Source organism: Mus caroli, chromosome 14 (assembly GCF_900094665.2).
Source record: "Mus caroli chromosome 14, CAROLI_EIJ_v1.1, whole genome shotgun sequence".
NCBI lineage: Eukaryota > Metazoa > Chordata > Mammalia > Rodentia > Muridae > Mus > Mus caroli.
In genome coordinates, this window is record NC_034583.1 from 20,819,023 (window position 1) to 20,875,137 (window position 56,115).

Genomic DNA, 56,115 nt, shown 5'->3' on the forward strand with positions numbered 1-56,115 from the left:
AGAGAGAGAGAGAGAGAGAGAGAGAGAGAGAGAGAGAGAGAGAGAGAGACCTTAGCTATAAGTTATTCTCTCAAGGTAGACTACTTGTGTCACTTTCTCTAAACCTCCTCATGGAAGAGTAACAATAAAAGGCTCACTATAAAGAATTTCTAAGGGTGTCAGACCCACTGTCTAGATAGACTCTCATTGGAAGTTTTCTAGGGTTTTCGAGCCAGCCTCCTTGGACCCTAATGTTGAACCTCAATCCAGCAGACTTACCAACAACGCACAGTAACATTCAGAATGCGTGTGCCCACTTTGGTGAGCTTTAGTCCCATCATGCATCTGAGATGTCCTTCTGCAATTCATTACACCTTTGGTAGCTAATTACTCCACAGTTGTGCTGTTATGTGCATTAGTGTTTTGCTTGCATGTGTGTCTGTGTGAGGGTGTCAGATCCCCTAGAATAGGAGTTAGATAGTTGTATTTCCCCATGTAGATGCTAGGGATTGAACCTATGTCCTATGGGAGAGCAGCCAGCACTCTTAATTAGTGAGCTATCTCTCCAGTTCTCAGTAGTCATTATTGATAGACTAAAATGGACAGACCATCAGGATCTGGCCAAGCCAGTCTAATGCAACAAAGGGATGAATGATGTCTCATCAGTACATAGTAAGTGAGTAGGTAAAGACATGAAATATGTGTTGAATTAGCCAACGCTACATCCATGAATGAATAGCGAATGGCCACCTGTGATGCCTATCGCCATTTCTTTCCATGTGTTTTAAGCTGCCCTTTGATTTATTTATTTTTTTTGTAGCCATAATACAGTCCCAACAAACTGACTCTAAATTTATGATTTGCTTTTATGTTCTGCTGGTGACTTTTGAAATAGAGGCTGGCACGCTATGCCTTGAATCCCATTTTCAAATAGTTAAGGAACATTTTCAAACCTCCCTGAGTGGAGTAGGCAAGACAAGAGAGGGATGGCGCTTATGTCCCAGCTAATCTCTGTTATGACAAATCTGTATGACTAAGGAGTGAGGGCCATGGGGGTAGGACCGTGCCCCTCGGCTGAGTAGAAGAAAGTTGTCCACAGATGACACATGACTGGAGCCATCGAGTTCCTGTATATACTTGCTAGATATATGTACCCACTGGACTAGGTAAATCTAATCCTTTGCAATTTTTCATTTCACTTCCTTGAGTTCTGTGGTATTACCAAGGAGCAACTGGTTTTCTTCTGGGTGAAGTGGAAATCTTTGCTTAATTCAAAACCACTTACATTAAATACGTGCAGCTACATGGGGATCTTCTGCAAGAGAGACTGTTTCTCACGCTTTTCAAAATCAACGAATCGACATTTGACCTTAACGGACATGTATAGATCACTGCAATTGGGAGTTAAACTGAGTGAAGAAAAGCAGCCTTTACTCAAAACCTAATTGTTTATTGATATATGTTTGGAAACTCATAACAGAGTCACATGTTTGAGTAGGACAATGGCAAAGTATGCAAAATTAAACCAACTCACAATACAGTCTGCTACTTAAAACTATGTGAAGTTCCCCGAAAAGGAGGCTGGGAATATTCACATATACTAAGAATTCACATAGACTAAAATAGAATAACTCAAGTTAAAATTTGGTGAAACATGCAATTGAGGTGGTAAGTCATAACATCCTGAACACATTTTAAAGTACAGCCAACTTCCTGGTTACTTTGCATGATGGTGAGGTCAAGAAGTCCAGATACCAGACTGAAATGTTGCTAGTATGTGGCCCTCTTTTAATATATTTTTCTGTACTGTTGATTTGGTAGCGAAAATTAAAGGTCATGTCTGGAGGGATGCTCATGGGAGCATAAGGACTTGAGTTCAGTCTCCCAAGCCCATTTAAAAGCCAGGCACCACGCACCCGGAATTCTAGCATGGAAGTAGAGATAGGCAGGCCCTGGGGCTTACTGGCCAGCCAGCCTAGCCTAATAGGCAAGCTGAGTATAGTTGGATGAGAGATGCTTTCTCAAATGCTGAGGTGAAAATTGATTGAGGAAGACACCTATCATCTCTGGTCCCTGCATGATTGGACCCTAATCCACATACACATGAACATATCTGTGTATAATACACCACACACACACACACACACACACACACACACACACACACACACACACACACATTTTTAAAAATGTACAACTTAAATGAGCCAGCATGGTGGTAGGAGCACGTACTGCTCTTGGAGAGGACCTGGGTTCTGTTCCCAGTACATAAATTTATCAGGCGACTTTAGTTCCAGGGCATCTGATGCCCTCTGGCCTCCTAGGCCCTTCTATATACATGGTGCATATAAACTCGTGCAGGTACACACAAATACTCATAAATACATTTTCTTATTGATGTCACATCTGTTGATAATAAATTGGTATGGCCAGTACAAACTGCAATATGAATGATCCTGAAGAAAAAAGAAAACTAATAAAAAAACAACTGTGCTGTCTTAGTTACTTTCCTATTACTGTGAAGAGTCACTGTGACTGAAGCAACTTACTGAAGACAGGGTTTATTGGGACTTACAGTTTCAGAGAATTAGACAATGTCATGGTGGGAACATGTCAGCAGGCAGTCAGGCAGGCATCGAGTTGGGACGTTTCCACTAAGCTTACATCCTCATTTGCAAGTAGGAAGCAGAAAAAGCTAACTGGGGATGGTGTGGGGTTTTGAGACCTCAACACCATCCCCCAATGACACACTTCTTCCAACAAGGTCAGGCATCCTAATCTTTCCCAAACAGTTCCACCAAGTGACACAGGACTAACCACATGTGTGAGTCTATGGGGGTTATTCTCACCCAAACAACCACACATATGATTCAGTAATCACACACACACACACACTTACACACGCACGTACACACACTTGCACACACTTACACACACACACACGTACCACGTACACACACACACATACACACGTACACACACTGAAATCAATGACAAGAAGAGATATCAGAACTCAGTGTTCAGAGCTGCAAAAGTAACCAGGATACAGAATCAATCTACGTAATCATCAACACATAAATTGTAAAGAAAAATGTCCTATAGGCTGGGGCAGTACCCCAATGCTTAGTTTAGTATGTGTGAGGTTCTGGGTCTAATTCTCACCACAGCACAATAAATACATAAGAAAAAAGAAAATATGACACACGTACACAATAAAATGCCTTTCCATCTTAAGAAATATTGTCATTTAGTACAAGATGAACCTAGAGGACGTTGTGTGAACTGAAATAAGCCAGCCACAAAAAGCCAAATAGTCCACATTCTTAATTACATATGCATTTTTTTTTAAAAAAATCAGATTTCTAGAAGAGCTAAAAAGAATAATGGTTGTAAGGTTTTATAATTTGGGTCTGGAAAGGTCTTCAAAGGTTTGTGAGTTGAAGACATGATCTCCATGCAGCAGTGTTCTGAGGTGAGTGGACTCATGAGAGCTGTGACCTCCCCAGTGTACTAATCTCTTGTCCACATGTAGTGCATAACCAAGTGGACAATAGGGAAGTTGTGGGAACTGCAAGAAGCGAGGCCTTATGGGAGGAAGCAGGCCGTCGGTGAGATGATTGCCTTTGACTATTGTATCTTGTCCAGCCCCATCCTTAGCAGCTGCTGTTATGGGAGCGGCTTTACATTGCCACAGCCTCCCTGTGACAATGTTCTACCTCACTGGTGTCTAAAGCCACCCACCCATCCAAACAGCTGAAGTGGACCCTCCTCCTTAGTTCAGATGGTTCATCCCAACAATGAAACGCTGACTAGCATATCAGGGCTGAGCAGAGAGGAGCCTGAGGAGATGTCAATCAAAGGATACAAAATTTCAACTATACAAGAGAAAAATTCAAGGGTTGTACTGTATAATATGTTGATTATAGTTAATAATGTATTTGTCCTTGAGAAGTGATGAAGACAGATTATGTTAGAGTTCTTAGTCTGAGATTATACCATGGTGGAGAACACCTGCCTAGCATGACTAAAGCCCTGGGTTAGATCCCCAGCAGACACAAAAGGAAACAAAGATGTTCTCTACCTAGGAAAGAATGATAACTATGTAACTGCTAAGTAGCTTGATTTAGTCATAACGCATTTGCACACCACAACTTGTGTGCAGTAACTTTTCTCTGACTGTAAAGAGACACCAACTTAAAAATTGGTTCCATTAGAAATGATTAAAATTTATGCCTAATATTTAAAGATAACGTCTCAGGGATGGGACTGGCAGGGAGAGAAGCTTACAGTCATCAAGCCCTGGGAAATGTCGTGTCTTTCTCAGGCCAGGTGAGCCTATTTTAGCATTCACTTCAAGCTGTCTCCAGGTCAGCCGTCAGCTTGACAGGTAGAGCGCAGAAGCCTGGAAGGGACAGATTTGATCCACATAAAAATCTAGTTAGAACCAAGTCTGCCCTGTGCCAGCTCTTCCCTAAAGGGTTCTGATGCTTCTTGCAGCTGGTACCACAGCGTGTTCAAGTCCAATAAATGGGAAATAAACTCTCTGTGTCCAGATTTCCCTTCTAGAGAGAGGAGCTTAGCTAAATGGTAGAGCAGTCTGCTACTATATACCCGGGAGTAGCTGGGTGTTGGGCCTGGAGGAAACCTAATGGACTTGATGAGGAAGCTAACCCTGACTTCCAAAGTGTTACTGCACAGATTTAGACCTGCAATTCTAACGATTGCAAAACAGGTTAATAATAACATAAGACAAAAGAAAGACTCAGCCTTTTGTTCTATCTCTCTAAGAAATCTAACTTCTCTCAAATGGAGAAAGGGGCCACCTGCTCCCTGGAAATGATCAGTCTGGGCTTTTCTCAACCCAGTCAGTAACTGTTTGGTGGCTGCATTGAATACAGAGCTGAATGCTTTGAGTGTCATGATGTCTGCCTTTCAGAAGCAAATGCCAGCCCAGAGGACAAACTCACAGGCCATGGTGATGAGACGATAAAGTGGAATGTCACCTATCTGTAAAGGAAAATTGCTTCTCTTATTGGACTCTCTCCACTTCAGGAAAAGGGACTGAGAGAAAAGCTAGAAAACTCGTGGGAGCTGAGGAGACACCTTCTAGGGGCTAGCAATGACTGTGATGAACAAGTAGATGAACCGTAATGGTTACTTCCTGGACACTCAGGCCAACACCATGGTGAGAACAGCCCTTCATTCATATTTCAGAGCATATGTCAGTCATGGGGAAATCCCAGCCCTGACCAAGACAAAGACCTTGGCCTTCCTGCATTTACATTCTAGTGCAGGTAAATGAAAAGCAGTCAGCTATGCATATGGATTAAAGAAAGTCATGTTGGATTTGAAGGAAGGGAGAATATCATCCCCATAGCAGGGGCAGGGTTGAGTCATGGAGAAGAGATGGCTTCAGATCAGTGTGTCTATAGAGGAGGTGACTGAGAGACAGTGAGGTCATCCAGATAGGAAGGGCATCTCGTGCCTGTGGCAGAGCAGAAACAAAAATCACACCACCCCAAGGAGCCTTGAAAACCTGTTTAGACTTGACCCAGAAGGTCTGAGGAGACCCTAAAGAACTTTAAGCAAGGTAGAGACATGATCAGAGCTGCAACGTGTCGTGAGAATGAGAGCAAGTAAGAAATGTGTGTGTGTGTGTGTGTGTGTGTGTGTGTGTGTGTGTGTGTGTGCTGCATCTGGATCAGGATCAGGATGTATTGTTACTCTTGATGGTGGAAGAAATGGAGAGTTCTGGCTTCCAAGTCAGGCAATTCCTGATAAATGCCACCATAGAACTCAACTGGCATTGGGGCATTTCTGGGACAGCTGACTTGATATTCCCTGTTCAGTGCAGAGTGAATCAGAAGCTGCTAATATTCCAAGTCCTGCCACTAAAACTCGGGCCTTGGGGCTCTGTGTCCTCTGTTAGCTTTCCCCTGTCTCCTCCCACAGCTAATATGATCTGCTTTGTTGGGGCGTGGGGGACCAAAGTAAGACAATGAGTAATGTGGTAAGAGCTGGGGAATGTCCCGGAGAAAATTCTCATCCACTCCTTGCCATTATCCCAGTATTTGCTCAACCTGTCCCATCCTTATAGAATCCCCCCACCACATAACAGGCCACGTAATGCTGAAATTGCCTGCCAAGTATGCTCCTTTCTAGTAGCCAGTCCCATCTTCTTCAGAATGTCACTTGGACATTGATTGCTACCACCAGTGCTGAAATCACAGTATCTGCCATTTTGGACAAGTCACCACTGGCAGAAGTTGGTCCAAGGCCTTCTGTAGACTGTCAGTGAATACAACAGCTTCACTCTAATCCTTTGTTTAGTTCTGCTTTACATTGAGGACACTGAGACTCTCAGAAATGGACATGAGGCTACTGAGTCACTCACCCAACAATAGCCAGAACCAGCCCCTCCCCGCCTCCAAATCATTTTTTTTTTCTTTCTGACCCCGCTATCCTTTAAAGACCAACATTAACAAACAAGTAACAACAGTTGATACCAGATCAAAATATCTACTCTGGACCATCAGAAAGAGGAGAGAGAGCTGGCTGGGCACATAGAGATTCTCTCTTCTTGGTTGTTTTCCTTTTTGAGACAGGATCTCTCTGTGGCAGCCCTGGCTGTCCTGGAACTCTGCAGATCAGGCTCAGGCTAGCCTCGAACTGTCTGTCTCTTCCGTGAGTGCTGAGATTAAATGCGTGTGCTGCCATGGCCACCATCCCAGGTGAGTTTGAGATGGCTTGAGACCCTTAAGGCACTTTCTTGAGTCTGCCCAGAGACCAAAAATGCCCCCTAAACTCAAGGAAGCCTTTGTCCCGCCCCCCCCTTCCCCCGCAGGCTAGTGGCCAGTGGCAGTATTCTGTGATGGGATTACTTTGACTGTGGCCATGTGGGGCTGGGAAGCGCCTCCAGCCCCTTCCGGCCTCTTTGTCCCTTTTCTAGAATTCCATCTGCAGGGCCCTCACACAGCCCTGCTGCTCTTGACTCTGAAGCAAGGAGGTAAACATCTTGGGGCGCTTTATTAGTTTATTTCAGAAGATGGAGCCTGTTTGTCCCTAGGGCCCAGCCCTCTTTTATGGCCTCCAGGCCCTCTTGACAAATTCTAGTGACTGGAGAGAAAACCCGCTTTCTACAGCAGATCATTAAAACACCCACCATAAACCCAGGGCCATAAAACATTATTTGCCAGGCATAAAAAGAGGGTAGATTTTCCCAGAATGACAACCCAGACCCTGCTTTCTCCCGCTGGGAAAGGCGGCACACGGATGCCGTCGTTCATAAATTCCTTATCTTGCACTATGCTTTGGGAAAAGAACCCTGTTGGGAAAGCAGCCAAAAAATATTGATTTATTTGTTCCTCGGAGTCCAGAGCATTTTTAATGAGAGAAGCATGGCGATGCCCTGCCTGTGTGTCTTCGGATGACTTAATCAGAGAACACACGCCCCTGTGTAGCCATAGTTTGACAGGAGGTGAGGGACTTCCACAAACTGGAGGCTCTCCTTTGGGAGTCTTCCCCAGTGGAGAGACATTGACTTCTCCCTTTTTCATCTGTTAGTTTCCCAGTTAAACCAGCCAGCAACCACAATGGGACTGCTTCTTAGAATGCAGTCTAGCTTTCCAGGACACTCGCCCTCGGCCCCTCACTAAAGACTTGAAGGGGATTTCCGTTTGTTCGGGTCTGAAGGACAGGACTGAGGTCTTTGGTACTTGGAGCCCAGAGTTCCAGTGACATCACTCAGTGCAACCAGTATTAAAACCACTAGCTCTGAAGCTGCCATCCCTTTATCTGAAGTCACTGGGACCAGATAGGCTTGCTGGAAATCTTGCCATACATTTTTCTTGAATGATAAAATATAGTATATGATTCAAATAGCAATCCTGATGTCTGGAGAAATAGCTAATAATCAAATATGTTGGAAGGAGGAACATTCTCAGGCAGTGAAATAAAGAACAGCTAGAACTGGTCTAGTCAAAATTTGCATGCCACAAAGGGGTTTTGCAAGACACCCCCAATTTCCAGAGCTGAATTTTTTTTCTAGAAAAGTCAGTGTCTAGCAACATTGAGTGCTTCGCCCAGTTCCCGTGTTTCTGTGGTCAGCTTGATGCAGCCTGTTGTAAAAGCCATTCTCTTCCACTCTAAGTGCCCTCCGGATACCCTGTCAACTTTCTGTTTGGTTGTGTGTGTGTGTGTTTCAGAAAATACGGGGTGCAAGGGGTCTTGTGAACATCTACAAAGTAGCAGGGGAGGAACTGGAACTCCAGGCTCCATCTTCCACTAGAGGATCAAGGGATGAATCCTTGAGGCTGGGTCTAACCCAAAAAGGCAACTGTAGAGAAGCAAGCCATTCTTCAGGTAACTCAGGCAACAGCTGAGTAAAATAAAGGAAATGCTCAGTGCTTTTGCTTTGACTGTTAAGTGGAAGGGATTTTGTCTTCTGTCCTGTTCATTTATGTGGCCTGCCTCTGGAATCCAGGGCACTTGGGAGCCAGGTGGCTTCTCTGCCCTTTGTGGGGCTCTATTCACAGCTACTCCCAGCTTGTTTTCAACAGCCACTGGTGAGTTGTATCCTGGAGATGTGCTAGCCCAGGGCAGAGCTGGGATGCCTGCCTGGGGACACCTGGGCTGGGGGTGGAGGGGAATGGGAATTTCTTTGCAGCTGCAGCTACAGAGCTGAATAGCTGGAAAGGAAGCAAAGAGAGGAGAGAAAGCCTGGAAGCAATTCCCCTGATTTAAAACAAAAAAACAAAACAAAAAACCCACCTCACTTTTCCCCCTCAAGTGTGAAGATCTAAAGCTACATGGAAAATTGTGAAATGCCTGAGAAAGATAAGGGATGTAAGCCTAGAGAGGACTGGAGGGAAAGTGTCACAAGGTTTTGAGTATCTCTGGCTTTCCTAGGGACTACAAGCATCCTTAGCAAAGGAAGTCCAGTGGGGGGTGGCCTGAATCCATCCATCTGTCCCAGTTTACTCTTCAGCAAAAGCACCAGGGGTGCAGTGATGGGAGGCTGTCAGTCAGTGGGTATGTATGTGGCTGGGTCCGTGGAGGAACAGTCACATCCGTGGAGCTGAACTTGTGGCTTAAGCATGCTCTTGGGCGCGCTGCTGGGCATGGGGTAAGGCACAGGGTAGCAAACACAAACTGTCAAAGGCAAGCCAGTGGATGAAGACAACTGACTCTGGTGAGTGAGTGGAGTGTGTGTGTGTGTGTTTAATATGTGTGTGGTATGGTACATGTGTGGTGTGGTGTGTGTGTAGTGTGTATGTGGTATGTGTACATGTATGTGTGTAGGGTGTATGTGGTGTGTAGGGGGTGGGGAATGGCAGTGCGTGTTTGTAGTGTGTGTGTGTGTGTTTAATATGTGTGTGGTATGGTACATGTGTGGTGTGGTGTGTGTGTAGTGTGTATGTGGTATGTGTACATGTATGTGTGTAGGGTGTATGTGGTGTGTAGGGGGTGGGGAATGGCAGTGCGTGTTTGTAGTGTGTGTGTGTGTGTTTACCTTCTACCCTTGGATGCTGGAAGATGGGAAAGATGGAGAAAAGAATTGCACTATCTCATGAGACGTTGTTTGTTTGAGCATGCCACCTGTGGCATACGGGAGGATAGGGTGGTGATTATCCATCCACTCTGTCCAATCGAAGTCCTAACAATTTCAGCTATCTAGAAGTGTCTAGAAGTTCTGGAGTCTGGATCCCCCCCCCCCCCCCCGTTCACCTAAACTTCACAGCCTTCTCACCCTGAGAGCCATCACCTAGATCCATATTGGCAGCATGACCTCTACTCTTGCTTGGCCACGTTGGGGTGAGCAACAGTCCTGTCTAGCAAACCTCTGACACCAGGGACTTTGCAAGATGCAGGAGCCCACTTTACCCTCCAAGCCCGGGCTTTAAGCCCAGGGCGCAAGAAAGAGACATCCCAACCCAACGAGGATCCAGGTCAGTGAGGTCTTTTCTGTAGAGGTGCCAGTAAATGCAGTTGGGTACAGTTGAGCCAAGGGGTCCGGATCGGAAAGTTGGGGTTCAGCCCCCCAAACGGGTCGACGGCTTTGGAAGAAGCTGAGCCGGTCAGGAGGCAGGCAGGCAACAGCAGTGAAATGGACCTCATTCTACAGATGCCTGGGGGATGGGGAGCCTTGAGGAGGGGGCCCAAGGGGGAGCGTACCCCGCCTCCAGGCACCCTGTCCCGTAGTACAGCTTTAAAATCCTGAGAAGTTTGTCATAGGACAGCCTCATCACGCATGCGCATAGGCAAAGTTGACTTTTTTTTTTCTCTACCCCCCACCCCCCTTTGCCTCTCCAGCCGTGTTTGGTTCTGCAACTTTAAAATATATATATATATTTTTTCGCTGAGAACACCAAGGGAAAGAGGAGTCTGGAGAGAGGGAGGGCGAAAGTGAGGGAACTGGTCAGGAGGGCCGGGGGTGGGGGGCACGCGGTCCCCTCGCTGGGCCAGTCAGTCTGTGGGGCACAGCATCGCTTGGAAAGTTGCTGCAGGCTCCGAGGCACCGCCTCCGCCGTCCGGAGTCCGGATTGTGCGGCCGCTGCTTCGCCAGCTCCTTCCGCGGCCTCCGCCGGGCCCTACGACCGCCCCTCGGACCCCGGCCGCGACCGAGGAGGTGGGCAGCCTCGGCCGCCATGGACCTCTGGAGTTGAGTCGCCACCGCGGAGCTCTGCGCCCTCCGTCCTCTTGCTCTGTTCTCTCTGGAAAGGCGGGGGGGTGGAAAGAAGAAGGTTAACCCGAAGAAAGGAAGAAAGAAAGAAGGGGACCAGAAGGGGGAAGCCAACGTTCCCCCACGGGCTAGCTGTCCATCAACCGCTCAAGCCACCAAGCGGCAGAAAGTTCAGGGCTGCCTTGAACCCATTTTCTTTGCGCCTGGTTTTTGCCAGACTCTAAAATGAAAGGACAAAATTCGGCGCTGACTCTTGCAGCTCGGATGGCGACTTGTGCGATTTCAGCGGCATCTCCCGGAGAAAAAACCATGCGTGCCTGATTGTTCTGTGGTCCTATAGCCGCCGCCGCCGCCGCTGCTCTGTGTGTGTCTCTCTGTGTGTGAGCGCGTGTCTCTGTGTCTGCGTGTGTGTGTGCGTGTGTGTGTGTATGTGTGTGTGTTTGGGTGTGTGTCTGTGTGTACACAGACGTTCACTAGCTAACTCAGCTGCAGGAGCAGTCCCTGGAAGCAGACGTTTCGGCCACAGACCCAGAGAGGAGGAGCTGACAATCAGGAGGCGTGAGCCGCCAGGAGCCTGCAGAATTCGTGGTGTGAATGAACTGGGGGCATCTTGGGCACAGGGATTGCCCCCCCCCTCCTTCCCCGCCTCGGGCCACAGTTGAGTAGTGGGGCATTTTTTTTTCACCTTCTTGTGAAGAATTTTTTTTTTATTATTTGTTGTAAAGTCTTTTGCACAATCACGCCCACATTTGGGGTTGGAAAGCCCTAATTACCGCCGTCGCTGATGGACGTTAGAGAGGGAGCGCCTCGCCGCGGAACAGTCGCCTGCGCGCCCTCGTCGGACCCGCGGCTCCTGCACTGTGTCCCCGCTCGGCCCTGCGCTTGCTGCTCGCCCGCGCGCGCCGGCGCCCTCTCGGTTCCTGGGCACATTTCCACGCTATACCAGCTCCTCTGCCCGAGCCCGGGCGCCAGTGCTCGCTTCCGCTCCGGGTCGCTGCGCCCACCCGACGCGCCCAGGAGGACTCCGCAGCCCTGCTTTGGATTGTCCCCCAAGGCTTAACCCCGACGCTTCGCTTGAATTCCTCGGCCGCCTTCGCTCGGGTGGCGACTTCCTCTCCGCGCCCCCTCCCCCTCGCCATGAAGGTAAGTGTTCTGTGCTCACGGACGCTCCCTACTTTTTCCCCCCCTTTTCAAAGTTAATTGAACTCTTTCAATCTATCCCTATCCTCTCCATTTCTCTAACTGCCTGGAAAAAGCTAAACTCCAGTATCGCTGGCAGGAACTCCTATCTTTTCGTCCCTTACCCTGGGGACACTGCCTCTGCGTCCTTGGAGACTTTTTGCACCGGCTATTCTTCAAACCTTTTCAACTATGGAGAAGAGCGAGGGCAGGAAAGACAGTGCGGGTCACAGGCGGCGCGCCTTTTTACCTCGAGAACTGGAGTGTAGTTTTACTATGTGTATTTCAGCGACTGGATAATGATTCGATTCATCAAGTATATATCAAACGCTCATTTCACCGGCATGCGGAGATTGTGTGGCTGAAGCTCTGAGGCCCGATGAGGACTGTGTTAGGAGAAACGGCTGCGAGACTAAGGAAACTAGGGGCCACCTACCCTAGAGCAACGCACACCCCACCCCCAACCTCCGATCAGGGCCCAGTTCCCGGCTCTCCAGGTCGAGTAACCGGAGCGTTCCCGGCCCCTGTGCCTTTAAGAGTGCCTGGCGGGGGGCCAGAGTGCACCCCGCGCGGGGAGCGGGGTCGCGTTATTAGCTTTATTAGCGGCCTCTGGGTGAGCTCAGGTCCTTTACTGCAGCATTGGGGGCGGGGAGTAGTGGTCCTAGTGGCTTTAATCCTGCCCCCTGAGCGGAGTCAGCCTAGTGCTTTGGAGACTCTAGGGCCTCTGCGTTTCGAGAGCGGGCGGGGGGTTAGTTTGTGAACTCATGTTTGTTTTAATTGTCAGTTGTATGTTAAAGCCGAGTCACACACTCTGAGGGTCACCGAGAGTTCACTTTTACAAAAAAGTTAACGTTTCGTCTTGAAATATAACTAGCAATTTTCCAAACAACTTTCCCTTCGGTTATCTTCCACGTCTCGATAACAATTTCCATTTATACTTCATATCTCGTTTCCAGCTTTCTAGTAGGGAGTAAGATGAAGATCGGAACGAAGCTGTTTCCTAAAAGCAAACAACCTTCTTTCTTCAAAGAAAGGGTTTTAAACCCCGGTGTTTCTAAGGCCCTGTTTTACCCTCTATGCCCTGTCCGAGCCACAGCTCCGTGGTCGTACTTTAAATGAACAATTCGCTCCTGGGAAATAATTTGGGCCCGGTGATGAGGTCGTACCTCCTCAGCATCTGCTGTCTTGACGATATTAGCACACCTAGCCAGATTTAATTTCAAGACATTTTCCATCAGGCAAGGCTTGGTGGGGGGCGGGGGATTTGGAGGAGACAATGTTGTAAGTACCCAGCAATTGAGGAATGGCGGAAAGTAGGGTATGAGAGGACGCGTTGGGACCCTTGCTGTGCTTTGGGGACTTGGGGAGCTGGAGATCAGTTTTTGACAAGCCGGCTTTAGTCTTGGCGGTTCGGCCCTAGATCCTCCAAAGGAGGTCCAGCCCAAAACCCTGGTCTTCCCTTCTAGAGCGCTCCTTTGCACAAGGGGCGCGCTACGTGCTGGCAAAACTCTTGAGCTTTAACGCGGCCTTTCTAACCGGCCGCGCGGTGCCGGCTGCCCCCTGTTGGCCATCTGGAAATAAGGCCCCTCTGAGTCCCAGTCCTTCAACTTGTACCCCTGGAGACAACTCAGCCCCACTCTTCCCACCAAGACCCTTCTAAGGTCTCCGCCAGGGGACAATCTGTGTTACCCCGAGCTTCGAATAGAAAAGGGCCATAGCTGTAACCCAGCAATGAGGCCTTGGGCAATTTGGGCTAAGGATTTCGACCCTTTCTGGTCACTGGTGAGGGAGGGAGTGTCACAGTACAAGGCCTCGGGTGTGGCCCTGGTTGTCTCACCAATTCTTTCTGTGGTCCTGGATGCTTGTTGTGTTTCCCTCTCTCAGCCTCTGCTTCTTCATCTATTAAACACAGAAACAAAAACAGTGATTTTGTTTTCGCTTATGAACTTAGTCTGTAAAAAAAAAAAAAAATCCCCTGTAAAGATTGGGACTGAACCGATCTTTGATTTCTCACTCTCTCTTGGGGCTACACAACTGTTTTAGACAAATGACTCTGTGCTCAGTTACTCGAGATAATTGTGTGTGGGTCCTTGAGAACCCTGGGGAACATCTCTGAAGCTTAGGAAAAGAGCCGAAGTTTATCTCCTGGACTATTACTGTTCTCCGATCTCCTGGCAATTCTGTGTCACTCGGGAATTTTTCAGGTTTCTTACCCTGACTGCAGCTCCAGACAACCTCTGGCTTATCTCACTGGCTATTTCTGCCTGCTGCATGTGCTCTGACCACGTGTATTCATGAAGTGGGACAGGTACAGCTCAGCTGGGCCCAGGCCCTAAAGATGGGGAGCAACGCTTCTTTTGTCTACACCCCCTTAAGCAGACATTGGTCATTTCTTCATTGCCTTCTCTCTGCCGTTCTTGAAGCCGGAGAACCAAGTTTGTTCCAGCGACAGAGTTCTTCTCCCTCAAGTTTCTCCATCCATCTTCTTGGTTCAGAGAAAGAGCAGACTGGAGAACATAGTTCAATTTCCACCTCTTCAAGAACAGAGATCTGGGAGTTTCCCATCTTCCTTTTCGCCACTGGGAGCCTGGGTCACTCTCTTCCGCCTAGTTGGCATCTCTCATCATTTCCACTGTCAGTCGTGGGCCCTAAATGTAGAATCTAGCAGAAGGAAATGACCCGATTGGGAAGTAGGGCCACTGCCCCCTACTTCCCGCCCCCTGACCCTGGAAAAAGATTCTGTGCCTAGCCTCTCTAGTGTTTGCCTGTTTCTGCACTTGGGAGCGGAACACTTTTACGCGTGTCCTGTAGCTATCTAGACCGAGAAAATAGTCTTTTCCCACCAACTTCCCTCTCTTTCGTGTTGGCACCTTAGAACAGCGCTGCAGCCTGCACCTTTCACCTAGTCCACCCTGAAAGCTTGGAGGTTTCCTTTATGGGGAAGCAGCAGCATCGAGATTCAGCTTCTTTGGCTTCAAGACCCGCAACCGCTTTTCCTTCGCTTCACCCACCCCTGCGCTGCACCTCTTAAAAGCCCGCACCCTCCACTGTACACCCGGGAACGACAGATGCTCCGGCTTCTCAGCCTGCTTTCCCAACCCTATTGGAAAACATTTGGCTCGTTCTCTGGATAATTTTGACCAGAACTTTTTTAAAAATCTATATAACTCTGTTGCGGGAGTCTCCCGAAAGTTCTCCTTCCACACGGTCTTCTTCGCTTCGATTTCTCCTAAACTCACCCGGTTGGATGTTTTACACTCTAGAGTGGAGGTGTTCCTTAGTGAGTTCGCTGTGAGTTCCTTGAATCGCTCAGATTTGTGGGGCTGCGACAGACTGGAGAGGAAAGAAAACCGAGGTTTCCAGGCAAGTGAAGAGGGTCTAAGGCAGATGCTGCTCTCAGGACTCTCTAGCCGATCTCCTGGGGACACCCCTAAGCTGTAACCGAGGAGACCTGAGTCCAGTAAACCCGGTGCCTCCGCTCGCTGTTAGCCAGGGTTCTGGGAACTGGTGGATTTGCCCCGGGGGCGTCGGCCGGGATAGGGTTCGGTTTGTGTGGTTTCGGCTCTAACAAAGAGATTCCCTGTAATCCGCCGAATCTGTTATCAATTTCTCCACCACCCGTGCCCCGCCCCGCGCGCCCCGCCCGCTGTGAAGCTCCAAAAGTTAGTGAGACCCGCCGCGATTTGAGAGCTGGAGCCCTTCGTAACGTATGTGTGTCTGTGCATACGAATGTGTAAGTGTGCACGAGGGTGTGTATGGATGTGGTGTGAATGTGTGTGTGTGTGTGTGTGTGTGTGTGTGCGCGCGCGTGCGCGCGCTTTTAGCCTCCACTAGGGACTCTAAACCTTTGCAGCCTGGGCCGCGCAAAGAAAGACCCTGAAGCCCACCCCTCCCCTGGAGGAAACTTGACACTTCAGGCGGGGGTAGGGAAGGAGACTGAACCTTCTTTCTCTTAGACTGGGGAAACTCCACATTTCCATTCTCTCCAGGATGCGTCCCCAGCTTTGCTGTGCTTGGGCACGGCCGGGCCGAAACTCGGAGCACTGGTTAGCTGGCACTGGGAAGCACATAAGCTCCTCTACCAGGAGCCCGGAGGTGTGCAAGCCCAAGGGGTGGCTCGAAAAGGAGAGCTACCGCCTGCTCCAAGGCCCCTTAGCATTTCTACTGCCTACAGGGTCCCCTTCATCCCTTTTGCGGAGCTGGTCTCAGCAGGGCCTTCGCCTGGAAGAGGTTCACCTTTCTTGCCTTTCCAAAAGAAGGGGCTCCCTCGGGGGCTTTGGGCATCACAGAGTTACACTTATCAGAGACGTAAAGGGGAACGTTGGAAACCTGCTCCTCGTACCCACACTCTTCTCTCTCCGCCGCCGCCTGCAGGTGGAAAAGTCACCAGTGGGAGCAGCCTGAGAACTCTCTGTCCCCGAATATCTTCAGGAAGGAAACTTCTCCGCCCGGCTCCCTGCGCCCTGGAGGCCAGGGGCACTGCTGATGCTTGGGAGCTGGCTCCGCTTGGGGACCTGTCGCCTCGGCTCCGTTTGCCAACAGTTTGGAACTGAATGAACTGAGCCCGACTTGGGCCAGAGAGGCTAGACTGGAGGCAGGGTGGCAGTGTGCTTCAAGACACAGGCCCGCAGTGGTGCGATGAAAACATGGGGACAACTCCAAGAGAAACAACAGGCTCTCCGTGGTTTTCGCCCCGCCTCCCAGCCGCTGCTGGACCTGGGGACCAGAGGGAGAGTAAAAAGTCAGAATAATGGGGTCCAAGAGAAGGGAAGGGTAGGGGAAAGATCCTCCCCTAAAGGAACTGAAGCCGGATACTTCTTTCTATCCGAGACCTTCGTCTCCTCTCCTACTGACTTGAGGCCGCTGGCAGGAGGGGGCAGGCTTTCCGGGTTCCCTGGGGTGGGAGAGCCGACCCTCTTCCCATTCATTATCCCTTACCCCCCAACTTCATCTACTCCCCGCCCCAAACTGGCTGAAGCAGATCCTAAAGGAAATCCAGGCTGCTCTTCCCCATCTGGAAGTGGCTTTCCCAAAATCGGCCCCGTAAACTGATTATAAAACATACGATGTTAATTCGGAGCTGCATTTCCCAGCTGGGCACTCGCGCGCCGCGCTGGTCCCTGGGGCCTCGCCCCCACCCCCTGCCCTTCCCTCCCGCGTCCTGCCCCCACCCCCACCCCCGCGCCGGCCACCCCGCCTCCTCGGCAGCCTCCGGCAGTGCGCTCCACTCGCCTTCGCGCTCTTCTCGCCCATGGAATTAATTCTGGCTCCACTTGTTGCTCCGGCCCAGGTCCGGGAGAGGACGAGGGTGGCGGCGGGTTCCCGAGTGAATTTTCTGGGAGGGACCGAGCGCAGCGGGAAACTAGAGGGAAGCGAGGGGGTGCGGGACTGGAAGTTGCAGGAAGCCTGGTACCCGGGCTTTGACTCAACTGCATTGAGACATGTTTGTAATCGCTGGCGTGCCCCGCGCGCAGGATCCCAGCGAAGTAAGACTTCCTGGTGAGGGTGCGTGGGTGGATTAATTTGGAAAAAGGAACTGCCTATATCTTGCCATCAAAAACCTCACGGAGGAGAAGCGCAGTCAATCAACAGTAAACTTAAGAGACCTCGGATGTTTCCGTTGTTTAAACTTGTATGCTTGAAAATTATCTGAAGGCAATAAACATCTGCTCCTTTCTTTCCTCTCCAGAAGCCCATTGGAATATTAAGCCCGGGAGTGGCTTTGGGGACCGCTGGAGGTGCCATGTCTTCCAAGTTCTTCCTAATGGCTTTGGCCACGTTTTTCTCCTTCGCCCAGGTTGTTATAGAAGCTAATTCTTGGTGGTAAGTTGATTCTGTGTGCCTATTCTTCCTTTAAAAAACAAAAAACGTACACTTGCACTATGTTATGGCCTTGGGTACATTCATCTAATGTAGATGGTGTGTGTTCTATGAGCTTTTAAAATATGAATTTTCTTGTAACCCGCTCATTTTGTAAATCATACACTCAGTTCCACGGGGAAATCAGAATATATAAATCTCAGCCTTTTTCTATGAGGCCCTTGTTGAGATGTGGGTTTACAGTAACATCGTGTACTAAAATAAAAGGGAAATGCACTTCTTTAATAATTGTAAGTCTATCTATAACTTTTGCCACCCCCTCACCAGGTAAAATAAAAATGAGTCTCCCCTTTATTTTTCTGTCGTTTGAGGTTATTAAGCCACAGTGTCTGAAGCAGCAGAGTCCTAGAAGACATCTAACCCCAAATAAAGAGAGAGTATTTGCACTTGAAATTTGATCAAAGGGAGGTGAACTTGAAATAGTCAAATGTCCCTAAATGAGGTTTTCTCTCTGGGCTGCAGTGAATCCCGGGGATTGTGTGTGGCACCATTCTGGATATTTTCTCCCTGGTAACAGAGTAGCTTTTTTTTTTTTTTTTTTTTCCTTTTCTTTTCTGGCTGTTAAATGTGACTTCTAGTCATTGGATTTCCTAACTTGAATCCTTCATGTTCACTTAGGAATCCCCTTTAATATGTCTAAAAACATGGGGGATTTTCTTCAGTCTGTATAGACATCCCCATCTGTGTTTCCATTTCTCCGAAGGAAGGTACTGCTATCTCCTACCTAACTATCTCTACTTTTGATGTTCCTGAATTTTCGAGGAGGATTCATCTACCTTGTAGGTACCAAGTCACTTTCTCTAAAGTCAGTGGCTGGTCTCTGGAAACCTCCNCCCCCCCCCCCGCCCCCTTTCTCAGTGACTCTCAGAAATACTGGTTCAGGTATGTAGTGACTGGAGAAGAAGGCAATGAAAATACTGACTGAGGGAGCCAGATGGCTGGGTGGGGACTGCACAATACCTCTGTTTTCTGCAGGGTTTAAACAGAGGAGTTCTATGAAGCCCTTCTCCTACTTTGTCATGCAGACAAACAGGAGAGAAAAGGCATTTGTTTGCTTCAAGCCCCCAAATGGCTGACACGTTTTTGGGGAGGAGGGAGCTACCTCTAGAGTTTGCGTAAATCTTGAATGAACATCTCCCCCTCCCCTTTGCAGGTCTCTAGGTATGAATAACCCTGTTCAGATGTCAGAAGTATATATCATAGGTGCACAGCCTCTCTGCAGCCAACTGGCAGGACTTTCTCAAGGACAGAAGAAACTCTGCCACTTGTATCAGGACCACATGCAGTACATTGGAGAAGGTGCGAAGACAGGCATCAAGGAATGCCAGTACCAGTTCCGGCATCGGAGATGGAACTGCAGCACAGTGGACAATACTTCTGTCTTTGGCAGGGTGATGCAAATAGGTAGGATGTGTTGGGATGCCCATCACCTTTGTCTGCAAAGGTCTTTGTGTTTGCTTCAGTGTTTGATGAGCTGTCCGCTTTACAGCCTGGGTGATGGCTTGGGAGATTCTTTTCCAGAATGGTTTTAATTCTGATCCCCACTTCTGATTGCAGTTTCTAACTCCTTGAACCAGATCAGTAGAGGGACACCTCAGATCCCATCGTTCCCTGTGACACTTCATGTTTTTTTGTAAAATGCATTTTATTTAAAGTAGAAGCAGTATCCTGCTTTGCTTTGATTGATCAAAAGTAGATGTGGCAAAGCAGAGCCATTTAAGCCCTTTTAAAACTAAAAGCCCTCCTGATGGTTGTGTCTTAAGCTACAATCCAAATGGCCCAAGTTGTCATCTTTTAGAACACTGGCAATGCCGGCAGTAAGGTTTTGATTTTCCTAATATAGACATTTCCTGAGGCTACAGAGATACATAAAGTTAAAAGCTTTATTTTTAGTCCCAGAAAGAATTTTAATAAGAAGTGATACAACTTGTGTGTGTGTGATTTTTGACAACTGGCAGAAAAAAAACACACACACACAGACTTGGGCTTTCAACCTAGAAACTTTGACATTGCAATTTTAAGTGTTTTGTGTGCAGTTTGAGTTTTAATTTCAAATATGTTGTTGAGTTTGTTGTTCCATTCAGGAAGGAGACAGCATTTAAATTGGACCAAAAGAAAAAAAAATAATTGAAAACTCAGTTTGCCTGTGGTTTTCTGCAGTAGTCTGCGATCCTACTTGACAGATGGGCCCTGTGTGTTTTCTAGTGTGAATATTTTAGGTCTCTTTAGTTTTATGCAAACAAGCCCTTATAATTAATAAGACTGCAGTGACTCCAAAAGTAAGAAGCAATTTATCAAGGCAATTAACTGTTTATACTGACTGGAGATAAAGAGTTGGCTTAATATCCATCACAGATGGATAAAATACTTTTGAAAGAAAACCTTAAAAAGTGCATTCATTGAGAACAAAAAAGAGTTGTCAGTGGATGCTTGAGCCAAGGGGCTTCATAAGCGAAAATAACACAGGTTTGGAAACCACTCCTCTAATCCAGTGGGGGAACAGCCTGCAGCCCCAGCCTGCAAGGTTCATGGGGCTTTGTCCTTTCTGTCAATGATTAAAATGTGCTAATGTATATCCTGGGGTCGGACTGAAGTAGCAAAGCCCAGGGAAGCAGGAATGATCCCTAGATATAGACTGTTTTAAGGTAGCCAAATTGGGGGGGGGGGGTATCCTAGGGACTTTACTTCTGCCTTCCGAAACTTCAAGAGAGAAGTTAAAACCTCCTTCAAAGTTCTATCTAAATGTCAAGTGCTGTTGGGTGTTTCCTTTATAAGCACCTCAACCGCCTTTAAAACCTCTGTGTTCTCACAGGGACAGGAGTTAGAAAAAGCCAGAGGAAGGGGCAGTTGCAAGTGCTTTCCAACTGTGAACTCACTTGAACATAGCTTTGATTGGCATCCTCCTTCCTCTCCCTCCTCATCCTTGGCAGGGGGCTTGCTCTAGGCAAGAGTGTACCAGATAAGCTCTCATTTGCTGAGTGAATCTAAATACCGCTTAAATCTGGTCCAAGATTCAAAGTGCCTGTGTCCTCAAGGCCTGAGTAGAGCTCCTACTCCAAACACCTGCATTTAATTGTCTCCTCTTTGGTCTTTGACTGTTGTGGTACTCCCTGGTAGGGACTGGATGATGGGGCTTGTGTGAGTTCCACCCTCTCAAAGTCTGGTGAGGTGAGAGTGACCAGTGCTGTGGGTGGGCCATCGGATGCTCCAGAGAAGCACAGCATGCATCTTCCCTGGCCAAAGGTTCCCAAGTACCCGGTTGTCCTAGAGCAGAAAGCCACCTGCCAGCTTAGGTCTGACTCTCTAGAGGCTTTTTAAAATTTTTCCTTAATATTTGAAAGGAAGGAAGGAGAGTAGGAAAATTATAATACATGTTCTGGATGAGAAGGAGCAGAGGTTGAACTCCAAGAACGGAACAACGTCTTTGTCTTCTTTTTCTGAGCTCAGGCTTTGCTTGAAGTCAGTGAGTTTTGGGACAGTTGAAAACACCTCTGGTGCCCAAGGTGTGCCCGGGTCACTCCAAAACTCTCAGGATCCCAGGGATGTGGAGAGGAACACTTGTCTGTGAGACCCTGACCCTGTGAGGGGCCAGTGTCTGAGAAGCTCCTGCTGCCACCTCTGACCCCTTTCCAGGCTCATTTTTCTAAGGTGCCAGTTGCCCTGGAGGCACCGTGCGCAGCCGCCTCCTGAAGGGCCCCCAGCTTCATTTTGGAAACATTCTCATTTTTCACCCGTGTTCCTTTTCCCCCACCAGCTTTTGTTTCTCTCCTGTCTTTGTTTTTAGACTGTGAAAAGATGTCAGGAAGGCACCATTTTTAAGGGATGTGAGGATCCAAGTCAGCCTAGATTTCATGCAGAGGGAGACTTAACCAAATGAGCAGCCATAGAGAGACACAGAGGCCTCACGCAGCCCTAGCCAAGCAGAGCTCTTCAAACTGCTGTTTTTCCACAGTCAACAATTAGCTTAGAGACTCCTACCAGGTTTTGTATTCTGGATGAAAATCGAAATGATTTAGCTAGATCTATGGGGGGAAAAAAAAGCTGTGTAGGATTTGTGTTTTGTATAAAAGCCCTTTATGCTCTGTGCATTCAAAGGGCAGTGTCTCATCCCCCTCTGTCCTCTGAGGATCAGTTTATCTCCTCTTCCTCTACCCACACTTTTATCCCACAACCCTCTCCTGCTCAGACCACAACACTTCCCATATTATCAGTGTTAATCTTCAAATAACCCCCACCAATCCGTTTGCTCTCCTGGTTTATTTCCACCCCCCACCCCCCCCAGCACACACACTCTGCCATCTAAGGTAAAGCCCCACTGGGACTTTCTGGTCCCATCTTCCTGCCTACCACCAGCACACTCCTGATGGGCTTTTGTTCATTTGTTAAGTGCAGGAGGGGAGTCTGTATGACTTAAGCCATAGGACTTCCTGAGGGTCACAAATGGCACTGTGAACTGTGGGACAGTACTAATCTTCGAGAGGGCAGGCACCAGAGTCAGCAGGACCATCCTCCTGGATAGGCCTTCTCCTTGGGGTTGGCTGAGAACAGAACAGCTGTCTTTGTTCTGCCCCTGCTTCATAAAGATTGCTTGCAAGCTTCCTAACTGTATGAGAAATCCAGTCTGGAACAGGGGATGTTAGCATCCAAAGGGACCTTTAGATCATGGGCATCCATTTCTATACTCTTATTTTACAGTTGATTCTGAAAGTGAAGCATGGTACCAGTCTTTCCCCTACATGCAGGTCCAGCTTCCTTCAATGGGCACAATGTTAACATTTCTCTCTCACAGTGCAGCTGGTTATCAAGTTGCTTCTTGTTACATTAGCAAAGTCTCCTTTTGCAGGTAGAGCTCAGGCTGGTGTCTGTGGATGGGGCTCCCACAAGTGTTCTGTGGGGAAATGATCTTCACACTTTCTATCTATTCCCCTCCCTGTTCGCCCCGAGTCTGTTCCCTTTTTCTTTCTCTTGTCATCTCACCACTTCAGGCAAAGGCCGTGGGTAGAGAGAGCACAGAGCAGGAGAGTCCAGTGGTCCAGGGCAGTAGTAGATGCAGAACCAAGATGAACCAGGAAGCTGTTTTAAACTTGACTACTTATTCTCGTGTAGGGGTGGTGGTAGTGGAAGCAGCACACACTTTTAATCCCAGCACTTAGAAGGTGGAGGCAGGGAGATCTTTGAGTTTGAGGCCAGCCTGGTCTACAGAGTTCCGGGACAGCCAGGGCTACACAAAGAAACCATGTCTTGAGAAACTAAACCAAACCAACAAGCAAAAAAACCAACCAACCAACCAACCAAACAACCAACCAACCAACCAAACAACCAACCAACCAAACAAACAAACAACAAAAACCTTAATTGCTTATTCTTAAATGAGGAAATTCCAGGGCAGGTTTAGCACTGTTGTACAGAGTGGTAAAGAGTGGAGAGCTTAGAGGGTCCCATAGCGGGGAAGAGAGTATAGCTGCAGAGAAAGGGTGCCAGGCAGAAACTATCTGTGGCCCCCAGGCTGGCTGAGGATGGAGACTTGAGATTCACAGAGGCTTCTAAGCCTAGCAAATTCTGCTCTGTTCAAGGTGAAAATAATATGCACATTAGAACAAGGGTAAAAAAACGTCTAACCTAGTTCTGAGCTTTCTTTCAATGACTTCTTTCATGTGCATTTTTAGAAATAAGACGTTTTGAATATCTTCAATCGGGGTTAATGAAAAATCAAGCCAGCAGGATTGGAATCCTGCCTAGGCTCTAAAACATCCTAGCAGATGCAGGTATTGCTGTCCCCTTTGTTATTTGTTGTTGCTGTATGCGACTGGATCCATCCTTCTGAGCTTGTCACGAGGTGGGCCCAGGGCCTGAGTGTACATTTTGGAGTGGGGCTCTGTATGGGATATCGGCGCTCTCTCTCTCTCTCTCTCTCTCTCTCTCTCTCTCTCTCTCACACACACACACACACACATACACACACACCAAATAATCCAGATTTTCTGTGTTAGGGCTTCTTCCTCTTCTTGCCGCAGGGGTTTCTGTCTAGTTTTTTTCTGCCCACAGTGGGCCTGAGAACTGTTTGCTCCTGTGTTTTGACGAGTGGTTTCCCCCAGCCCCACAATGGGATTCAAGGCCAGATGTGCTGGGGATCCCTACCTCTCCAATGGTCTATGTCTGTTGGGGCTCTCTCAGCCTTCTCCAGCCTGCACAGGCCAGTGCCTTAGGGGTCTTAGTGATGCCCCGCCTTCCCCCTCCCCATTCCCAGCAAGATTTAGGCTTCTGCGTGGGGCAGGCAATCTAGTGACCCCTCATCCTTAATCGCAGGCAGCCGAGAGACGGCCTTCACGTACGCGGTGAGCGCAGCTGGGGTGGTGAACGCCATGAGCCGAGCATGCCGGGAGGGCGAGCTGTCTACCTGTGGCTGCAGCCGCGCTGCGCGCCCCAAGGACCTGCCTCGGGACTGGTTGTGGGGCGGCTGCGGAGACAACATCGACTATGGCTACCGCTTCGCCAAGGAGTTTGTGGACGCTAGAGAAAGGGAACGAATCCACGCCAAGGGCTCCTATGAGAGCGCACGCATCCTCATGAACTTACACAACAATGAAGCAGGCCGCAGGGTGAGTGTCATGCCCGCCCCCCCCCCCCATACCGTCTATCCCCACCCCCTTGTACCCTCCCACCACACACACAGGAGTTGGGTCCTGGCCCCCTCAGTTCAGGTCTCTCCGGATACTCATACCTTGCATATCTGTATATACTTGGCATCCTCTATCTTCCTCTGCTCTGCTCCTTTTGGGCTTTCTCTTTTTCTTTTCTCTTCTATTTTCTTTTTTCTTTCTCTTCTCTCCTCTTCCTTTCTCTCTTTCTTTTCCTTCCCTTCTTCCTTCTTCACTCACCCCCTCCCTCCCTCTTTCCTTCCCCCCTCCCTCCCTTCCTTCCTTCCTTCCTTCCTTCCTTCCTTCCTTCCTTCCTTCCTTCCTTTCCTGGTATTTCAAGTCAGGGTTTCTCCCATGTAGTCCTGGCTGTCCTGGAACTTATTCTGTAGACTAGACTGGCCTCTGACTTAGAAATTCACCTGTGAGTGCTGGGATTCAAAGTTTTGGGTTTTTTTTTGTTTTGTTTTGTTTTTTTTTTTCCTTGAGTCACTTCATCATTTGTGGGCCTCTCTGTAGAAAGGTGCGTTCTAGAAAGCGCTCCCCCTCTAGGGGAATGATTGATCCACAAATGAACTCTGGAGATCCAGCTGTTTTCTGAGAAGTATGCTGTGTATCTTTTTAGCTGGTCCCCACAGATGGTCACAGTAGAGGTCACCATTTGTGGCTGGGTTTCAGTGTGGGGAAAGCACCAAGCAAGGCCAAGACCAAGGCCTCACTTTAGCTTGGACACTTATTTTCTTTCCCCCTGTCTGTCTTGTGGCATTCTGTAGCCGACCTGATGGGCTGAGAGTTTTTTTTTTCCAAAGGGCCCTTTTTAGGGAAAGGACAGACATTTTAGCAGTTTGGCATTTTTAAAGTCTGACCAGCAGACAAATCCAGGGTGGCTGTAGAGAGAAGAGAAACTGACAGTTTGTCCCCAGCCTTCCTGAGCCTCCTGCTTCCCCCCTCTTTCCTTCCCCTGGTGTGGATATGAAAAGCTACTCCAAGATATTTTAAAAGACCCTTTTTTCCCCTGCGGTTAAACACATGGCACTTTATGGCTGCTTTAAAATGAAGGGGTGAAAATGTTTCTTAACTTTGGCAGCATTGAAAACCAGGGTCATTAGTTTTTCACAGAACCCAAGGTAGGTGCCAGGAACTTTCTGGTCAGAGGTTCACTCTTCTGTATTTTGGGGTGAGGAAAAAGGAAGATAATCACAGAGTGGAACAAGGAGGACTGGAAGGAGCCTCTGGCCCCAACACCCTCGTCTCACAGATTGGGAAACTGAGGCCAACCACTTAGCAGCTGCAGAAGAAAAGCGGTGCATCTATGTTACAAGTCTAAGTTAAGCGAGTACTTTAAACAGATGCACAGGACCCTAGGGCTGAAACACAGGGGAGTGGCCACTGGAGATGCTGACTGAAAATCAGATCCTCAGGTATCCACATTTGCATATCTTCCAGTGGCTGTGTTTACAACTCCCACTTGTGGTCCTTGTGAAGACGAAGTGAGATCAGGCATGAGGGCCACACCATAAGAAATCTGACTTACAACAATGCTTCCTTTGGTTCAATCTCAGATTATAGCTTAAAGTTTGTCAGCAGTCAGTGCTTGATGAATGATACGTTAATTATTAAACACTGCAGAATACTAGGACCTAGGGAAGCCACAGATCACCGAGATAATTCCAGCTAACTTCCTCTCAGAGCAAACATTAAACATCTGAGGGTGTCAATGAGATTCTGCTTCCCTGAGGGGCCAGGTTGTTGCCACCGAGAGAGCACAGCATGTGCTCGCCTCAGGCTGCCCACTTTAGGGACTGCTACTCTCTAGCTTGTCACTGTTGTAAGTCCACCTGTGATTGCAGGTCTCTGAAAACCCCTAAGGGTGCATTTCCAGGATCCCATCATCCTGGCATCTTCCCCTCTGTGTAGGATCTAATGGACACATTCAGCCAGAAATGTCTCCTGCCATCTTTGGAACTTCCTTATCTCTTCTTTCCTAGAGAGAAATCCTGAGGGGCTTGTCTATCACAGGGAAGGGTCAAGCCTTTCCAAGTGTCAAGAGGGACCCCTTCCCCCAAGAAGGTGGAAAGTGACCTGGCTGTTTTTGTTGCCCTTAATAACGATACTTGCATCTTCTAAGGTGCCATGTCTTTGGTTTTGTTCTGTCATGGGAAGGATGAGCCAAAGGAAGGATCTTGGTCAGTAAGAAAGAGGCACAGAAACCAGCTCTTCTCTAAAATGGAGGTTAGGTACCTTAGAAAGTTGTACACTATGCCAGAAAATCATATTAACACTTTTTAGGGCATTAACTTTTGGTTTTCCTTAAAAGGGGAGCAAAGGTTAAATATATTTGCAAAACCTTCCTCAGTCTGAAAGTCTTTATGGCAAGTCTTTATGGCAAGTACTGTGGGCCCCTATTAAAAGAAAGTCCTTATAATTCCTTGGAGGAGGGAGGTAATTGTTCGGGCAGAAGTAGCTCTGGGTTCTGGACAGGCCCTGGCCAGTGCTGCCATACCATGATGACTCTGAAAGGTCGCTGGCATGAGGAGCTGTGGGCAGTAGGACTATAAATAGGCAACCACTACCTCCCAGACTGCTGGGCACAGTACTGTGGGCCAGACCTATGAGCACTGCTCCTGGGAGGCCTGAGGTGACTGGGCAAAAAACCCAGGGCCATGGCCCCATCACCCTGGAGAAAGACCAGGCTTACTGAGTGGATCTGGAGTGCCAAGTGCTTCCTTGGCTCCTTCAATTTTATCCTCCTGTGTAGGAAGTTGGTGCCATCCAAAGGTGCCAAATAGGTTTAGAAAGGGGCAGCCAGTTGCCTAAGTTCAAGGGCCAAGTTAGACATCCTATGTCCACAGCTGCAAGGTGGTCCTCAAGACCTAGGGTAGGACAGGACAGAGTAGGGATATAGTGGGTACAGCAGTGGACATAATTGAAGCCCAGACCAAGTTCCCCTACAACCTGGTTGTGTGATCTGTGTGAGCCTCCTTCCTATGCCACCGTGTTATCACCTGTTTCTACACATGCCACCAAACTGCTGGCATGATTGGATGAGGTCACAGGTGTCACAGCAGGTGTCCTGATAGCTGAGCTAACACAGTAGTACAGTAGAATGGGAGAGCACTGAAACCCTGATCCCACCAGGGATAGACCCCTTCCCAGCTCAGCACTTACCAAGTCACTGAACATAGGCTTGGTGTCCCACTGTCTGGGTTCAAATCCTGGCATTCCCCACTGGCCAGTGGTTGGGCAGAACTTGTCTCTCTAAGCCTCCATTTCCTTCTCTGCAAAGAGAAGGATAATAGCACACTCCTCAGAGGCTTGGATGTGGGTCTGCATTCAGGTAGGATAGGCAAGATATGGAGATCACATTGTACTGATAACATTTCCCTCCCATAAAACTGGAGGCTACTGGGATCGTTTTTTTGTTTTGCTTTCTTTTTTGTTTTCCTGTTCCCATCTGAATGTGATAATGGTGGACAGAATGATAAAGACTAAGAAGTTGCAGAGTTTCAAAGAAGGCAATGCAATATTTCTAGTGGTGGGGAATGAAGATGTAACACAGCCTTGGATTCAGCCAAGGGACATGGCTGCCTCTACAAAGTGTGTATTAGGCTCATGCCTGCATCTCGGCTCCTCCAGGGATCAGTACAATAACCTTTCCCTTTTCTTCCTACAGACAGTATACAACCTGGCAGATGTAGCCTGTAAGTGTCATGGAGTGTCTGGCTCCTGTAGCCTCAAGACTTGCTGGCTGCAGCTGGCGGACTTCCGGAAGGTGGGCGATGCCCTCAAGGAGAAGTATGATAGCGCAGCGGCCATGAGGCTCAACAGCCGGGGCAAGCTGGTGCAGGTCAACAGCCGCTTCAACTCCCCGACCACCCAGGACCTGGTCTACATCGACCCAAGTCCGGACTACTGTGTGCGCAACGAGAGCACTGGCTCGCTGGGCACGCAGGGACGCCTGTGCAACAAGACCTCAGAGGGGATGGACGGCTGCGAGCTCATGTGCTGTGGGCGTGGCTATGACCAGTTTAAGACAGTGCAGACCGAACGCTGTCATTGCAAGTTTCACTGGTGCTGCTATGTCAAATGCAAGAAGTGCACGGAGATTGTGGATCAGTTCGTGTGCAAATAGTGGTGTGCCTGCCCTTCACCCAGTCCCACTCCCAGGACCCACTTATTTATAGAAAGTACAGTGCTTCTGGTTCTTTTTATTTCTCCCCCAAGAATTGCAGCTGGAACCATGTGTTTTGTTTTGTTTTGTTTTTTCTTTTCTGTTACCATCTAAGAACTCTGTGGTTTATTATTAATATTATAATTAATATTTGGCAATAGTGGGGGAAACTAAGAACAATATTTATTTTGAGGATCTTTGCAAAGTTAGTACAAAATTTCTTTCTTCTGATGCTACAGGATAAAGGGGAAAAACTATGTATTCGAACTTAGCTGTGCAGTTGGGTTTCGCATCTAAAAGGTGTAGGAGCTGTTTTTCTTCTCAAACAGAGTCCTTTGAGATGGGTGGTACCCAGGTGACAGAGGAGGCACAGACCCATGAATGACAGTTCCTGTGACCAAAATGAATTGCAGGTGCTCTGGTACAAAAGATCTTAAATATAGATATATTAAATATACATATATGCCAAAAATACAGACTATGAGACACTCCCTAACCCAGAGGTTACCAGCCTGGTTTTGTGGGGTTTTTTGTTTTGTTTTGTTTTTCTTTTCTTTTTTTTTTTTTTTGCTTTTTTTGGTTTATGTTTGTTTGTTTGTATTTTGGGTGTGTGTGTGTGTATTTTTAGAATGATCTTTCAGAAGGTACAAGCGAGAATCTCATATCTTCAGAAGCAGGCATATCATGAATGTTACTGTGTCCCACCTACAGATACTCCATTCATGAATGGGCCTTTTTCTAACAGTTCATGAATATTGGGGAGCCGGTGGGCTGGGGGAGGGAAGTCCCCAGAAATTAGAAAACTTGAAATTTCCTACATTGAGGCCATAATTTTATGTTAGCCCAGCTGATTCTGAATACCAGACTTTTATATCCATGAAGGGATTTTTGACTAAAAAAAAAAAAGATCTTGTTTTGAAAGCCATCTTATTTTCTTAAAAATGAAAAATTACCCATGAATCCCATTTGCAACCCCTCACCCCCACAGGCAACAAGAAAGTCCCATGTAGTTGAGCACTGCAGAACACCTCTGTGAGGAGATGATGGCAGCCATCTTCCTGCATAACCCCAAGCCCTTTCTGGAATCTCTGCTGGCCATGCTTCCGAATGGCAGCCCTGGTGGACACTCACTCCTGGTAGGGCAGAGAATGTACACGAGGAGCCATGTTCAGAACCAGCCACTTAGGGGTTGTTCTCTGAGGCTTTTCTTTGGAGGTACGGTAACTTGATGTGTTTTGATGATATCACTTGGCCCAGGGAGTCCCCAGAGCTGTTGCAGCTGTTTGGTTGTTATCCTCCTGCGTTTAGACTTTCCATTTGTGCTTTTCCTATTACCCTGCAGGTGTACCCTAAAACTGTTCCTAGTGTACTTGAACAGTTGCATTTATAAGGGGGGGGTGTGGTTTAATGGTGCCTGATATCTCAGTTTTTTTGTATATAACATATATATAAATATACATATATAAATATAGATATAATTATATCTCAGTGCAGTCTGGGATTTAGACCTACAGTTTTCTCTGGGCTTGCTCTCTGCCTGGAGTATCATCCTTCATTGCAGTCCAATTGGGATTTCTTTTTTTTCCAAAAATTTTGAGTCTTAACATTGACCTGTGACAGGATCCTACCACGAACACCAGGAAGCAAGCTAAGACTCCGAGGAAGCTCTCAGGGCTCATGTCCTGAATGTATGTTGGTTAGAAAGTAGCCTTTCTGCTTCCTGCCCATGGCCAGTTCTCCACCCTCTCTTTGGTGTTCTTTGTGGGGAGGGCACTGTGGTTTGTCACAGCCCTGGACTTCTAGAGGCTCCCAGAACCCAGGATCACCAGCCTCCTGTCTGTTTGCTTCACTCTTTTCCCAGGGAGGACTTGGGACTGTCCTGTCTGACAGGATGGATCTGAGTTCCCGAAGTAAACCAGCTCACCACATAGATAGCTAGTTTAAACAATGTTTTAAAAGAAGGGCACCTCTGTTTCAAAAGTGACATCTGCTGTGTTGTTTTCCAGGCCTGATACTCTTTCAAGGTTTGAAAAAAATGTGTGTATCCATTCATGGGCTTGGTAGCCTTCTGGTCACCTCAGTCCTGTGGCTCTTAACTTATTGCCCAACAATATTCATTTCCCCTCAGCTACAATGAATTGCAAGCAAAAGACGTTGAAATGAAAAAAAGCACTAATTTAGTTTAAAATGCCACTTTTTGGTTTTTATTCTACAAAAACCATGAAGTTCTCTCTCTCTCTCTCTCTCTCTCTCTCTCTCTCTCTCTCTCTCTTATTTGTTAAATCAGATTATGTTCTCTTTTTGTTTTTGTTTTTAGTGATTCGTGTTTATGAGCAGAGTGGAGTTTAACAATCCTAGCTTTAAAAAAAAACCTATTTAATGTAAGATATTCTACGCATCCTTCAGATATTTTGTATATCCCCTATGGCCTTTATTCTGTACTTTTAATGTACATATTTCTGTCTTGTGTGATTTGTATATTTCACTGGTTAAAAAAAAGAACATTGAAAGGCTTATGCCAATGGAAGATAGAATATAAAATAAAATGTTACTTGTATATTGGTAAGAGGTTTCAGTTGTCCTTTAGCTAATTCATGTAGAGAAATATTTTTAGTTGAAGCCACAAGAGACAGCTTAGGGCAGTTATGTGTTCAAATAACAGAAGAACAGACTTTTTTTTTTTTTTTTAACCAAACCCGAACTGTTGGGAAACCTCAATAGAGCTCTATATGTATTGGAACAAAAGTGGAATTCTCTTCTCCTATATATGTTCCTTCAAAAAGAGAGAGAGAGAATCAAGCAGATGGCTTAAAGCTGGTCACAGGATTGCTCACATTCTTTTGGCATTATGCATGCGACTTAATTGTTTGAGAGTGTGTTGCTATTGTAACATCCCAGAGATGAACCAAAAAGGCTCACCCTCTCACCCAGAAGCAGCTTTTCAGCATATATACACATGCATGTACATGTGTGTGATATGCATGTGTGCATGCATGTGATATGCATGTGTGCATGCATGTCTGTATGTATTTTTGTGCTTGCCACTATAACTATTGCACCTCTCTATTCAGTTTGACCGAATAGGGGTCTTGTGGGACATCTCTATGTTCCAGTCTTTATGGGAAGAAAGCAAGGGTCTGCAGAGAACAGGAACTAAAGAATCCTTGTGTGGTGTGCAATTAATAGAAGCCCTGCTGGTTTCTGGAAATGTAGACCAGAATCTGGCCAGGACTGTAGACTGATACATTAGCTGGTCCTTTGCCTTTTTCTTTTCCCTCCCTGTCCCCCCCCCCTCTTTCTTTACGGATAACCTTGTAACATATTGAAACCTTTAAAGGAAACCAAGAATGCATTATTACACACACACACACACACACACACACACACACACACTACAGTAGACCAACATATAGAGTGTTTAAAATAGCATTTCTGGGCAAATTCAAACAACTTGTGGCTCTAGGACGCACATCTGTTTCCGTTTTTCTTCAGTTGTATATTGACCAGTGTTCTTTATTGCTAAAACATATACTCGGGGTAGCAATGTCAGCATCTTTTTCCTTCCCATCCTGGAGAGCATTCAAGACCTTCCCAGTACAGGAACATCAATGAAGCATTTATATACAGGCGGTGGCAAGCAGAACCACGTCCAAAATGGTCAGTGTCGGGCTCTAGGGCAAGGCTATCTTGTTCCAGTCCTGTTTCTTTGTGCTCCTGACCTTTGGGGCTGCCACTTCCCAGGATGACCGCTACCTGCCCCCGCTCCCCTGAGGATTTTCCCAATAGCCAGTTCCCATGTGTCTTTTTCTGCAACGGTATTCAAGCCAATGGAACCTTCATATAGGGCCCAAGAGCAGGATGACACAACCTGTGGACAGGAGCTATATTAACTTGATTACTAGTATGAGCTAATATTAACATGATCACCCATGAAAGGCGCCTGCAATCACTGTTTAGTCTGAAATATAGGTAGAGAGCGGGGATGGCGAGGTTGCTTGTAACTGCTGGTACACGTTGAATGCACACACGCATGGAGGCAAGCTCTAAATCACTGCACTGTTACTGTAAAGCATACTTTAAAAATATTTATTGTTTTGAAAAGCATTTTCTAGTCTTCCCTCTCTTGGTGGAGCTGTAAACAAGATGGCATGTTGTGAAGGTTTAAGATGATTTTTCTTTTTAAATCGCAGAAACATTTAGACACCTAAGAACTAAAACTTATAAAAGGGATCTTTGAATTTGCCTGTTAACATGGATTAATGTTTACACTTACATCTGATGAGTGGACGGTGTTTTATGTTAGGGAAATACCTTGTTAACGAACTTCATGAAGCAGATGTAATTAAAGGTCGATGTGAGCCAATCTAGAAGGTTGAACAGTGTTTTCAAAGAACGGAGAGACTTACATTTTAGACCAATCTTTATACATTTTGCTGAGCTAGAAAGGAGATAAAGATTATTTATTTTTGTTCATATCTTGTACTTTTCTATTAAAATCATTTTATGAAATCCAGCATGCTCCTGTGTGTGTATTTAGCAGAGAGGGGCAGAGTTCATCTGAGTCTGAGGTGTGCTTGGAAAATGGCATAGGACTTCCGGCGTTTTTTGTTTTTGTTTTTTTGTTTTTTTGTTTTTTTAAAGGCACTAGTATTTCTGGCCTAAGAGATCATTATGTTTGAACTTCAAGGATGCCTTTTGTAGATTAATGTAGATTGGCCTCCTATTAATTGTTCCTTTACCTTCTTTGCTTTGCTGGGGCTGAGAAGTAAGATTTGTGCTAGATACTTCTCTCCTGTATACATTTAGAGGGGAGAGAAGGGGTTACCATAAAATTCCAGGGTCAGGAAATAAAAAGAATGAGCTGGGGATAGAGGTAAAGTGTGTGAGATGAAGAGCAGACAGAATCAACTGGAATGTTCTCCTGGTTGCTTATTTAGTGACACAGAGACCGTCATGAGCTTCTTAACTTGGGGTTCTTCCACCCCAGCACCACTGGAATTTCAGGCTGGGTGGCTCTCTGGAGTAAATCTGCCCTGTGCAGCAGAGTTTACCAATCCTCTGGGCCTCCACCTACTCCACATCCACGGCCATCTCCCTGTGGTTGATGTCTCAAACAGTGACCTGGAGAAGAACCTCACTCCCACTGGGAAGATGCAGCAGCTTTAGATGAGGTTCTGAACACTTGCGGAACTTGGCTTGATCAGACCCCAGGGATAACACTGCTGCCAATGTGTGGACACAAGCGTGGGATAAGCCCCTTGTCGGTATTTCTGTGTGGACACCAGAGATCCAACAAGCTGGCTACATCTCCAAGAACAGATATGGGGCTAACAGATGGGGCTCAGATTCTAACATGGATCTTTTCTTTGCGACCTGGAGAAGTTGAGGGATGGCTTTGTGAGCTGGACCCCTTGTATTTAAAATGGGAGGGCACAAGTTGACTTAGCTCTTAGAGTTGTTGTGCAGGAAAACCCACATCAGCAGGATTCTATTACAGACTCCTAGCATAACAAACGTTGCCTGGGAGGGAAGTAGGTAGGGCAAGGGACTGACTAAGCCTGAGGGTTCCTCTGAGATGTGATGTTAATACTTGCCCCCTGTGGGGAGTGGCCTTTCTCCCTGTTAGACTGCAGCCCTGGCTCCTACTCTCCATGCCCTGATTTCAGTGCCTCCTGATTTGTTTTGTTTAACCTGCATGGGATTTTTAAGGTGTGCAAATTAGATGTGGACCTTTAAAAGAGATAGTTTCACATTAAAATTCAGGTTTCTGGATTGATAGCCAAGGAAGAATGGGGGCTTGGGCACTTGTATAGCAGGTCCAAGCAGTTGCCCCTCCTGTGGCCAGTCTGGCCCATCCATTGCTTTTTGTTTGTTTTCTTTTGAACAGAGTACTCCACCCTCCCACAGCCCCTGCTGTCCCTTCCTCAGGGGGCTCTTTGCCTCAGCAGGTGACATTTTTGGTCCAGGTGTTTCTCTTATGAGGGAGGGAGTATCTCTTGCACATCGTGGGACTTTGGTGCCACTCCAGACAGGTTTCTTCTAGAAGACTACAGCACTCTCCCATGTATGACAATCACATTGTTGCCTCCGGACATTTCTAGATGTCCCAGGTCGGGGGTGGGGAACACCTGAGAGTGAAAGTCACAGCAATCCTTATTAAGTGTGTGTTTAGATACTTGCAGTGTGAGAATTAAGGAAAAGCAAGACTTCCTGTGCAAACACAGATCATGGGATCACAATAAATGATCCTTGAGTGTTCAAAGAGGCTCTCCCTCCCCAGGTTTGGCTCTGCCACTCTCAGGCATTGTCGTCTAGAGTCTCCATGATCTCAGCCCTCACATAGAACAAGGGGCCCATAAGCAACCACCGATTAGAGTTAATATTTAAATGATGTGATCTAACACCTCCCCCCACCCCCAGGATGCCTCACAACCTACCATAAAAGGTGGAATCAGTTGAAAAACAAAGACTTTAAACTAAGAGGGGTATTGTTCTAGCCAGCCTGCCCCTCCCCCACCTGGCTAAACCGATAGGGGCTTTGGTGTGTGAGCCGGAGGCACCCTGGAGTTGCCAAGCAGGAAGCACTTCTGGCCAGGATAGACCCTTGCCCTTGGGAGGACTCACTCTGTTATTAATGTAGGCTAGGGCAGTGCAGTAGCCTGGGTGCCGGTGGGCGGGCAGGTGGGCGGGCAGGAGAGGCCTGCTGCTGTGCTCCCTTAGTGTGGGATGTGTTGCTTGGAAACCTGCGTTACCTGGGTAAGATGGGAGGGTGGCACCTTCATGGACTCATCTCAGTTCTTCAAATTGGAAACTGAAAGGGTTAAAATGCTATTAGAAGGTAAGTTTTGACTCTCTCTCTCTCTCTCTCTCTCTCTCTCTCTCTCTCTCTCTCTCNCTCTCTCTCTCTCTCTCTCTCTCTCTCTCTCTCTCTCTCTCTCTCAATCCCTCTGGCCTTTTCTTTCTTTTCTCTGACTCAGTAGGTTAGTAGGCTGTCATTCCCTATGTAGCCTGGGCTAGCCCTCAACACTTACTGTCCTCTTGCCTTCACCTCTCAAGGTAGAATTCTAGGATCGTAGTTATGTCCTCCTGATAACATTTATTCTTGTTTGGTGCTAATGGACCCTCGAAGACCACCCGAGTTAGTACTTTGACTCTGTTTTGTAGACGAAGGAATGGATAATTTGAAGAGTTTAAGTCTTACCCAAGTGTCTACCCATCCTCTTCTGCAGCAGTATGGTGGTGTTAAGGGAAGATGTCCGCCTAATGGGACATTGTTTTGTCAGAGTCCCCATATATATGACCAGAGGACTTGCTCTGTCAACTGGGGGGATTGGGAGTATTGCGTACTTCAGGGTGAGAGATTAGGAGATTGGAGCCTGAGGTTTTGAAAACCCACTGTGAATTCTCTGTGTCTTTATGTCACTGACCCTGAACACCAGCAGCTGATGGAGCCCCAGGCAGAGAGGCCTGGGTCCCTGACTCGACCTGGAGAGAAGGGTCACACATCCACCAGGCGTTCTCTGAGTGGTTTCCTTATAAATGTCAACTGAAAGACTCTGAGATTTGGAACTAGCAATTCTATCCATCTGGTGCACTGGCTTTCCTGATACTTCCCAAGGCCATCACTGTGTCCCCAAACTTGGTGTGGATCCCCTAGCCAGAAGGAAATGCAGACCAGGTGAGTCCTTGGAGCATCATGGTAACCCATCTTCAGGGGCCATGACTTTTCCTGGAGAAACATAAAGAATGTCTGCTTACCCCAAATAGGAGAGGCATGGACAGACCTGAGGAAGATTCCACCCAAGTCCATCTGGGCGGAGAGAAGACTTTACTGCTCTGTTGCAGGTCCTGTCTACAGAAATGCCCTCCATCATGACTCTGAAGGTAGTAATGAACGGAATGGGTTTTTCCTCCCTGTGACCTTCCATCTCCAGTGAGGCACTCCGGACTCTTTGGGACCTCTTGAGACCTAGACTCATGGTTCTCATTGCATTAGCAGTCTGAGGATAGCTGAGATTCAAAGACTTACTCCCACACACTCACCACAAATATGACCCAGAGGGAAGGACAAAGCTTTCAGCTAAAAAGAAAAGAAAAGAAAAGAAAAGAAAAGGAAAGGAAAGGAAAGGAAAGGAAAGGAAAGGAAAGGAAAGGAAAGGAAAGGAAAGGAAAGGAAAGAAAAACAATCACCATCTCCCTGAAAACAAACAAACAAACAAACAAACAAACAAACAAACCCGAAAAAACCCTGGCTGGAAGCTTTTCTCATTAGCTGTGCATCCTTTGGCCACCTACAGAACCTCTCTGAGCTTCAACATTATCATCTGTAATATATGAGACTGTGTCTGCTTTGTAGGTGATGGTGAGGACTGTGGATCCTGCTATCCTGACACCTAGCAAGTACTCTTGCTGTGGCAGTCACAGGAATCTACAAAAACAGCCCTTTCTCAGCACCAGGGTTCGGAGACGCTAGAACCTCCAGGTTCTACAAATGCAGGGTGCTCCATTCACATGATTCAGTGGGGATCCACAGGAATGGCTCCAAAAAGTTTTCCTTTATTTCAGAAGACACCATGACTACTGGGCAGGGCACAGACCCAGCAGCTCCACAGGGCTGAGTGGAGGCTGAGAAACAGGAGCCCAGGTTAGCAGGAACGGAACAAAACAGGAGCAGGACCCTGGCATCCCAGGCATCTGCTGCAGGCAGCCATTGTGCTTCCTGGGCAGACTCTTGGCTCTCTCCTGGCATCAGCCTCCTCATCTGAAAGCCCAGAGACAATAGCACAGGCTCCAGGACCACAGCAGCTCCCATTCACTATGTCCAGGATGTCAGGTTCCCAGAAGAACATGGGAAGTCCAGACACTCTCACAACCTGACATTTTACAAGGACTCTGGTCCAGTAGAGGTCACCTGGCTGTTCCCCTCCTCTTCCTCCATTGGAGGGCGCCATGAACAGCAGGCTGGGAATTTTCTTCTGCACATGAACCATCATGTATCATGTCCCTAGACCCAAACCATTTGGTCGGTGTTCTGGCTCATCACAGTCTGCCATTTTGCTGTGTGGCTTTGGGGCAAAGTTTGTGCCTTCTCTGGACCCCCATTCTTCAACATGTGCGTAGTGGTTTGGGACGTCTCAAGAGTGTTTGCCTTCTCCTTTAACCAGCTGATCATATTTGGAGGTGGGAAACAGAACATGGGCAAATGAAGCAAATGGAACCTGGACTACATTGTTTGGTCTTTGTCCTCTGTCCTTCTGCCCATTTGCCCATGTGACTTGCCCTCTCTTTGTCTATCCAGGTGCTCTGTCCCTCAAATCGTGACATTCTGTGTTTCAAAACCACCCACAGAGTTCTGGCTCTTTCCTTGGCCTTCCTGGGCCTTATCTGTGAAAGGGGCAGTTCCTGGCCATTGTGCATCGGTTCCCGGGGATTCCCCAGGAAATGGTTTGTGCAGGCAACTGGCCTGGACGTGGTGCTCACACAATAATCTACAAGTGGTAAGTCTTCTATCGGCAGCCTGTAAGTAGGAACTGCACATGACCCACCCATCGGCCATGGAGAGCACATCTGGGGATGTTACCGAGTGGTGGGCAGAGAGCAGGATGAAGCAGCTGGCTCGCAGCCTGCCATCTCCAGACTGTTTGCAGTGCAGAGAACACGGGTCCTGTCTAACAGGCTGGTTTCCTGGAGAGATTCCTGGCAGGCAGGTACGTTTTCCCACTCAGAGCCTTTCCTGAAATCCATAATCCAGGCTGGGGCCCAAGCTCTCCACCTTTATTCTTCCCCTCTGCATTTCCCCAGGGCCTCTACCAACCAAAACTTTAGCTGGGTAAACAAATCACTCAGACTTTCTCTTGTGCGGAAGGATAACGACTTGGTACCATTTAGGGTGGGGCACTGGGAAAGAGAGAACCCTAAGAGGGTGCCCCAGTGACAAGGGGGAAATTCATGCTCCCTGCTTTTTTTCCATAAGAAGCTTCAACCACTTGAATTTGGGGCTCGAAACCCAAGAAACCAGTTCTAAACTGTTTGCACCTCTCCCGCTGCTTCTTGCTAAATTTCATTAGGGCTGACAATTTGTAGAACCACTTACAGTGTAATATGATTTGAATGGCTGGCCCTAACTGTTAGAGATGGAGGCTCCCCTGGGCGTGGGAGCCTAGACACTGGAGACATTTCCCAGGCAATGGGGCCTCCCTGAAGTGGGGTGCGGCGGGGCTCTATGAAGGCAGAAGGCAACTCGCCAGACAGGGTGTCCACTCTCAGAGCCAGGAGGGGCAGTCTCTAGCCTCCCTTCCCTTGTTGCCCTGCAATCACTTCTGGTCTTGGAGGCTGAGCAATCTTTGAGTTTCGGCATGCAATAAAACATGCTTGACCACAGGCTTGTGTTGAGCCAGGACTGGAGTTCCTCGCCAAGCCCGCTGGCCAGCAGTCCACATGGGTAGGCGGAATTGATAGTGTGGTCCCGCCTCTGGCGTTGCTTTCTGTTTTGGCTTTGTAACTAAAACAGAGCTGATGCTGGAGAGATGGGACGGTCCCGTTTTATTTTTATCCCCTATCAGAGTTTCACGCCCATGTGTAAGTGCGGAGTAGTTATGGCGTGTCACAGAATCAGTTTGCATTTGGATTCCTGCCCTGCCTCATCCTGTGACCTCAGGCACGCCATTTTCCATCCCTGAGTATCAATTTCCTGGTTTACTAAAACTAAGCTGGTGTTTCCTACTCGGCACAATTAATTAGGCAAAGTATCTAAAACATTCGCGTCATCGACAAGAGCCACCAGCAGCTGTGGGGACTAGCTAAGCTGGAATGGTTAAAGCATTTTATTCGTCAGTGCATCAAGCTTCATATCAGGGGTTTAATATAGCCACGAAACTAAATGACAGAACAGCTATAGGATTCCCCATGAGTGTAGGATGCTCCGGAGTGCAGGTCTAGATGTGCACCTGCACACATGAGATGCTCAGTAAGCATCTAGAAGGGAACCAGGCCTTCATCATCTCCCTCTTTGTCTTAGTATTGGTCATTCCCTTGTTGTTCCTCCTTCTCTTCCTTCTTTCCTCCCCACAACTCCCCTATCTTCCTTTTTTTTTCTTTCCTTTTTAAGACAGGCTTTTGTTATGGAAGGCAGCCTGGCTTCAAATTCCACTACACCTAAATCCCTTTGTAACACTGAACCAAGAGAAGAGTCTTCAACGGCCTGGGACACAGCCATGGGTACTAAGTAAGGTACAGGATGCAGGGCCCAGGACTATACAGATGGACTCTGCAGCAGCAGGACCTGAAGCTCTAGCTGCCTCAGTTACGGATCTGTTAGCAGTTGTTACAGGCTGCAGGCTGTGGAGTGGGGACCACGATTACAAACTGATGATGGCAAGGTCTGCCTGAACCTAAGGAAGAATCTTCGAGGCTCCAGGGAGGAGCCCAGAGCAAGGCATTCATGAATTCCCCTTCACCATGGATTCTAAGTTAACACAGGACACCAGGAAAATGCAGATCTAGGACCCACCTTTTGGTTATTCAGATTTACTGTGCAGACAGTGATTCTCGGGGAGTCTGTATTTTCTTAATTTCCTGGGGGGAACCCAGCAGCCTCCACTCCTACTAGGGAATGTGAATAGGTTCAGGTCTTGGGGGGGGTCACTTGTGGGTAATCACAATTGCTCTGATCTCAAGATGATAATATCCTAGGCATTGGCTCTTAATGAATTACACACACACACACACACACACACACACACACACACACACACACACACACACGTGTTCCTAATGAGAGGACTTGATTGATTGTTGCCTGTTGTTCAATCAGCAGTCATTGTTTGGGGTGGGGGGCTGGAACATGGAGGCTCCAGCTTGGTTTCTAAGGGCTCACCTAGCCTATCACATATCCATCCCTGTACTGGATTAAGAGCAGGTCCCCGAAGAAATACCTGCTCTTTCATCTTCAACTTATATTTATATTGTTGTCAAGACTACTGAAGACAGTAAAGACATGAAGCAATGTCAGTGTGCAGCGGATGGACAGACCAAGGTGGAGGTGGGGGCGTGGGGGAGGAGGAGGGGAGGTAGGTACTGACTTACAAAGTATTAGTCAGACTTGAGGCTGTGAGAGGGGATGTAAGTGAGTCTGGAGGAAATTAAGCTAAGTGAAAAAAGCCAGGTGCGGAAAGACAAACACTGGATACAATTCCACTTAGAGAGTCTAAAATTGCCACATTTGTAGCAAAGTTAGTGGGGAATTATCAGGAGTCCCAGGGCTAGTGGAGAGAAGGAGGTAAACCCCGGTGCTCCTGCCTGTAGCCAACAATAAGATGATACCCTTCAAGATTTACAGATAGTTCTGAGGCGGAGTGAGGAAAAGAGGATGTGGGGGTGGGGAACTGACTGAATTTTAATGATTTTTGAATCTGTCTCCTTTGGGGATGTCACTCTTGTGGCTTTATCTGGTGATGTCTAGAGACTAGGATGGTCTTTTGCTCCCAAGTTCTGTTCTTTTCCAGGGAGTCATTTGAAGGCGTTTCCTTTACCCATTAGTGTGCTGTTGGTTGTATGGTGTCTTAATGCAGCCTTTATAGTTAGTCCTATGATAATTATGGGCAGTGTAGGGCATCTGACTTGGTACCCAAGGATCCTCATCCTCTTTTTGCATTCAGCATTGATCTTATGCTTTATAATGGAAATGAGCAGGTAAATTTTGCCTCCTGTATTTATGAAAAAAAAAATAGTACACAGTGTTATCTAGTGTTACCTAGTTCTTATCTCTAAGTGACAAAACAAAACAAAACAACAAAAACCAAAACTGTTTTTCATCGATCTCTCTGATGACTGTGGTTGGCTTTTGTGCAATTAAAGTCTCTTTAAACTATAAAAATGGATAGGATGAACAAAGTAATGATTGGTATGTGTTGTGTGACTTGCCCTAGGGGGTGGGGGTTGGGGGAAAGACATGAACTTCGCCTCCTCTGCGACAAGGCCAGTTCCCCTTTTCACCTGCACCCCTTGTCTACATGTCCACTGCTAATGACTTCTTATGTCTCTGCAGGCCACCAGGACCCAACTAGGGCCTGGATCCTGAAACCACCCAAGCATATTAGAAACCAGTAAGTCCACAGCCGAATGTGGGGCCTCTGGTCACTCTGAATGGCTACGCCTGCAGGCAGCCTTGGCCTCCCTGTTAGGGAAGCAGTTGGCCCAGTGCCTGCCCATGAGATCTGCTTCCTTCATGACAGCTGGCCGCAGGGATCACCTGCATTTCTTTGGTGAACTATTCAGGCTTTAAAGCCTTCCAGAACCTCACAAATACAGTGCTTGGCTCTCCGTCAGGTTTTCCCCAGGAAGCCTGGCTCCACACCAATCTCGCCACATTTGCTTTCAAGTGACCTGGACAGCCCCCTTCATCTGCTTTTTCTTTCTCTCATCCACTCTTGATTGCTTTAGTACTTTACAAACCTGATTTACATGCTGGTCTAAGTCACTCAGATCCACCAGCGCCTTTCCCACCTCATAAAGATCATGACCCACTAGGGGTCTTGGCAAAGTCACAGAAGCCCATACCAGCCTCAGGTCTCTGTTGAACTCTCTCCCTTCTTAACTCTCCTGCAAAGAGTTCTATCTGGCCCAGGGAACTGGGCACCATCCAGAGGCTCTCTCCTGCTTAGCTCACTCCCTATTGCTCTTACCCATTTCCACTGATACCTACAGACTCAAAGGTTTGAAAACCAGAGAGGCATATTTGGCAGAAATTTATTTGGAGACACCCCCCCCACACACACACACACTTTTTTGTCACACCCAAACTGTGAGAAACAGCAAACAAGAACCTCCCCTTTATCCTCTCCTTTATCAGATTTGCTTACCAAATCATAGGCTAATATGGAAGATGGCACCAGCAGGTCGTTTTTTGTTTTTTTGTTTTTTTCTCTCTCTCTCATAATTACTTCCTTCTGTGGGCAATCTCTTTCTGGGCAGACAGCTAAGCTTCAACGGCAGCCTTCTCACCCGTAGCAGGGGCAGGACAGCTTCTTCCTCAGCTCCTAACGAACCCATTCCTCTTGTGCTGCTTCCAGGGATTACAATATGTTTTCTGGTCCTCAGCCATTCTTGGGATCCCAAAATGTTGCCACATTGTCCTGGCAGACCACATTTATCAAGGAGATGTGGCATTCTGTACAACATGAAAGAAGATGGTTCCCGTAGGAGTCCCACCATGACCACTTCAGTCTCACATGCAATAGCTTCAAGTGAGTGTCTTTTTACACATAGCAGAGGCAATGCAGCAACTTCTTTATCAAGACAGTGGTCCACACCACTCAGGAAGGGATGGCTATATTGGGGTTGTAACCATGTCCACTTCATCTTCATATAGTCTTGCTTCTACCACATGCCTTTCTACCCACACCAGGGGCAATGTGACTACTTTTCTAAAACTCATCTTTGGTTATGCCCTGTCTCTGTTTAGGTACCAAGTGTTAAGTGGCTTTTTCTTTCTTTTTTCTTTTTTCTTTCCCTGCAGAGACATAAGTGAATTTCTTTTTTTTTTTTTTTTCTACTCTCCCAAGACTAGGCAACAGTGACCGACCAAAGATATGAACCCATACAACTCCAATTTGGTGAACCAGTGAGTTTATTGGACTTACATATAGGACCATGGAAGATTATTTAGAAGAACATGGGTGACCTTCCCCAGACAGTTGCATCACTGAAGACTGCCACCCTAGGGATCATGGGTGATGGCATCCCCATAGCTGCATAGATAGTTATCCCTATCATTTAACCTTCCACCACCTGCTAAACACTCTAGCTGATAGGGGTCTCTAACCTTTGGCCATGGTGACATGAAATTGGACCACATTCATAGATGTCCTGGGATACATGTATCCTTGAGCTGCAGATTGGACACACCTGCTAGTGCCATAGAGTCTATATATAGCTCAGCAGAATTACTTATTGCTGCTGAAATGGGTGACTTGTTATGGTCTCAGGTGAGAATCTGATGACCCTCCCCTCCTACTAGGGAACAGTTATGGGCCCCAGCCTTGTGGCATTCCATTTTGGGCAAGCACAGATGGTCTGATTTCAAGATAATATTTCCCATGGAATGCACAGGTAGACAGTGTTTTACAACGGTGGCAAAGGACAGTCAGGGCTCCTAACTGCATGATGTGTCTTAAGCCAATGTGTAAGTGTCCCTTTTGATGTGTAAAGAGGTGTCCCCTTTCTATGATGAGTTTTCCAAATCACACAAAGGTGCAGATAGCGGCTACACACTTGTTCATTTGAGATCTTTCTCCTGAAGGGCAACTTAACCCAGTCTGTCTTCCTGTCTACTGTGTACACCTCAGAGCTGCCTCTAGAGATTCATCTCCTCTGATTCTGTTATTAAACTGCTTTGTGTCTTTATGTTTTCAGCATTTCATTTTCAGTATCTGGAGTCTTTGTTCGTTTGTCTGATGGTGAGGATTATATCAGTATAAGGATGATTTATTATTGCTTTGATTTGCATTTTCTCTTTGTCCAGCTGTCTGGATGGTAAACAAAACAAAACATAACAAAAAAGCCAACCAAAGCTGATGGCATCCATGTCTTATTGATTCTTCGCTCCTTAGCCTATCTGAAGTTGTTGCCAATGGTCCATTCTGTCCAGTCTATCCTGGGTGTCTGTCTTCTGTATCCTCTGAAGGTAACTTTAAAAGATAAAAGATTTATATCGTCTGAGTAGAGATCAGTGTATTGTTTGTAGCTTTAAATTCCAATGCATTCATTATTTTTCTCTGTACCAGGGTTTAATATGTCTTGGTATATTGAGCACAATCCTATTTGTGTGACAGAATAACTGGGAACTTCATAAACCACTTACGTCCTAAAATATGGAGTCATTAAGTTAGAGTTGTGTGGGCAATGCTCCCTTTAACACAAACTTATCCTTTACTGAAAAATTCTAATATTTAAAGTTTAAGTATATTTTAGGAAATTTGGTGCATACAAATATACACGCTTATTTGTGGGTTCCTACTAGATAAGGGCTGTGCAAAGTCCCTTCCTATGCTATGGAAGACCTTGTAAAGGACCTAGTAAAATAAACAGATTGGGGTTACTTTGTCCTGGGTGACAGAATCACATTGAAGTAGGCTATAGCTCTGTGATAGAGTACTTGGCTAGCATGGGCTCCATCCCTATTGAGGCAAGCCCTTGAAAGTAAGCCAACATTGCCTACTGTCTGCCTTCAGTTGTTCCTCACTGGGGCTGTAGTGTCTGAGCTAGCTGAAACTCCAAATGGAATCCATTAGGGTCAGCTCCAAACTCTCTCCCAGCTCAGTTTGCTTGACTGCAGGCCTAGGAGTAACACTGCTGTACAGGATTAAAGAAGGCTATGAAGCCTCCTGGGAAGAGCGTGCTGCCTAAACCTGTCCCTAGGTGGACTTGCCCCTAGAGGAGTGGCATTTGTCCTTGTAGGAGGATCTGTTCTATGAAGCTATGCAGTTCAGATCTCTGCTCCGGCTGCTTTGCCAGCTATAAGTCACTATCACAAACCACAGCTAAACTGAATAACAAGCACAGCAGTTCTTGAAAACTAAATATCTAATCCCAGCCATTGCAGAAATTGACAGAACATTCTTCTGGGTTTTTTTGTTTGTTTGTTTTCTGTGTTTTGTTTTGTTTTGTTTTTCCCCACCCTTAATCCAGTTTAGCAAAACCTAAGTGCTAGGTCTGGAAAGATCTCAGTAGTTAAGGGTACTCACTGCTCTTCCAGAGGACCCAGGTTCAAATCCCAGCACCCACATGGCAGCTCACAACTGTCTGTAAATCCAAGATCTGATAACCTCACACACACATACATGCCAGCAAAGCACCAATGGACATAAACCCCCAAACCTAAGTGTCTGTGACTCATCATACATATCGCCAAGGTAATACACAAAGACATGCCATGACACATCCCCAGATTAAAGTGAGATAATGTCCGATGCTGGTAGGCACATGGGAAGGTGGGTATTCTTATTCAGCTGCTACACAGTGTGGGGCACGAGCCATAAAAGCACTCATGCAGTTACCTCAGCCTTCCTACTGCTCCGAATCCCTCATAAGAAAACAATCAGGGATAGGTGGGTACATAAAAATTTATGTAGCAGCATGTTCATGGCAGCATTATTTATGGCCGTGTGATACCAGAAACTGCCTACATGTCTAACAATAGGGAAACGGTTAAATAAATCATGGTACAACCTGATGGTAAAATATTATTCTGCCCTTAAAGTGTGGTTCACAAAGAATTTTAATGACAAGGAAAACCAGCTCTGATATGACATTGAAGGGGAAAGACTGGCCACAGCCTAGCAAATGCAGCATGAACTGAACTGTGACAGGCTCTCTTCGATGGCTTCTTTCTTCAGACCGGCCCTCAACAATGGCAGACAATCAGCAGAATATTGCTGCCCTTTGGTCTCAGTTGTCTGTATTTGCACATATTGTCTTTGTTTTTGTATTTTTATGGCAGTGTGTGGAGCAAAGGGAGAGCCTTGTACCCATTAGGTACATGCTCTGTCACTGACTTCTGTATCTTAACATGCTTAGTATCTGTGCTCTCTTAGTGCTGCATCCCTTGTCTTGTAGTCCAGAACATTCCGACAGCAACCTGGTGGTTTGGTAAAACATGGTCTAGCCTCCATGTGATATGATAGTGTCATGTAGAGAATCACACGTGGTCAGTGTCCAGGGTGATTGGGCCCTAGGCTCCTAACAGAAGGCTGCTGGCCTGCCTGAGGCAGCAGGGGACTCCTGTGAGGAGTCTGAGGTTTGCCACTGTAGTGAGGATTCTGGAGCAGCCGTAATCTACACCTCTCCTCTTAGGATTCCTTAACAAAAGACCATGAATGAGCGAGCACCTTGAACTTGAGGAAAGTACTTTCTTGAAGTTCAAGAAGCAGGAAGTTTGAGACAGTCTGGCATCAGGGTTTGTTTCTGGTGAGGGCTTCCTAACTTGTAAATGGCCACCCTTACCTGGGACAGGGATAAAGTTGTGGAATACAAACTTTCTAATGTTTCTATTTCCAAGGGCACGTTCGTGTGGAACATAGCAATTTGGAGGGACACCAGCCTCCAACTCCTAAAACCTCTCTCCATCTAAATCCCTCCTGCTGTCACACACTTAGTGGCCTTACAGACCATCACTAGAGACAGGTAGGGAGACAGAGAATGGCCCAGACCCTCCACCCACACTCTCCAGAGTCCACACAGAAGACTTAACAGCTACTTTTGATTGGGTGCTCGTGCTGTGGCACCTGTCGGTACTACCTCGGTTCCCCAAATTCTCACAATTCAAAGAACAATTAGTTTGTGCAGATGAATTAACTGAGGCCTAGAGACATCTAGAAGCTTAAAATGGAGTCAAAATATTGAAGAGAGACTTGAGCATCTATGCAGAGTACAGCCTTGTCTGCAAGTGTCAGGACATGGACTCAAGCCTACAGATCCACCTACAGTAGCTAGATAAGAGAAAGTCGGAGATAAATATATACAATAGAATACTCTCTAGGCATTACATGATTAAGTATGAACTGCTGTCTTTTGTAAGAGGCCAGAGGGAGAGTATGGTGAATGAAATAATTCAGGAGCCACAGGACAGACTGCATGCACACTCATTTATGTGAAATCCGAGCAAACCTTTGTTTGTTAGTTAGTTGTTAATTTATTTATTCTAGAAATTGGGAGAATGGAGGTTACTAGAGTCTGAGCAGCATAGGGGATGGGGAGTGGTTGTTGGCCGGGCAACAGGTGCTGTGTTTCAGCTGGATAGGACGAATGTGTTTTAATGCTTTAGGCACAGCAGCATGAGTATGCTAACAGTCTTACATCTCAAAGTAAAGTGTAGAATTTGATGTAGTCACTGTAGAGAAATGATGGTGTTTAAGTTGATAAATAAGTCAATTACCCTGAGTTGATCATTACTCTACATGTTTTTGAATTAACACTTTATCTTAATAAAAGCAATGTACCGATATTTAGAAATTAATATTTAATATTAATAATATTTAGATATTTAGTTTAGCATAAAACCACAGACTGGAAGCAGCACTGGGGTTCAAAATTTCACCTGTGTTCGCTCTTGGGACATGCTATGGTCTAGAAGCATCCAGACGAGCAAGCAAGCCCTGTAGGTTCAGAGCCAGAGCAAGTTCCTCAGCCTGTGCTGCCTCTACTTTCTTTCTCTCTCTATCTAATGAGGCTCCCTAAGATTATTATGTGACTTTAACACTCCTGTGAGTATCAAGTACCCTCAGAGAAGAGGTTTCCTCTATCTCTATTACTGCATCTGGTAAAGATTGGCCACAGAGGATAGATGGAAAGGAAGCTTGGATTGGCAGGGGAGTACAAGGAGGAAAAGTATGCATTACCAAATAGAGTAAGATGCCACCAGCACAGAGCTCCCAGAAGCACTTGCTGCCACAGTCAGAGACTGTCAGGTGTGCAGCTCTGGGTGTGAGGCTAGACTCTGGCCTCACATCTGTTGAGCATTAGTGCTAGGGTGAGGTGGGTGTGGCTGGGCAGTAACCAGCTTCAGACAGGAGCAAGTCTGGGCCCATGTACTGTGCACCCAGGAGCCAGTAGCTCATTAAAGAGGAGGGCAAAGAACAATTACACACAGACTTCTGAAGGCAAAGACCATGAGGAGTGGGGGCAGAAGCAGGAGTTCTCTCCCTGGGGCCCTGGCATGCCAGGAAGGCGGAAGGCATGAAAGGAGAGGGAAACAGCTCCCAGGGGTCACTTGTTAAGGTCAGGACAGTGCTGTGAATCAACCAGGGTGGCCAGGAAGAGAAAGAGGCCTGGCCTTGGGCTTGATGGGACCTGAACTGGGGAGCCTTGGTAAGCTCTAGGTGGAGGGAGGGGCAGGCTTCCGGGAGGATAAAGGCAGTACTAGTGACTGTGCAGCTGGGTTTGGGGTGGAGGAAGGAACATCCAGGTGTGACTGTATCTAAGGTCTGGCCCTAATGCTGACTCTGCTCTTCTTCCAGGACAGTGCTGTAACCCACAAGTGCACTGCCAGCCATCAATGCACTTTAAGGTTTTCTGTGTAGCTTCCAGTAAACAAGCAAAGGAAATTAACCTAAAAACTTTATTTAGCTATTAACATTCTTCACCCCCCCACACACACCCCCACCCTGCTCCCAACAACCCCCCCCCCCCAGACTGGTTGGATGTCACAAAATTCAACTCAGTTCTGATGAGTGATGCTTCCAGAGTTTTGGGTGGTTCCTGCCTGTGGTTTGGACAATGTGGCCTATGCCTACAGGCGTTGTGTCAGGTTGACCTCTGTGACACCTTTCCCTATTTCCAGTTTTCTCTCTACCTGCAACCCACTGCAGGGTAGGCTTGGATGGCGAACGAGGTCTTCCTTGGACCTAGACAGGTTGGGGGCTCCATTAATCTTTCTCTGCATTGCAATGTTGAGTTCATGAGCTGGCTACTGTTCTTTGGATCAGAACTGAATAGTAACTCTGGACTTCTCAGAGGAGATATCCCTAGTGAACAGAGATAAAAAAAAAAACAACAACAAAAACAACAACAACAACAACAACAAAAACCCCCGAAAAAGCCAAAAAAAACCACAACAAATCTCCGGATCCATCTAGTTCCCTCTGCTCTGAAGGACCCCAGTTCTCCAGGGGTGGCTGTGGACAAGCCCATGGTGGCTTCTCACATGTGTTAACTTGTGAGGGTGGTGTTGGGTATTTCATTAAAAGCTAGATTTGGAGCTATGAGTGAAGGCCTAGGAGACTGAATTTAAACACAGCTCCCCTGTTTGCCATGGGTAAACAGGTACCATGTCTGGAGTCCACCTCTCCATCCCAATTTCAAACTTCTAGATGCAGTTGGTCTGGGAGAAAAGATGTCCATGTCTAGAGATGGTTGGTGTTCTCAGGTACTGGTGGACTAGGGGTTTAGGAAGCCAGACTGTATTGTTCTGGGTTAGAGTTTCAGCTCTACGACCATGGAGACGTCTGGTATACATTAACCTTTTGATTTCCTTGTCTTTGCTATGGGGTCATATGTATCACAGTTTGAGGGTTTAGTTAGGGTACAGCAGGGAGAGAATGTGGAAAGCTCCTGGCTTGCAACTGAGGACTCAGGAATAGCATGGGGTGTGGTTACTGATGTAACCATTACCATTGGTGTTCACAGAGCAAGCCTGGGCTGTGTGTGGTTTGGGTCAGGACAGGCACTGGGAAGAGGCTGGCATGGGAAGGGAGGTGGGAAGGAGGTCTTCTTCCCAAAGTCTGAAAGGGTTGAATGGGAGGTCTCTGGAAGACAGGGCAAGGACGAACAGCCTGACACTTGTCTGAAGCTGCAGTTTCAGTGCCCAGGCCATACCATGGACTTGACCAAGTGCCATGTTTTGTTTTGTTTTTTTTTCCAAGGTGTTCAGCTCCATGGCCCATGCCCAGAGTTGTTTTCCAAACCACCTTTCTGATACGTCCAGGATGCACCTGTGAAAAGGAGGGACGATGATGGGCTCAGTGGGAAGTCACACATTTTAGTACCCATTGGTTCTTAAAGCCAGATGTCCAATCTCAGGTAAGTGAGAGATTTTTGTCTCCCAAAATAACAATGAACTGCAGTAAGGGACACTCAGTAACAACTTCTGGCATCCATATGTGCACATAGAGGTTCATGAACCCTTATACAGAGTTGTACACATACATACATCATATACACAAATAAAAAATACATTAAATTAAGAAAGAGTAAATAGTCATGAACGAGTGAGTCATAGCCCCAAGGATGACTCCAAATACCAATGTGCATTTCCAATCAACCCTGCCTTACCAGGGGGCAGCCCTAGGGTTCATCCTTGGGAAGGAGCTGGGAAGGACCCTGGGATTTGTCTGTCTCCTTTTCCTGCACTGTTGAAGTTATAAGGGCTGACTACTATACCCTTTCATGTGGTTGCTGGGGAGCTGAACTCAGGTCCTCATGATTTTACAGTGAGCACTTAATCTGCTTAGCTGTCTCCTCAGCATCTATGAACACCCACTGAGCAACCATTGTAACCTGACTTGCATTTTCTTAATGTTCAGCAATGTAAAGGTGATGGTACTTTTGGTCTCCAAGATTCTGTAAGTCTTGGGAGGAGGGCTCTTATTCTTTGGAAGTGCTTTAAAGGAAATGCACGGGTTATCTTTCCTTTGTTACTTACTGGTGGTTGGGCTCTGGGTTGGGTGTTTCCAGGTTCTTAGCAAAGAATTGAAAACAAGGGCTCACACAGATTTGCAAAAGAAACAAGATAAATTTATGTCAAGCAAGTGGAGAGTGCAGATTTAAAAAGAGGCACAGCTGTGGAGCTTGATAGTGGGCCACCAGAGTGAGGGCTCTAAAGAGCCCCAGGCTATAGCCCAGGGTCTCCTTTTATGGGATCTAAGGGAAGGAAGGGCTCATTTCTAAGGAGATGTTGTTTATGTGGTTCTCTATTATAATTTTGATCAGCTTAGGCTATATAATTAGTTCTATACTGCAAATGTCCCTTCCCAGGAGGCATCTGATTTTTATCATATGCATGCTCATAAGTTATGCATAGGCATAAGATGGTAAATAGGGGACTCCCTAAAAGGTTACTAGGGGACACAGTCTTGACTTTCTGCACATGCACTCAAAACTAGTTCTGGCCAAATTGGCCCTTCTATTCTTTATACCCAGATACATTGGAATACACCTAAATAGAAACCATCTAAATACGATTGTTTGCAGGGGCAGGGAAACTCACATCATTGTTCAAAGGTGGGAGTACATGTGTCCTGATGCAGTTGGGAGACTGCAGGGGTTTTGAGGTTTGCTAGCACAGTTTTTAGATGGGGGGGGGGTATGAACATGAATAGCATGCGCAGGTAGAGGAGCTATGCTGCCAAGTGGATTATTACAAAGGTGCGTGCCTGTGTATGAATCAGATATGAAGGATCCAAGATAAAATATTTCCTGTGTTTACCATCCAAGCCTAAAACATGAAAGTCTGACTCAGGCTTGAGGACAGAGGCTGAATAACAAAAGAGGGTTCATAAGACGTTTAGAGGGGAAAGCAGGGGCAAAGGCCCAGTGGTGAGAAGGGCCTGGTACCCTGGAGTAGCTGAGAGAAGACTCCAGAAGCCAGATTTGCAAAATCAAGTCAACAGGCCATTTAAGCTGAACTTTTTGATGTTGGTTTCTTGTGGTGTTCAGAATTGAGCCCAAGGTTTTACACATACTAAGCAGATAAATCCTAGCCTTTTAAGCTTGGTCTCAAGGGTTAGTACAGGAACTCCACCCAGACCCTGTCAAGGCTGTGTGTGTGTGCCAGGCTAGTGGGTAGTAGGTTTCAGAAGCCTGGATAGAAGCCCTCATGGCCTTTGGTACCATCTAGTATGATGTGTGCAGGCCAGATCAACAAGCCTGTGTACTAAATGCCACGTCGTTTATTGCTAAGTCAGAACCTCAGCCAGCACTCTAGATGCAGTGGGCAAGCTATGTCATCATTTTGGACCACCATGGCAGAGCTGGACTGTTTTGTATAAGAACAGAGAATTTTGTCTGGTCTCAGATCCCACATCATCTACCAGTTGATTATACAATATTGGACAAGCTACTCTGCCCGTTTATGCCTCTCTGTCTTTGTTCCTAAAATGACAAGAATAATACTACAGCACCATGCTGACATAAAGAGTATTTGTGTGAATGTAATGTATGTGCATGTGTGCACCTTATTCCCTTGAGAGAGGACCCTTCCTATGCAGAAACAAAACAAAACAAAACAAAACAAAACAAAACAAAACCCCCTCCTTTCCAGGTATGTCCTCCCAAGGCCTCTGTGTTATTCCCTCTATATTCTCAGAGAGGGAATTCTGGGAATTCTGGGAAAGGAGAGGTTCAGACATCTAGAGCCAGAACTATACAGATCTTGATACAGCTTTACCAGGCAACATCTGGGGGAGGCTTACTGTAATTTGTCCTTCAAAAAGCAGCCTAATAAGATCCCTTTAACCCAGGAGATGATAAAGAAGTCAACTGCCCCAGAGTTGGGTGAGGTGGGTCTGCCATACTGGAGGTGCTTGTTAATCACATACTGAGGTGCAACATTTGTGGAGTGTTTTTTACTCTCTAGTGCGGAGTCTCCTCTTCACAATGGCCTGATGAAGGCTCTCCTCTGTCTGTTTCTCATAGAGAGGTAAGGGTTTCACATCTTTGGTGCTACACAGGACACTGAGTGATGGTTGACAACTGATTTTGGTAGGTTGGTGTCCGTGAAGCTTTTAAGAGTAGAGAGATGTATAAATTGGGTCATTTGTGCTCTTGTATTGCAAGATAGAGCTTGCCAGGAAGATACAGATTCAGCGTCAGTGTTGCTCGGGAAGTGACCTTTGTACTAGTCTTCTGGTGACCCCAAAGAGTGAAACCACTCACTAGAATTGCTAGAGCACTCACATCTCCATAGTCTCTGGCCAATGGCAAGCTGAGCACTCCCGCTGAAAGCATAGACTGGCTTCCACAGGCATAAGGTTGCTTCAAGTTGGGGAGAAAACACATTTCCTGGGCACTTCATAATGAGGTGTGGTGACCTCTTCTCATGAAAACTCATCTTACCCCCAGAAACCCTGTTTATGTTGTGGCACCATGCCTGGAGACCATAGGCACTGAATGACTCGTGTGACTTGAAATAATGGAACCAAAAGGATGCTAATAAATGTTTGTCAAAGGCCAGATGATTGTGTGTCAGGCTAGAGGATGGGGGCAGTGCTGGTCAGGAAACAGTGGCATGTCCAGCTGCTGCTAGCTCACGGAAGCCCTCGTGAGAAGGCCATCAGGGCCATCAGGGCCATCAGAGTGAGTCCTCTTGAGTACATAGCCTCGAAAGGTAGAGTAGTCAGAGTTCCCACTGGCTTTCTGTAGGGTTCCTGACCCTTAGATCTAATGCTTCTCTTTGTCATCTTTCCTTGGACATCCAAAAGACAAATTCTTCTCTCCCCTCTCCCAAGCAAACGAACTCCCAACCCTTTGAGCTCTACAGAGGCATCAGTGGCCCCATTTAAACTAGAAAGCTGGCCCCCACTTTTGACACTTCCTTATTGTATCCAATCCAGCACTATGTCTTAGAAAATTCATTCCCAGAACCCATTGTGCCTCTATTTCCTGTCTGTGTTTTATACTACCACTCTTGTAGGACCATTCCCCATGTTCCCAGCCAGATCCGGCCTGTAAGGATTCTGGTCCCCCTTCATTTTCTTACAGGACCACTGGACTAGGTAGCTGTCCCAGGCTGCACCTTACTCCAATGGGACCTGTTACCAGCACTTCAGGTGACTGATTGGGTCTTGCTTGACACACATCTCCTAATTTTTCCATCCTTTCTGAGCACGTAGTGGTTTTCTGGCTTCCTCTTTAGGGGGCTCCTCCTTGAGATCACCTCTGACAACATTTTCCCCAGTGGCTCTTTTGTGGGTCTCAGTTCAGCCTACATATTTCAGGAAATGTCTCCCTTGACTTCTATTGTTCACACGCTCTCATCTTTTCATCCCAACCATGGAATCCATATTGTCAGCTATGCACTCTGTTGCCTATTAGAAGAGCAAAACTTTTCAGTGTTTTCAGAACAAATCCGGCCTCTATCACTCTGCTTACCTCTGCTACCTCATTGTGGAAGCAGGTAAGTAGACACTCTGTACACGAGTAGACAGGACTACGTTTCAGTAAAGCTTTATTTGAAAACCCTGAGAGATAAAATTTCATATCTCAATATCATCTGGCTTTAAAAGTCCTTAAATTATAGAAATCACTTATTGCTCTTGGGCTTAGAGACAGATACAGTGGGGCCAATTGGGACTGCAAGCTGTAGCTTGCCACTTCTGTCTTGAATATAAAACCCAGGGGGGCTACAGGTCATCAGTGTATCCCAATTGTATGAGGGCTTTTGGTGGAGAGAAGAAAAACCCTTTGCCTTTGTAAGGTGTGAAGAAAAGGATAACAGCTATGTACATGGTGCTGGTTAAACATCCAGAATACAGGAGGCCATCTTGTTTTGGAGAACCAGAAATAAGTACAGGAACAAGAAACAAAGGGGAGACACAAATAGGGAGAGTACATCTAAAAGACTGGGTAAAAAGAGTCCCTAGACCCCCAGCCAGCAGGCTGATTCTAGCTCCAGCAACCTTATTTGTCCATGGGCTTTGTTTTCAAGGCCCAGAGACATCTAAGCAAAGAATGAGCCACAGTCCCTGAGTCTTCTTCAACACTGATAAGGTCATAGGTGTTTTGTGCAAGCCCGGGGAGCTGCCAGATGAATTTACTGACATTTAACTGCTTCCACAAGGAAAACTGTTCCGGATCTTTCAACAATGAAGATCAACCTTTTATTTCTACCCTGGATTTGTATCATTCATTACATCTGGTTTAATGCAGAGCACTTCTTACTGTGGCCCTCAAAAAAATCTCTTTCTGCTTCTCTGATGGCATTTGTCCCTCCGCAAGAGATTTGGGACAAAATGCTCTTCTTAAAAATATTCTCAGAGGGAAACTATTTGGCTCTCTGCTTCATAATTTATGATGGAGCCTGTTTATTGCCTTGTGGTCATTTCATTGGCCGTCACTGGATTCTGCGGACTGCTGAGTGAGGCTCCTTTTGGGTTGTCTCTCTGGACATCAGTGGAACCATTTGGATTTAAGAAAAACTCAAGTGACTTATTGAATTCGAGGAAAAGTATAAATAGAACTCATGTTTCATCTTATTTCAGAGTCCATTATGAGTCAGACTTGAAAAAAAAAAGATTGATGAACATTTAAAAGACAATTTAGAGGCTGTAGTACCTCCAGACGTATAACTGAGATAGCAATACAAGGACAGAGCTGATTTGTAATAATTAAAATAAAATTTCAGTTCAGATCTCCCTTTACAATAGGAAAATGACCAAGAACCATAACTTTGCTGAATTATTTCCCAGCAAATCACAGAACACACAGAATGTTCCAATCACCAAGGGCAGGGAATCCCAACTGAAAACCATGTAGAGCAGTGGTTCACATGGGCTGTGACCACTCTAGCAAACCTTTATCTCCATTACATTACAACTCATAATAGTAGCAAGATCACAGCTATGAAGTAGCAATGAAAGTAATTTTCTGGTTGTGAGGTTATAAAAACATAAGGAACTGTATTAAAGGGTCTTAGTAATAAGACGGTTGAGAACCTTAGTCAGTGTAAAGGATCAGTGGTCTGTGTGCATATGTATGTTTGTACATGCATATATTTTTATGTATGGGTGGATAGACACTAGTAGATCTAAGCAGATTCTTCAAGAAATAAATACATTTAGTCAACAAAAATTTGGAAAAAATGTCCAATCTTTTTTTTTTCTTTTTTCCATTTATTTATTTATTTATTTATTTATTTATTTTGATTTTTAATATTTTTATTACATATTTTCCTCAGTTACATTTCCAATGCTATCCCAAAAGTCCCCCATAGCGCCCCCCAATTCCCTACCCACCCATTCCCATTCTTTTGGCCCTGGCATCCCCCTATATTGGGGCATATAAAGTTTGCAAGTCCAATGGGCCTCTCTTTCCATTGATGG

General features: G+C 46.6%; 1 protein-coding gene across 2 annotated transcripts; it reads left to right on the top strand.

Annotated features, from left to right (window-relative positions):
* Positions 1 to 10,447: 10,447 nt before the first annotated feature.
* Wnt5a (Wnt family member 5A) lies at positions 10,448 to 32,968 on the top strand. 2 transcript variants are annotated; one of them, XM_021181977.2, is made up of 5 exons: positions 10,448 to 11,803; positions 17,529 to 17,662; positions 18,873 to 19,123; positions 24,026 to 24,318; positions 28,028 to 32,968. In XM_021181977.2, exons 1-5 carry the CDS (start codon positions 11,798 to 11,800, stop codon positions 28,484 to 28,486), a joined length of 1,143 nt encoding a protein of 380 aa, XP_021037636.1. In that variant the 5' UTR covers positions 10,448 to 11,797; the 3' UTR covers positions 28,487 to 32,968. The 2 variants fall into 2 exon arrangements, with proteins under 2 accessions (XP_021037636.1, XP_021037635.1); XM_021181976.2 differs by lacking the exon at positions 10,448 to 11,803 and adding an exon at positions 17,090 to 17,129.
* Positions 32,969 to 56,115: the final 23,147 nt, after the last annotated feature.

Bases quoted from the DNA above. Each gene is read 5' to 3' on its own strand.
- Wnt5a (XM_021181976.2), top strand. From the start codon at position 17,091: ATGGAATTAATTCTGGCTCCACTTGTTGCTCCGGCCCAG. The intron at 17,130-17,528 runs GTCCGGGAGAGG...TTTCCTCTCCAG, and splicing joins CACTTGTTGCTCCGGCCCAG to AAGCCCATTGGAATATTAAG. The intron at 19,124-24,025 runs GTAGGATGTGTT...CCTTAATCGCAG, and splicing joins TGGCAGGGTGATGCAAATAG to GCAGCCGAGAGACGGCCTTC.